Below are 72,089 nucleotides of genomic sequence, written 5' to 3' on the forward strand. Positions count from 1 at the left end.
GTGCATAAATTCTTGAGGAATTTTGCATAACTTGGAATTTGCTTAATAGCATTCAATAGTGGAATGTTGATTTGGACCTTGCGGAAAGTTTCAAATAATTCATTTTCTTCTTCTATCTTCTTGGAAAAGGCTAACCGGGAAGGGAAGGGTGGTGGTATGACCAATGGTTTGATGGGTTTGATGGAAGAGTCAGGTTGATCAACATTTGGCACAACCGGTTCCTTTGGAGTAGCTTCAACCTTCGAAGGCTCAACAACAATAACCTCATATTCTTCTTCTCTTGAAACTCTTTTAGGGTTGTTTTCTCCAAGTGTTTTGACACTTCTCAAAGTTATTGCACTCACATTGGGGTTCTTCTCGGTTTGAGATGGAAGTCTACCCCTTTGTTCTTTCTTGTTGATAGCGGTGGCCAAGTCTCTGATTTGTGCTTGAATGTTTGAGAAAGTGTTCTTGGTCTCTTGTTGAAATTGGGTTTGACTTTGAGCAAGAGAAGTAACAAGTTCTTGAAGGCTCATTTGATGGGTACCACTTGATTGGCCTTGTTGTGGAGGTTGTTGGTAATTTGGAGGGTTAAAAGAAGTTTGTGGATATGGAGGTTTTTGGGATTGGTATTGTGGATGTTGGGGTCTCATTAAAAGATTTGGTGGATTTTGCTTTGGTGGATAAGGGTTGTTTTGGGTAATCCTCCAATTTGGGTTGAAATTGTTTTGAAATCCCGTGGGTCTTGGTTGACCTTGATATCCGCCCATTGCATTCACATCTTCCGGTTCACTTCCAAGTGTGGGGCACTTATCCGTATAATGGCCCGTCATTGCACAAATACCACATACCATCAATTGTTGACCACTTCCCACCACCATTTGACTTAACACATTAGTCAAATCCAAGAGCTTTGATTCCAAATGTTGACTGTTGCTAACTGTCACACCCCCGAACCAGACGGCGGAAGCGTCCGGGGGCTGTTGTGACTCAATTGAATACCATCACAATGAATATACATGAAACATAACATCATTCATCACCAACATTTGAATATTACAACTGATAGTGTTTACATCCATTACATTGTCTCAAAACATTACATTCTCAAAAGTAGATTGTTCGATACTAATTAAACAACAGCAAAACATCATAGAGTACAATTCTTCCATCACTTTATCTGTTACCTGAGAATACAAGTATTTTGAAAAACGTCAACATATGAAATGTTGGTGAGTTCATAAGTAGTGTTTGAAACCCAATGTTTTGTATTGTTTGAAAACCACTAGAAAATCCGATATTTTCTGAAAAGAACTTAGTATAAAAAGTGTAAAGATCCATAAGTATGCTTGTTTGTTTCTATAGTTGTAAAATTTGTTCATTAAACTTGTGTACATTTCGAAACCGTATGTATTGAAAAACCCTAGGAAAACCCGATGTTTTCCTAACACTTTGAATTCCATGTAGTTGTTGTACCATCGCGGCGTGTGAAGTCATTGATTCCAGGCGACGTCGGATTATTGCGCATGGTGAATTGCTATAAACACGCGTTACGCAAACGACCAGTTTACAACTATACTAACGATCCCGTAGGCGTCGTCCGTACTATTCACGTAATCCAACCGCCCTGACTTCTTGTAGTCCCACATCCGAAGAGAAAGAGGGCACGAAGACCTCGATAACTCCGTTAGTCGGTTGGGGATAAAAAGAGTGCGAAGGGCCCTTGACCCGACTCGCATTAGAATAACCGACTTTACTAGCAATACCAAAGGACCCTTGGGGACCAATAGTATAAGAGCCATTAAAAGTCCTTTTACGCTGTGTTGGATCATGTAAGACCCAACAACTCGTAAGGTTGAAGTCTTCGGGCCTAAAGATCAGGTCATTGGGCTAGCTAGGCCCAACAAACAAGATTTTACACTTTGGGGCCCAAAGATGGTGCGTCGACGTCTGTGCACTCTCACATGTGTATTGAATTCCCAAATGTTACTTGTATGAATCGAGTTATCGTCGTGTTAGTAGTTTCGGGTTGTTATTGATTCGAGACCGAATCAATTCATTTAACAACGATTTTTGGTATTGTTGTGTATTGTATTTCGTCGGTAGTCGCGGTGCCAATATTTGATCACGATGGGTGTAGTGAATTAGCATTGAAAATTTTCTGTTTACAGCCCCTCTTTAATTTGTAAATTTACTTTTTCGACCCTTTAAATAAATAAATTTCCGGTTTAGTCCTTAAACCATTTTTCTTGGCAATTTAACACCAAAACTTATTGAAATTGATATTTTTCAGCACATTTTTAGTTGAAAACAGTTTTAGTCCCTGAAAATACAGTTTTCTCGGTTGTAACCCCTCTTTTTCGCAGTTTTTACAATTTTGGCCCAAATTGGAAAATTTTTGCAACTTTGGCCCTTTTTAATTTTGAAAAGCATTTTAAACCTTAGAAAAGGACTTGGAACACTAGTAGTCCACTGTTTTACAGAAAAACATAGTTTTGGCCCTTCAAAACAGAAAATTTCGCATATTGGGCCCTAATGGGCCAAAAATGCCATTTTTAGCCCATTAAGCTTGAAATTTATATTTTTAATCCTCCAAAAGAATGTATTTCCAGAAAACACTTTGTTGAAACTGTTTTGACTCATCTCACCCATCAGAATTCGTAATATGTCCTTTTGGGCCCTTTAACTTTATATTTTTAACATTTTGTGTCTAAAAATTGAGTTTTTAACCCAAAGAAGATGTTATTAAGCCACTTAGCTATTTTTCTTGAAATACTTTGTATGTAGAACTATAATTGATGCTAGTATCATTTTACATAAAGTATATCTCGATTTTTAGGGGCTTATGACTAGATCCAACATCATAATCACACAAAAACACACATATAAGCATAGAAATCATACAAGGCATACAAAATACATATAGATCTACACTTTCACTTGTATCCCCCCCTCATAAAACTTATAAAACAGAAAAATAGGGAGTATGAAGCTCACCTTGTTTGAAGGTTCCGGTTTTTGATGAAGATGTGAAGAGGTTTTTGGCCCTAGCAAGCTTCTTGAGGAGCTTTACAACTTAGATGGCTCTAAGATGTATGATTCACGAAATGGAAAGGGTTAAGAGGAGATTTTGAAGAAATCAAGAAGCTAAACCATGGATATAAGTAAAAACTTACCTAGGATGATGATTTTTGGTGGAGAATCCTCTTGAAAGCACACACCAACTCGAGATTTTTGATGGAAGAGGGAAGAGGTATTTGAGAGTGTTTAAGAGAGTTTTTGAATGAAAAATGAAGGTGGTGAGAGGGTTGGCCGAGAATATGGAGAGAAGGGAGAGAGAGATCATAATCTTGTTATTTGTGAGGTAATAGTTTGTCTTGAAACATGAGATGCTACCATAGATACATGGTGGTTAAACATGAGTTGTCACATGCATGTCTAGTCTTCATTTATCCATTCTTTTCTCTTTTTTTTTTATTAAACATGGGCTGATTTGGGCTAAGGAGAAAGGAAAGGAATCATCTTGGGCCCATACTCGAATTTATGAAGCCCAAAAATAAATTTTCGGCCCATTGGGACAAACGAAATCTTTTATGGACCAACAAGGCTCATTAGAGATAAGATGGATTATTTTAGGCCCACATGGCCCAAAATGCTAACGTTTTATGAATGTGGTCTATTTAGAGCCCACTTAGGGCTTCTAGGCCCAATAGGAGAATTTTAGTTCATATGGAACTTGGACCGGGATTAATAAGGTTCCCAGCCCTTAGTTGAACATATGAGGTGTATTTTGAATGAGGATAGAGTATTGTATTCACTTAGAGTACATGCTTTTACAATGGATGATGCTTATATGAGAATAGAATTTCCTAGCTAAAAATGCTAGTTGTGACACTAACTTCACCAACCACTTGTATAGAATTTCTCTTCATGCCATTTCGAGTCCCAAAATTCCTTTGATTTTGAGAAATGGTACCAAAAAGTAATCGGATCTCGTGAGGGGTTTTGTTGAAGATGTCACCACCACTTGAAGCATCAATCATCCTCCGATCTTTTTCATTCATACCCTCATAAAATTGTTGAAGAAGTAGTTGTTCGGGTATATTGTGTTGACGACAACTTGTACACAAATTATTGAAGCGCTCCCAAAAATCATGAAATGTTTCATTTTCCCCTTGACGAATCCTCAAAATGTCACTTCTTTGACTTGAAATGCGGGAGGTGGGATAGAATTTGCTATTGAAGGCCTTGAGTAACTCTTCCCATGTGTGAATAGATCCCGGTGGTAAGTTGAATAACCACTCTCTAGCTTTGTCTTCCAAGGTGAGCGGGAAAGCGGTTAACTTGAAATCATCCAATGTCACATTGTCGGGCAACATGCTAACACATAACATATGAAAGGACTTCAAATGCTTTTGAGGGTCTTCTCTATCCAAACCATGGAACTTGGTAAGTTGATGGATGAATCTTGACTTCAATTCAATCCCTCGGCGGTTTGCGGGATAAACAATAGCAAGAGGTGTGTGAGTAACATCCGTTTCCATCATTTGTCTAAGTGTCAACTCTTGAGGAGGATTGGGTGGAAAGGGGTTGTTGGGATTTTGTTGCAAGTAATTGGGTGGTTGATGATAAGGTGGGTATGGGTATTGTTGGGGATTGTAGATTGGTGGTGGATAAGGTTGGTAGTTAGGGTATTGGTTATAAGGAGGTTGTTGTTGTGGGTACATTGGGTTTTGGTACATTGGAGGGTGTTGGTAATTGGGTTGATTTGGGTAATGTACTTGTTGAACTTGAAAAGCATTGTTTTGAGGTTGGTTGTTTTGGTGGAAGTGTTGGTTTTGTAGTTGTGGTGGTGGTTGATAATTGGGTTGGTTTTGAGGAGGGGCTTGATTCCAAGGTGGCATATCAATGAAAGGTTCTTGTGGTTGTTGTCTTGGTTGATGGGGTGGGGTATTGGCATCTTGATTAATTGGGTTTGGGTTGGGATTGTGAGGTGGAGTGTGATTCATGGCTATGTGGTTTTCAAACGGAATGTCTTCAAAGGAATGACCAACAATTGGAGAACTCCGTTCGGTGTCGGTATCACTTGAAGTATGAACTTGATCTTCTATGTTGATTAGTGGAGAAGAGGAAGAAGCTTGAACTAGTTGTTGTTGCTTTGATTGTTTGGCTAACTTTTTCAACCTTTTTGCTTCTCTTTCAATTTCCAGATTGTAGAGTAGTTCACTGATTCTTGTAGACCTAGGCATAAACAATCAAATAACAATAACCAATTTCCCCAGCAACGGCGCCAAAACTTGATGGGATGTCAAGCCCACCAAGCAAATTACACCCTTTGATTGCTAAATAAACGTAATATAATGGTAAAAAGGGGTATCGATCCTCGGGGAAATGGTTGTATTCAATCACCAATGCAATTCAATAGAACTAGTGAAATTAAACTAACTAACTACAATTAAGCAAAAAGGGGGGTTTTTTGATTACTTGAAAACTAAAATACTTGAATAACTAAAAACCTTGCAATTAAGCAAGTTGATGAGATGCTCAAAGGTTGGAAATAATTGGTTAACTAAGGCAATTCAACACAATGAACATTTGTGTGTTTATCATTAGGATCTAATACAAAGCTTATCCTTCATCCCAAATTGGTTATAGCAATCATGAAGCATGATATGCCAAGATTCCTCATAGGTAGTATGGAGGTTGGGGAAGCCCACAACACACCTTCTTAATTAAGATCAAGGGTCAATTGAAGCAATTAATCCCAAGAAATCAATTAGCCTTAAGAATGAAGGAATCCCCAATTCCTAGAGGATGTCAAATGCTTACACATCCATAAAGGAGTTATGATTCATAAGCTAGAGATGGTTTCTACCATCATAAAGCCTTTGTTCTAGATAAATTCAATGATCCAATGCAAAATCAATGAAATAAATCAACCATTGCTCAATCAAACACTAAGCTCATGATCAAAGCAATCAATTAAGCATAAGAATTGCAAACTAGAATCATAAACATGGAATAAATTGATAATCAACATAAATCCTTCAAAACCCACAAACATTCATTGGTTTTCAGCCAAAGTTAACCAAATAAGAGTATTAGCCACTCATGGCAACAAAATAACAAGAACAATAATCTAATTGCATAAAGAAACTACCTAAGATTTGGAAAGATGAAAGGAAATGATTTATAGCTCCCAAAATCGCCTCTTGCAGGTCTCCAATGGTGGAAAATCGTGAATGAGCCTCTAGATCTGATCCCTAAAGGTTATGGCAAGCCAAATGACCAAAATGCCCAAACTGGGCAGTTGCGCGACGAAAATTCCACCCGCGCAAATGTTGCTGTAATGCTATTGGTCCACCAAGCCACTCCACCCTTCCACTACCAAAGATTCCTTTGGTCCCCCTCCTTGTCCATGTAATTTGAAATGCACCAATCATCATTTAGCCACCAAATGGATGCTCCAAGCCCAAAATTTGAATTTTATGATCCATCTTCACAAGCCCAAATAATCCAAGCTAATAACTTTCAAAGCACAATTCTTCTTCTTTGATTCCGCCAAGCCCAAGAATGCCTCGGGAGCCCACTAAGCCCGTCTCCAATCAACCCGCAACCGCAACAAGCACCGAAAAACCTACAAAATATCTCATGCAACATAACAAGCACCCGGTATGATCCATACTAAAGAAAAATAAATAAATTACAATGCATTAATGATAAAAAGATCTAAAAATCTAAAAAAAACTAATAAAATAAGGAAATAAAATAAACTATCAAATCACCCCAAGCTTAAACCTAACTTGTCCTCAAGTTAGAACAAGACTAAAAATGAGCTCGGGATGAACTATCTAAAAAGGAAAAAGAAAGATACCATAGAACTTGGTCAACATCAGTCAACATGGTCAAAATTAGTCCTTCAATGGACCCTACGCATCTTCAAAATGTTCCCCGCTTTAGAGCCATAAACCACATTCTCAACCACTTGATGGGCGAATAGATCACGGCTGGATGCGATCGCGGTGTGCAAGACAAAGGAAACAGAGATGCGCCCAGTGGGGGCACTTTAAATCACCAATGTAGACCATAGTGCACGAAGGAAAGGCGCCTCTTCACACACTATGATTCCTACATTTGTCAGGCCAAAGTGTATAATAACGAAATAGGGTTTTGCAGTACGGCCTCCGGGCAAACATCCGGTTTCAGAGGCTTCTCCCTTGTACTGTCCTTTACAGTCTACCGTCTCATCGTCGGGGCCTTTTCTCACCAAAAATCAAAAATAAAATAAAATAATAAAAACTCTACTTAACCTAAATCTAAACTTAACAACCTAAATCTTCAATCTTGAACTTCTGTTATTGGATCTTCAATCACATTTGCTGCTTGACATTTTTTTTTCATACTAGATATATAACATAAGTCTTGAACTTGGAATCTTGTTCTTCTTTTTGTGTTGCTCTCTTTCTTCATTTTTCTTCTTTGTTTTTGTTACTTTTCTTGAATCATCTTTTATAGGCTCTTATTTTCTTCACTTTTTCAAATTTCTTCATTCTTTGTGTTGCTTCTTGGAAGGTCTAAGGAATTTCACCAAGTAACATAGAACTCTAATAGTGAAAATTGAGTGGTAGATAGAGGCTAATATGAACACCTAATGATCATTGACAATGTGCCAAGATCAACTAAAAAGGGTGGGGAATGACTCAAAAATGGGTGTTACCGAAAAGACTTGGTCCCAAAAGATGTGAATTGGGGGACCCACTTCAAAGTTCATCAAGCACCTCAATGCAAGGTGTGATAAACAAAATCTATCTAACTATCTACTCTAGACCCCTAGAAAAATGATAACCTATCCTAAAAAGACGGTGAGAATCTAACTAAGCAAGGCTCGGACGAGACTCGGGAGTACTAAGGGGTACTCCCTCCAAAACCAAGATGCGAGTCTTCAATATCTTCAATGTCTTCAAAATACCTTACCGGGCTAGTCTTTGCTCGCACACATTGGCATGACCAACCACATCCCTCCGCACCTAGACCCAATCAAGTTACCTGCATCTGACCCCCACACAAGCGGTCTCAAAGTGGTCCGTGAGGCTCAAAACGTGTCCCATTCATCAAATACAAGGAATTCCATATCAAGACCCAGGACCAATCTATGATTCAATACTTATGACTCGGCGTTATGGTACCTGTAGGGATAAGAAGACAAGAGAGAACAAAAATGCATGAACTTAACCTAGAATGCATCTAAAAAGTATGAAAATTAGAAAAGAAAGAAACAAAATATGCAATATATTTTTTTTAATGCAATTTTTATGAATGCCCTAAATGACTTAGTCTAGATGCAACTATATAAAACCTAAATGCAATAAAAATAAAAGATTAGATTACCTCACCCCAAGCTTAAAATTAAGCATTGTCCTCAATGCTTAGGATGAGAGTAAGGAAGGATCATACCGGGATCAAGGTGGAGGAGGCCCGCGGGGACGGTATAGAAGCAACACATGGGTCGCATAATGATGCTTGGATGGAGTTCTTGGCCGCCTAAATACACATGGGTGAAAGCTTGGTCGCGCAAAGGACGCATATGAAATGACTCGAAATTTTCTTATGAAATGACATATTTGCGCAGGTACCCTCGCAAACTTTGCACGGGTAGGGGGCAGCTGCGCGCACATGTCAGAATACATCCCATGTTGGGGTAATTTGGAACTCAGAATCTGCGCGGCTGGGGGTCGGTCGCGCAACGGCTGCGCGGGCACCCACGCGCAGCAATCAGAGAGCACCCCATGTTGGTGTAATTTGGATCTCGGGACCTGCGCGGGCACCCGCGCAAAAGTCAAATTTTTGGAAATTTTCAAACTTCACCAAAATCACTAGAAGACTTCTATATGCTTATTTTTAGGCCAACTTCAAGTTTAGAAACACCCAAAACTTCAAGCGGAGATTATTTATTCACAATGCATTTATTTAACGTCTTTGCCAAGACATAGCCCCGCTTCCGTCAACCTTCGTAAATCGGTGTTTCCATTGTTACGTTGTCGAATTCTCCCGTGTCAAAGCCTTCATAAAATAGTTTCAAATGGTGCCCATTCACTTTGAATATTTGATTTGTTTCCAAACTTTTAATTTCAACCGCACCGTGATCAAACACTTTTATAACAATAAAAGGTCCGTGCCATCGAGATCGCAATTTTCCCGGGAATAGCTTTAAGCGTGAATGATAAAGAATAACTTCTTGACCCGGAATAAAGTGTTTTTGGGTTATGTGCTTGTCATGAAATGCCTTTTTCTTCTCTTTGCACCTTTTGAACCTTTTAATTATCTTCTTCTTGACCACTTCCATCATTGGAGAATCCAATCTTCTTTGAGGTTCCCTCTTAGGATTACAATCATCTTCCATGATTATCTTGTCTGTGCATACATTAGTGCTTATCCTGTTTATTGGCTCAATCACATCAACCCGATACAATGGAGAAATGTTGCTAGGGTACCTCATTCCTTCAAAGATGTTGAATTGATTGGTTTCTCCATCAAACTCCATAGTTATCTTTCCTTTATGGACATCAATGATTGTGTGAGCGGTATGCATGAAAGGTCTTCCAAGGAGGATCATAGATGATTTGGAAAGAGTCTTCTCTTCAAAATCAATGACATAAAAATCCGCCGGAAAAACAAGTTGATTAACTTGTACTAACACATACTCCAACACTCCTCTTGGAGACACACTTGACTTGTCTGCTAATTGAATGATTACTCCGGTTTCCTCCAAAGGTCCAACATTGAGAGATTGAAAAACCGAATATGGCATCACATTGATCGAGGCTCCAAGATCTAACATGGCACTTTTGACATGCAAATCACCAATGGTACAAGGGATAGAAAATATTCCCGAATCCTTGCATTTGGGAGGTAATTTCTTTTGGATAACCGCAGACACATTTGCATTGACTTGAATCTTTTCATTTGCCTTGAGTTTTCTCTTCTTGGTGCATAAATTCTTGAGGAATTTTGCATAACTTGGAATTTGCTTAATAGCATTCAATAGTGGAATGTTGATTTGGACCTTGCGGAAAGTTTCAAATAATTCATTTTCTTCTTCTATCTTCTTGGAAAAGGCTAACCGGGAAGGGAAGGGTGGTGGTATGACCAATGGTTTGATGGGTTTGATGGAAGAGTCAGGTTGATCAACATTTGGCACAACCGGTTCCTTTGGAGTAGCTTCAACCTTCGAAGGCTCAACAACAATAACCTCATATTCTTCTTCTCTTGAAACTCTTTTAGGGTTGTTTTCTCCAAGTGTTTTGACACTTCTCAAAGTTATTGCACTCACATTGGGGTTCTTCTCGGTTTGAGATGGAAGTCTACCCCTTTGTTCTTTCTTGTTGATAGCGGTGGCCAAGTCTCCGATTTGTGCTTGAATGTTTGAGAAAGTGTTCTTCGTCTCTTGTTGAAATTGGGTTTGACTTTGAGCAAGAGAAGTAACAAGTTCTTGAAGGCTCATTTGATGGGTACCACTTGATTGGCCTTGTTGTGGAGGTTGTTGGTAATTTGGAGGGTTAAAAGAAGTTTGTGGATATGGAGGTTTTTGGGATTGGTATTGTGGATGTTGGGGTCTCATTAAAAGATTTGGTGGATTTTGCTTTGGTGGATAAGGGTTGTTTTGGGTAATCCTCCAATTTGGGTTGAAATTGTTTTGAAATCCCGTGGGTCTTGGTTGACCTTGATATCCGCCCATTGCATTCACATCTTCCGGTTCACTTCCAAGTGTGGGGCACTTATCCGTATAATGGCCCGTCATTGCACAAATACCACATACCATCAATTGTTGACCACTTCCCACCACCATTTGACTTAACACATTAGTCAAATCCAAGAGCTTTGATTCCAAATGTTGACTGTTGCTAACTGTCACACCCCCGAACCAGACGGCGGAAGCGTCCGGGGGCTGTTGTGACTCAATTGAATACCATCACAATGAATATACATGAAACATAACATCATTCATCACCAACATTTGAATATTACAACTGATAGTGTTTACATCCATTACATTGTCTCAAAACATTACATTCTCAAAAGTAGATTGTTCGATACTAATTAAACAACAGCAAAACATCATAGAGTACAATTCTTCCATCACTTTATCTGTTACCTGAGAATACAAGTATTTTGAAAAACGTCAACATATGAAATGTTGGTGAGTTCATAAGTAGTGTTTGAAATCCAATGTTTTGTATTGTTTGAAAACCACTAGAAAATCCGATATTTTCTGAAAAGAACTTAGTATAAAAAGTGTAAAGATCCATAAGTATGCTTGTTTGTTTCTATAGTTGTAAAATTTGTTCATTAAACTTGTGTACATTTCGAAACCGTATGTATTGAAAAACCCTAGGAAAACCCGATGTTTTCCTAACACTTTGAATTCCATGTAGTTGTTGTACCATCGCGGCGTGTGAAGTCATTGATTCCAGGCGACGTCGGATTATTGCGCATGGTGAATTGCTATAAACACGCGTTACGCAAACGACCAGTTTACAACTATACTAACGATCCCGTAGGCGTCGTCCGTACTATTCACGTAATCCAACCGCCCTGACTTCTTGTAGTCCCACATCCGAAGAGAAAGAGGGCACGAAGACCTCGATAACTCCGTTAGTCGGTTGGGGATAAAAAGAGTGCGAAGGGCCCTTGACCCGACTCGCATTAGAATAACCGACTTTACTAGCAATGCCAAAGGACCCTTGGGGACCAATAGTATAAGAGCCATTAAAAGTCCTTTTACGCTGTGTTGGATCATGTAAGACCCAACAACTCGTAAGGTTGAAGTCTTCGGGCCTAAAGATCAGGTCATTGGGCTAGCTAGGCCCAACAAACAAGATTTTACACTTTGGGGCCCAAAGATGGTGCGTCGACGTCTGTGCACTCTCACATGTGTATTGAATTCCCAAATGTTACTTGTATGAATCGAGTTATCGTCGTGTTAGTAGTTTCGGGTTGTTATTGATTCGAGACCGAATCAATTCGTTTAACAACGATTTTTGGTATTGTTGTGTATTGTATTTCGTCGGTAGTCGCGGTGCCAATATTTGATCACGATGGGTGTAGTGAATTAGCATTGAAAATTTTCTGTTTACAGCCCCTCTTTAATTTGTAAATTTACTTTTTCGACCCTTTAAATAAATAAATTTCCGGTTTAGTCCTTAAACCATTTTTCTTGGCAATTTAACACCAAAACTTATTGAAATTGATATTTTTCAGCACATTTTTAGTTGAAAACAGTTTTAGTCCCTGAAAATACAGTTTTCTCGGTTGTAACCCCTCTTTTTCGCAGTTTTTACAATTTTGGCCCAAATTGGAAAATTTTTGCAACTTTGGCCCTTTTTAATTTTGAAAAGCATTTTAAACCTTAGAAAAGGACTTGGAACACTAGTAGTCCACTGTTTTACAGAAAAACATAGTTTTGGCCCTTCAAAACAGAAAATTTCGCATATTGGGCCCTAATGGGCCAAAAATGCCATTTTTAGCCCATTAAGCTTGAAATTTATATTTTTAATCCTCCAAAAGAATGTATTTCCAGAAAACACTTTGTTGAAACTGTTTTGACTCATCTCACCCATCAGAATTCGTAATATGTCCTTTTGGGCCCTTTAACTTTATATTTTTAACATTTTGTGTCTAAAAATTGAGTTTTTAACCCAAAGAAGATGTTATTAAGCCACTTAGCTATTTTTCTTGAAATACTTTGTATGTAGAACTATAATTGATGCTAGTATCATTTTACATAAAGTATATCTCGATTTTTAGGGGCTTATGACTAGATCCAACATCATAATCACACAAAAACACACATATAAGCATAGAAATCATACAAGGCATACAAAATACATATAGATCTACACTTTCACTTGTATCCCCCCCTCATAAAACTTATAAAACAGAAAAATAGGGAGTATGAAGCTCACCTTGTTTGAAGGTTCCGGTTTTTGATGAAGATGTGAAGAGGTTTTTGGCCCTAGCAAGCTTCTTGAGGAGCTTTACAACTTAGATGGCTCTAAGATGTATGATTCACGAAATGGAAAGGGTTAAGAGGAGATTTTGAAGAAATCAAGAAGCTAAACCATGGATATAAGTAAAAACTTACCTAGGATGATGATTTTTGGTGGAGAATCCTCTTGAAAGCACACACCAACTCGAGATTTTTGATGGAAGAGGGAAGAGGTATTTGAGAGTGTTTAAGAGAGTTTTTGAATGAAAAATGAAGGTGGTGAGAGGGTTGGCCGAGAATATGGAGAGAAGGGAGAGAGAGATCATAATCTTGTTATTTGTGAGGTAATAGTTTGTCTTGAAACATGAGATGCTACCATAGATACATGGTGGTTAAACATGAGTTGTCACATGCATGTCTAGTCTTCATTTATCCATTCTTTTCTCTTTTTTTTTATTAAACATGGGCTGATTTGGGCTAAGGAGAAAGGAAAGGAATCATCTTGGGCCCATACTCGAATTTATGAAGCCCAAAAATAAATTTTCGGCCCATTGGGACAAACGAAATCTTTTATGGACCAACAAGGCTCATTAGAGATAAGATGGATTATTTTAGGCCCACATGGCCCAAAATGCTAACGTTTTATGAATGTGGTCTATTTAGAGCCCACTTAGGGCTTCTAGGCCCAATAGGAGAATTTTAGTTCATATGGAACTTGGACCGGGATTAATAAGGTTCCCAGCCCTTAGTTGAACATATGAGGTGTATTTGAATGAGGATAGAGTATTGTATTCACTTAGAGTACATGCTTTTACAATGGATGATGCTTATATGAGAATAGAATTTCCTAGCTAAAAATGCTAGTTGTGACACTAACTTCACCAACCACTTGTATAGAATTTCTCTTCATGTCATTTCGAGTCCCAAAATTCCTTTGATTTTGAGAAATGGTACCAAAAAGTAATCGGATCTCGTGAGGGGTTTTGTTGAAGACGTCACCACCACTTGAAGCATCAATCATCCTCCGATCTTTTTCATTCATACCCTCATAAAATTGTTGAAGAAGTAGTTGTTCGGGTATATTGTGTTGACGACAACTTGTACACAAATTATTGAAGCGCTCCCAAAAATCATGAAATGTTTCATTTTCCCCTTGACGAATCCTCAAAATGTCACTTCTTTGACTTGAAATGCGGGAGGTGGGATAGAATTTGCTATTGAAGGCCTTGAGTAACTCTTCCCATGTGTGAATAGATCCCGGTGGTAAGTTGAATAACCACTCTCTAGCTTTGTCTTCCAAGGTGAGCGGGAAAGCGGTTAACTTGAAATCATCCAATGTCACATTGTCGGGCAACATGCTAACACATAACATATGAAAGGACTTCAAATGCTTTTGAGGGTCTTCTCTATCCAAACCATGGAACTTGGTAAGTTGATGGATGAATCTTGACTTTAATTCAATCCCTCGGCGGTTTGCGGGATAAACAATAGCAAGAGGTGTGTGAGTAACATCCGTTTCCATCATTTGTCTAAGTGTCAACTCTTGAGGAGGATTGGGTGGAAAGGGGTTGTTGGGATTTTGTTGCAAGTAATTGGGTGGTTGATGATAAGGTGGGTATGGGTATTGTTGGGGATTGTAGATTGGTGGTGGATAAGGTTGGTAGTTAGGGTATTGGTTATAAGGAGGTTGTTGTTGTGGGTACATTGGGTTTTGGTACATTGGAGGGTGTTGGTAATTGGGTTGATTTGGGTAATGTACTTGTTGAACTTGAAAAGCATTGTTTTGAGGTTGGTTGTTTTGGTGGAAGTGTTGGTTTTGTAGTTGTGGTGGTGGTTGATAATTGGGTTGGTTTTGAGGAGGGGCTTGATTCCAAGGTGGCATATCAATGAAAGGTTCTTGTGGTTGTTGTCTTGGTTGATGGGGTGGGGTATTGGCATCTTGATTAATTGGGTTTGGGTTGGGATTGTGAGGTGGAGTGTGATTCATGGCTATGTGGTTTTCAAATGGAATGTCTTCAAAGGAATGACCAACAATTGGAGAACTCCGTTCGGTGTCGGTATCACTTGAAGTATGAACTTGATCTTCTATGTTGATTAGTGGAGAAGAGGAAGAAGCTTGAACTAGTTGTTGTTGCTTTGATTGTTTGGCTAACTTTTTCAACCTTTTTGCTTCTCTTTCAATTTCCAGATTGTAGAGTAGTTCACTGATTCTTGTAGACCTAGGCATAAACAATCAAATAACAATAACCAATTTCCCCAGCAACGGCGCCAAAACTTGATGGGATGTCAAGCCCACCAAGCAAATTACACCCTTTGATTGCTAAATAAACGTAATATAATGGTAAAAAGGGGTATCGATCCTCGGGGAAATGGTTGTATTCAATCACCAATGCAATTCAATAGAACTAGTGAAATTAAACTAACTAACTACAATTAAGCAAAAAGGGGGGTTTTTTGATTACTTGAAAACTAAAATACTTGAATAACTAAAAACCTTGCAATTAAGCAAGTTGATGAGATGCTCAAAGGTTGGAAATAATTGGTTAACTAAGGCAATTCAACACAATGAACATTTGTGTGTTTATCATTAGGATCTAATACAAAGCTTATCCTTCATCCCAAATTGGTTATAGCAATCATGAAGCATGATATGCCAAGATTCCTCATAGGTAGTATGGAGGTTGGGGAAGCCCACAACACACCTTCTTAATTAAGATCAAGGGTCAATTGAAGCAATTAATCCCAAGAAATCAATTAGCCTTAAGAATGAAGGAATCCCCAATTCCTAGAGGATGTCAAATGCTTACACATCCATAAAGGAGTTATGATTCATAAGCTAGAGATGGTTTCTACCATCATAAAGCCTTTGTTCTAGATAAATTCAATGATCCAATGCAAAATCAATGAAATAAATCAACCATTGCTCAATCAAACACTAAGCTCATGATCAAAGCAATCAATTAAGCATAAGAATTGCAAACTAGAATCATAAACATGGAATAAATTGATAATCAACATAAATCCTTCAAAACCCACAAACATTCATTGGTTTTCAGCCAAAGTTAACCAAATAAGAGTATTAGCCACTCATGGCAACAAAATAACAAGAACAATAATCTAATTGCATAAAGAAACTACCTAAGATTTGGAAAGATGAAAGGAAATGATTTATAGCTCCCAAAATCGCCTCTTGCAGGTCTCCAATGGTGGAAAATCGTGAATGAGCCTCTAGATCTGATCCCTAAAGGTTATGGCAAGCCAAATGACCAAAATGCCCAAACTGGGCAGTTGCGCGACGAAAATTCCACCCGCGCAAATGTTGCTGTAATGCTATTGGTCCACCAAGCCACTCCACCCTTCCACTACCAAAGATTCCTTTGGTCCCCCTCCTTGTCCATGTAATTTGAAATGCACCAATCATCATTTAGCCACCAAATGGATGCTCCAAGCCCAAAATTTGAATTTTATGATCCATCTTCACAAGCCCAAATAATCCAAGCTAATAACTTTCAAAGCACAATTCTTCTTCTTTGATTCCGCCAAGCCCAAGAATGCCTCGGGAGCCCACTAAGCCCGTCTCCAATCAACCCGCAACCGCAACAAGCACCGAAAAACCTACAAAATATCTCATGCAACATAACAAGCACCCGGTATGATCCATACTAAAGAAAAATAAATAAATTACAATGCATTAATGATAAAAAGATCTAAAAATCTAAAAAAAACTAATAAAATAAGGAAATAAAATAAACTATCAAATCACCCCAAGCTTAAACCTAACTTGTCCTCAAGTTAGAACAAGACTAAAAATGAGCTCGGGATGAACTATCTAAAAAGGAAAAAGAAAGATACCATAGAACTTGGTCAACATCAGTCAACATGGTCAAAATTAGTCCTTCAATGGACCCTACGCATCTTCAAAATGTTCCCCGCTTTAGAGCCATAAACCACATTCTCAACCACTTGATGGGCGAATAGATCACGGCTGGATGCGATCGCGGTGTGCAAGACAAAGGAAACAGAGATGCGCCCAGTGGGGGCACTTTAAATCACCAATGTAGACCATAGTGCACGAAGGAAAGGCGCCTCTTCACACACTATGATTCCTACATTTGTCAGGCCAAAGTGTATAATAACGAAATAGGGTTTTGCAGTACGGCCTCCGGGCAAACATCCGGTTTCAGAGGCTTCTCCCTTGTACTGTCCTTTACAGTCTACCGTCTCATCGTCGGGGCCTTTTCTCACCAAAAATCAAAAATAAAATAAAATAATAAAAACTCTACTTAACCTAAATCTAAACTTAACAACCTAAATCTTCAATCTTGAACTTCTGTTATTGGATCTTCAATCACATTTGCTGCTTGACATTTTTTTTTCATACTAGATATATAACATAAGTCTTGAACTTGGAATCTTGTTCTTCTTTTTGTGTTGCTCTCTTTCTTCATTTTTCTTCTTTGTTTTTGTTACTTTTCTTGAATCATCTTTTATAGGCTCTTATTTTCTTCACTTTTTCAAATTTCTTCATTCTTTGTGTTGCTTCTTGGAAGGTCTAAGGAATTTCACCAAGTAACATAGAACTCTAATAGTGAAAATTGAGTGGTAGATAGAGGCTAATATGAACACCTAATGATCATTGACAATGTGCCAAGATCAACTAAAAAGGGTGGGGAATGACTCAAAAATGGGTGTTACCGAAAAGACTTGGTCCCAAAAGATGTGAATTGGGGGACCCACTTCAAAGTTCATCAAGCACCTCAATGCAAGGTGTGATAAACAAAATCTATCTAACTATCTACTCTAGACCCCTAGAAAAATGATAACCTATCCTAAAAAGACGGTGAGAATCTAACTAAGCAAGGCTCGGACGAGACTCGGGAGTACTAAGGGGTACTCCCTCCAAAACCAAGATGCGAGTCTTCAATATCTTCAATGTCTTCAAAATACCTTACCGGGCTAGTCTTTGCTCGCACACATTGGCATGACCAACCACATCCCTCCGCACCTAGACCCAATCAAGTTACCTGCATCTGACCCCCACACAAGCGGTCTCAAAGTGGTCCGTGAGGCTCAAAACGTGTCCCATTCATCAAATACAAGGAATTCCATATCAAGACCCAGGACCAATCTATGATTCAATACTTATGACTCGGCGTTATGGTACCTGTAGGGATAAGAAGACAAGAGAGAACAAAAATGCATGAACTTAACCTAGAATGCATCTAAAAAGTATGAAAATTAGAAAAGAAAGAAACAAAATATGCAATATATTTTTTTTAATGCAATTTTTATGAATGCCCTAAATGACTTAGTCTAGATGCAACTATATACAACCTAAATGCAATAAAAATAAAAGATTAGATTACCTCACCCCAAGCTTAAAATTAAGCATTGTCCTCAATGCTTAGGATGAGAGTAAGGAAGGATCATACCGGGATCAAGGTGGAGGAGGCCCGCGGGGACGGTATAGAAGCAACACATGGGTCGCATAATGATGCTTGGATGGAGTTCTTGGCCGCCTAAATACACATGGGTGAAAGCTTGGTCGCGCAAAGGACGCATATGAAATGACTCGAAATTTTCTTATGAAATGACATATTTGCGCAGGTACCCTCGCAAACTTTGCACGGGTAGGGGGCAGCTGCGCGCACATGTCAGAATACATCCCATGTTGGGGTAATTTGGAACTCAGAATCTGCGCGGCTGGGGGTCGGTCGCGCAACGGCTGCGCGGGCACCCACGCGCAGCAATCAGAGAGCACCCCATGTTGGTGTAATTTGGATCTCGGGACCTGCGCGGGCACCCGCGCAAAAGTCAAATTTTTGGAAATTTTCAAACTTCACCAAAATCACTAGAAGACTTCTATATGCTTATTTTTAGGCCAACTTCAAGTTTAGAAACACCCAAAACTTCAAGCGGAGATTATTTATTCACAATGCATTTATTTAACGTCTTTGCCAAGACATAGCCCCGCTTCCGTCAACCTTCGTAAATCGGTGTTTCCATTGTTACGTTGTCGAATTCTCCCGTGTCAAAGCCTTCATAAAATAGTTTCAAATGGTGCCCATTCACTTTGAATATTTGATTTGTTTCCAAACTTTTAATTTCAACCGCACCGTGATCAAACACTTTTATAACAATAAAAGGTCCGTGCCATCGAGATCGCAATTTTCCCGGGAATAGCTTTAAGCGTGAATGATAAAGAATAACTTCTTGACCCGGAATAAAGTGTTTTTGGGTTATGTGCTTGTCATGAAATGCCTTTTTCTTCTCTTTGCACCTTTTGAACCTTTTAATTATCTTCTTCTTGACCACTTCCATCATTGGAGAATCCAATCTTCTTTGAGGTTCCCTCTTAGGATTACAATCATCTTCCATGATTATCTTGTCTGTGCATACATTAGTGCTTATCCTGTTTATTGGCTCAATCACATCAACCCGATACAATGGAGAAATGTTGCTAGGGTACCTCATTCCTTCAAAGATGTTGAATTGATTGGTTTCTCCATCAAACTCCATAGTTATCTTTCCTTTATGGACATCAATGATTGTGTGAGCGGTATGCATGAAAGGTCTTCCAAGGAGGATCATAGATGATTTGGAAAGAGTCTTCTCTTCAAAATCAATGACATAAAAATCCGCCGGAAAAACAAGTTGATTAACTTGTACTAACACATACTCCAACACTCCTCTTGGAGACACACTTGACTTGTCTGCTAATTGAATGATTACTCCGGTTTCCTCCAAAGGTCCAACATTGAGAGATTGAAAAACCGAATATGGCATCACATTGATCGAGGCTCCAAGATCTAACATGGCACTTTTGACATGCAAATCACCAATGGTACAAGGGATAGAAAATATTCCCGAATCCTTGCATTTGGGAGGTAATTTCTTTTGGATAACCGCAGACACATTTGCATTGACTTGAATCTTTTCATTTGCCTTGAGTTTTCTCTTCTTGGTGCATAAATTCTTGAGGAATTTTGCATAACTTGGAATTTGCTTAATAGCATTCAATAGTGGAATGTTGATTTGGACCTTGCGGAAAGTTTCAAATAATTCATTTTCTTCTTCTATCTTCTTGGAAAAGGCTAACCGGGAAGGGAAGGGTGGTGGTATGACCAATGGTTTGATGGGTTTGATGGAAGAGTCAGGTTGATCAACATTTGGCACAACCGGTTCCTTTGGAGTAGCTTCAACCTTCGAAGGCTCAACAACAATAACCTCATATTCTTCTTCTCTTGAAACTCTTTTAGGGTTGTTTTCTCCAAGTGTTTTGACACTTCTCAAAGTTATTGCACTCACATTGGGGTTCTTCTCGGTTTGAGATGGAAGTCTACCCCTTTGTTCTTTCTTGTTGATAGCGGTGGCCAAGTCTCCGATTTGTGCTTGAATGTTTGAGAAAGTGTTCTTCGTCTCTTGTTGAAATTGGGTTTGACTTTGAGCAAGAGAAGTAACAAGTTCTTGAAGGCTCATTTGATGGGTACCACTTGATTGGCCTTGTTGTGGAGGTTGTTGGTAATTTGGAGGGTTAAAAGAAGTTTGTGGATATGGAGGTTTTTGGGATTGGTATTGTGGATGTTGGGGTCTCATTAAAAGATTTGGTGGATTTTGCTTTGGTGGATAAGGGTTGTTTTGGGTAATCCTCCAATTTGGGTTGAAATTGTTTTGAAATCCCGTGGGTCTTGGTTGACCTTGATATCCGCCCATTGCATTCACATCTTCCGGTTCACTTCCAAGTGTGGGGCACTTATCCGTATAATGGCCCGTCATTGCACAAATACCACATACCATCAATTGTTGACCACTTCCCACCACCATTTGACTTAACACATTAGTCAAATCCAAGAGCTTTGATTCCAAATGTTGACTGTTGCTAACTGTCACACCCCCGAACCAGACGGCGGAAGCGTCCGGGGGCTGTTGTGACTCAATTGAATACCATCACAATGAATATACATGAAACATAACATCATTCATCACCAACATTTGAATATTACAACTGATAGTGTTTACATCCATTACATTGTCTCAAAACATTACATTCTCAAAAGTAGATTGTTCGATACTAATTAAACAACAGCAAAACATCATAGAGTACAATTCTTCCATCACTTTATCTGTTACCTGAGAATACAAGTATTTTGAAAAACGTCAACATATGAAATGTTGGTGAGTTCATAAGTAGTGTTTGAAATCCAATGTTTTGTATTGTTTGAAAACCACTAGAAAATCCGATATTTTCTGAAAAGAACTTAGTATAAAAAGTGTAAAGATCCATAAGTATGCTTGTTTGTTTCTATAGTTGTAAAATTTGTTCATTAAACTTGTGTACATTTCGAAACCGTATGTATTGAAAAACCCTAGGAAAACCCGATGTTTTCCTAACACTTTGAATTCCATGTAGTTGTTGTACCATCGCGGCGTGTGAAGTCATTGATTCCAGGCGACGTCGGATTATTGCGCATGGTGAATTGCTATAAACACGCGTTACGCAAACGACCAGTTTACAACTATACTAACGATCCCGTAGGCGTCGTCCGTACTATTCACGTAATCCAACCGCCCTGACTTCTTGTAGTCCCACATCCGAAGAGAAAGAGGGCACGAAGACCTCGATAACTCCGTTAGTCGGTTGGGGATAAAAAGAGTGCGAAGGGCCCTTGACCCGACTCGCATTAGAATAACCGACTTTACTAGCAATGCCAAAGGACCCTTGGGGACCAATAGTATAAGAGCCATTAAAAGTCCTTTTACGCTGTGTTGGATCATGTAAGACCCAACAACTCGTAAGGTTGAAGTCTTCGGGCCTAAAGATCAGGTCATTGGGCTAGCTAGGCCCAACAAACAAGATTTTACACTTTGGGGCCCAAAGATGGTGCGTCGACGTCTGTGCACTCTCACATGTGTATTGAATTCCCAAATGTTACTTGTATGAATCGAGTTATCGTCGTGTTAGTAGTTTCGGGTTGTTATTGATTCGAGACCGAATCAATTCGTTTAACAACGATTTTTGGTATTGTTGTGTATTGTATTTCGTCGGTAGTCGCGGTGCCAATATTTGATCACGATGGGTGTAGTGAATTAGCATTGAAAATTTTCTGTTTACAGCCCCTCTTTAATTTGTAAATTTACTTTTTCGACCCTTTAAATAAATAAATTTCCGGTTTAGTCCTTAAACCATTTTTCTTGGCAATTTAACACCAAAACTTATTGAAATTGATATTTTTCAGCACATTTTTAGTTGAAAACAGTTTTAGTCCCTGAAAATACAGTTTTCTCGGTTGTAACCCCTCTTTTTCGCAGTTTTTACAATTTTGGCCCAAATTGGAAAATTTTTGCAACTTTGGCCCTTTTTAATTTTGAAAAGCATTTTAAACCTTAGAAAAGGACTTGGAACACTAGTAGTCCACTGTTTTACAGAAAAACATAGTTTTGGCCCTTCAAAACAGAAAATTTCGCATATTGGGCCCTAATGGGCCAAAAATGCCATTTTTAGCCCATTAAGCTTGAAATTTATATTTTTAATCCTCCAAAAGAATGTATTTCCAGAAAACACTTTGTTGAAACTGTTTTGACTCATCTCACCCATCAGAATTCGTAATATGTCCTTTTGGGCCCTTTAACTTTATATTTTTAACATTTTGTGTCTAAAAATTGAGTTTTTAACCCAAAGAAGATGTTATTAAGCCACTTAGCTATTTTTCTTGAAATACTTTGTATGTAGAACTATAATTGATGCTAGTATCATTTTACATAAAGTATATCTCGATTTTTAGGGGCTTATGACTAGATCCAACATCATAATCACACAAAAACACACATATAAGCATAGAAATCATACAAGGCATACAAAATACATATAGATCTACACTTTCACTTGTATCCCCCCCTCATAAAACTTATAAAACAGAAAAATAGGGAGTATGAAGCTCACCTTGTTTGAAGGTTCCGGTTTTTGATGAAGATGTGAAGAGGTTTTTGGCCCTAGCAAGCTTCTTGAGGAGCTTTACAACTTAGATGGCTCTAAGATGTATGATTCACGAAATGGAAAGGGTTAAGAGGAGATTTTGAAGAAATCAAGAAGCTAAACCATGGATATAAGTAAAAACTTACCTAGGATGAAGATTTTTGGTGGAGAATCCTCTTGAAAGCACACACCAACTCGAGATTTTTGATGGAAGAGGGAAGAGGTATTTGAGAGTGTTTAAGAGAGTTTTTGAATGAAAAATGAAGGTGGTGAGAGGGTTGGCCGAGAATATGGAGAGAAGGGAGAGAGAGATCATAATCTTGTTATTTGTGAGGTAATAGTTTGTCTTGAAACATGAGATGCTACCATAGATACATGGTGGTTAAACATGAGTTGTCACATGCATGTCTAGTCTTCATTTATCCATTCTTTTCTCTTTTTTTTTTTTTATTAAACATGGGCTGATTTGGGCTAAGGAGAAAGGAAAGGAATCATCTTGGGCCCATACTCGAATTTATGAAGCCCAAAAATAAATTTTCGGCCCATTGGGACAAACGAAATCTTTTATGGACCAACAAGGCTCATTAGAGATAAGATGGATTATTTTAGGCCCACATGGCCCAAAATGCTAACGTTTTATGAATGTGGTCTATTTAGAGCCCACTTAGGGCTTCTAGGCCCAATAGGAGAATTTTAGTTCATATGGAACTTGGACCGGGATTAATAAGGTTCCCAGCCCTTAGTTGAACATATGAGGTGTATTTTGAATGAGGATAGAGTATTGTATTCACTTAGAGTACATGCTTTTACAATGGATGATGCTTATATGAGAATAGAATTTCCTAGCTAAAAATGCTAGTTGTGACACTAACTTCACCAACCACTTGTATAGAATTTCTCTTCATGCCATTTCGAGTCCCAAAATTCCTTTGATTTTGAGAAATGGTACCAAAAAGTAATCGGATCTCGTGAGGGGTTTTGTTGAAGATGTCACCACCACTTGAAGCATCAATCATCCTCCGATCTTTTTCATTCATACCCTCATAAAATTGTTGAAGAAGTAGTTGTTCGGGTATATTGTGTTGACGACAACTTGTACACAAATTATTGAAGCGCTCCCAAAAATCATGAAATGTTTCATTTTCCCCTTGACGAATCCTCAAAATGTCACTTCTTTGACTTGAAATGCGGGAGGTGGGATAGAATTTGCTATTGAAGGCCTTGAGTAACTCTTCCCATGTGTGAATAGATCCCGGTGGTAAGTTGAATAACCACTCTCTAGCTTTGTCTTCCAAGGTGAGCGGGAAAGCGGTTAACTTGAAATCATCCAATGTCACATTGTCGGGCAACATGCTAACACATAACATATGAAAGGACTTCAAATGCTTTTGAGGGTCTTCTCTATCCAAACCATGGAACTTGGTAAGTTGATGGATGAATCTTGACTTCAATTCAATCCCTCGGCGGTTTGCGGGATAAACAATAGCAAGAGGTATGTGAGTAACATCCGTTTCCATCATTTGTCTAAGTGTCAACTCTTGAGGAGGATTGGGTGGAAAGGGGTTGTTGGGATTTTGTTGCAAGTAATTGGGTGGTTGATGATAAGGTGGGTATGGGTATTGTTGGGGATTGTAGATTGGTGGTGGATAAGGTTGGTAGTTAGGGTATTGGTTATAAGGAGGTTGTTGTTGTGGGTACATTGGGTTTTGGTACATTGGAGGGTGTTGGTAATTGGGTTGATTTGGGTAATGTACTTGTTGAACTTGAAAAGCATTGTTTTGAGGTTGGTTGTTTTGGTGGAAGTGTTGGTTTTGTAGTTGTGGTGGTGGTTGATAATTGGGTTGGTTTTGAGGAGGGGCTTGATTCCAAGGTGGCATATCAATGAAAGGTTCTTGTGGTTGTTGTCTTGGTTGATGGGGTGGGGTATTGGCATCTTGATTAATTGGGTTTGGGTTGGGATTGTGAGGTGGAGTGTGATTCATGGCTATGTGGTTTTCAAACGGAATGTCTTCAAAGGAATGACCAACAATTGGAGAACTCGGTTCGGTGTCGGTATCACTTGAAGTATGAACTTGATCTTCTATGTTGATTAGTGGAGAAGAGGAAGAAGCTTGAACTAGTTGTTGTTGCTTTGATTGTTTGGCTAACTTTTTCAGCCTTTTTGCTTCTCTTTCAATTTCCAGATTGTAGAGTAGTTCACCGATTCTTGTAGACCTAGGCATAAACAATCAAATAACAATAACCAATTTCCCCAGCAACGGCGCCAAAACTTGATGGGATGTCAAGCCCACCAAGAAAATTACACCCTTTGATTGCTAAATAAACGTAATATAATGGTAAAAAGGGGTATCGATCCTCGGGGAAATGGTTGTATTCAATCACCAATGCAATTCAATAGAACTAGTGAAATTAAACTAACTAACTACAATTAAGCAAAAAGGGGGGGTTTTTTGATTACTTGAAAACTAAAATACTTGAACAACTAAAAACCTTGCAATTAAGCAAGTTGATGAGATGCTCAAAGGTTGGAAATAATTGGTTAACTAAGGCAATTCAACACAATGAACATTTGTGTGTTTATCATTAGGATCTAATACAAAGCTTATCCTTCATCCCAAATTGGTTATAGCAATCATGAAGCATGATATGCCAAGATTCCTCATAGGTAGTATGGAGGTTGGGGAAGCCCACAACACACCTTCTTAATTAAGATCAAGGGTCAATTGAAGCAATTAATCCCAAGAAATCAATTAGCCTTAAGAATGAAGGAATCCCCAATTCCTAGAGGATGTCAAATGCTTACACATCCATAAAGGAGTTATGATTCATAAGCTAGAGATGGTTTCTACCATCATAAAGCCTTTGTTCTAGATAAATTCAATGATCCAATGCAAAATCAATGAAATAAATCAACCATTGCTCAATCAAACACTAAGCTCATGATCAAAGCAATCAATTAAGCATAAGAATTGCAAACTAGAATCATAAACATGGAATAAATTGATAATCAACATAAATCCTTCAAAACCCACAAACATTCATTGGTTTTCAGCCAAAGTTAACCAAATAAGAGTATTAGCCACTCATGGCAACAAAATAACAAGAACAATAATCTAATTGCATAAAGAAACTACCTAAGATTTGGAAAGATGAAAGGAAATGATTTATAGCTCCCAAAATCGCCTCTTGTAGGTCTCCAATGGTGGAAAATCGTGAATGGGCCTCTAGATCTGATCCCTAAAGGTTATGGCAAGCCAAATGAACAAAATGCCCAAACTGGGCAGTTGCGTGGGTACCCGCGCGACGAAAATTCCATCCGCGCAAATGTTGCTGTAATGCTATTGGTCCACCAAGCCACTCCACCCTTCCACTACCAAAGATTCCTTTGGTCCCCCTCCTTGTCCATGTAATTTGAAATGCACCAATCATCATTTAGCCACCAAATGGATGCTCCAAGCCCAAAATTTGAATTTTATGATCAATCTTCACAAGCCCAAATAATCCAAGCTAATAACTTTCAAAGCACAATTCTTCTTCTTTGATTCCGCCAAGCCCAAGAATGCCTCGGGAGCCCACTAAGCCCGTCTCCAATCAACCCGCAACCGCAACAAGCACCGAAAAACCTGCAAAATATCTCATGCAACATAACAAGCACCCGGTATGATCCACACTAAAGAAAAATAAATAAATTACAATGCATTAATGATAAAAAGATCTAAAAATCTAAAAAAATAAAATAAGGAAATAAAATAAACTATCAAGTAATAATGATATTAATTTCATTAATGGACTTACCTTTTAATTTTCAAATTCTTAAATTAAAGTTTGGTAGTTTCTTTAGTTTATTTATTTATTATTATTTTTTTAATTTAAAGATAAAAAACATTTCAATTTTAATAATATATTATTTTTCTTATTTTCTTATAAATCTAAAGTACTTAAATATTTAGACATTCATATTTATTTATTTTTTAAATTAACCAATGTATTTACATGTGTCTCACAACTATTAGGCTGGAGGGAGTGATGCCGCACTCCCTCATGAAACCGCAGTGACACGTAGACGCCACCTCACTCATTACAACAAAAGTGTGGTTTCATACCACACCCAAGGAGTTGTGCTATACTTGAGTATTTTTTTTATAAATAAAAGAGATCAATCAGAAGGAGGTAAGAAAAAAGAACCAATCACGTTGTTTGAATGAGTGCTCACTTGGAAGGCCGCACTGCACCCTCTATTGCACCCAGGGGGCGGTGTTTATGCTTATGTGGCAAAGGTACCCACTCCCTCTAGCCTTAAATAGCAACAAATAACATGCATGTCATATTTAAATTTTATAAAATACTTTAAGTAAACGTCTAAATCTGTAACATTTGTGTCATGGAGACACAAACTTTTTTGAAAATAACGATAGGAGACTTTTTATCTTAATATTGTAAGCTTATTTTTTAATTTTTTTTTTCTCAATGTTCTCCAATGATTTCTGTTCTCAAACACTCAAAAATACCATATTTTCGTGAAGCATTCTTTATTCACCAAATACTTAAAATTACATCGCAGGGCTGACCCAATATCTGGGCGAATTGGGCAGAGGCCCAGGGAAGCAAGGAGATGAGGGGCATAAGTTTCCTCCATAATGTTAATATTATAGGTATTTGGCCCAAATGAATTCAGCATCTACGATCAACTGTGTCACCGCTTCGACTATTGGAGTCTGGTTCTATCTTCCCAATGGTCGCCTAGAAAGATGAAAGGGCAAGATGTAGAAGACGAGAAGTCAATTGCTTTTTCCCAATCGTCGATTGGTTAAGAAACTCTTATTTGGATACGCAATGGATACATCTCCTGATTTCTGTCAAGAACCTTAGTTTCTATAAGGTTGGAGAGAGTGGTACTAGCGAAACCGCACTCCCTTCATTGCCACATAAGCTTCACGTCATTTTTTACGACACTAGTGTGGTTTTTTGCCACACCAAGGGAGTGGTGCCACACTTTTATTTATTTTTTGTTTTTTTTAACTATTTAAATTTAATAAAACTTCTTTTTTTAACAAAAAACATAATTTTAAAAAGATAATATTTCATTAATTAAAAATACAAATACCATACATTGCTTAACTTAAAAAAAACCTAAAAATTTAGAAAAGCATATTAAAAACATAAAACCTACAACTTATTAAAAAAACACACCAAACGATTAAAAACTTAAAAAAAAAACTAGAAATTAGCCACGATTTACATAACGTTTTTTCACTTCCTACTTCATCGCCAAAATAACTTGAAGCTCGTCCCCTGTCATATTCGACGTGTCCATCGCTAGTATTCGCATGTCGCTCTCCCTTTGTTTCCGAAGCTCTCTTTCAGAAGCAATTTGCAAAATCTTCTCCATTCTATCTTTTATACCCTTCATGTCATCTCCCATTTCTTTCAACTCATCTGAATCCGATGTTTTGCCTTTGCCTTTGTTTTTTTGCTTTGTCCCTTCCCATTAGTCGAGAAGGTGGTGAAACTGGAACATGTTCATCTTCGTTCAAATCAAATTGAACACGAGCATCTGATGTAGTGTGGTCGGGCTCAGATGTTCTGTTGCGTTTTGAACCACTGTCGATATGGTCGTCTGATGTTTTGCTACTTTTCCATTTCTTGTTATCTTTCACAAAATTCCAAAACTTCAAGAAACTTGAAAGCCTTCAGATTTTCTTTTTGATACACTTTCAACGCTTTTTTCAAAATCACTTCATTGCTTTCTCCACTTTTCCATTGACGGTTCACGTTGTTATACAAATCATTAAACAACATGATTTCCTTGTTCATCTTCCCCCATTTGGAGTACACTTGATGTTTTGTATGGTATTCTCCACGGTTCATTCCTTTATGGAACCTATGTAAAACGCGAATCCAAAAGCGGTCATGCTTTTTGTCTTTTCCAACCTTCGCATCTTCTGAAATATCGATCCAAGATTGTGCCAACCTAACACTTCCAGGGGTTCCCAACATTTAGCCTCCGCTTCTCTTTTCTTTTAGTTGCTGCTCGAGTGGGCTGAGTTTCTGTAACGAATTCCGGTTCGGAATAAGAAACGACCGTTTCGGGTTGTGTTTGTGTTTGTTGAACAAACTCGGGTTGAGACAAAAATCAAATAGATTAAAATTTGGGTCGGGTTGTGGTAGTGGTGGTGTTTGTGGTAGTGGTTGCGTTGGTCGTTGTGGAAAATAAGGAAGCATACCGCCGTAGTGGTAATACGGAGGTGAAAAAATCGGTTAATCAAATGAAGGTATTGGGGTGGTGGTGTTTCTAACTGGTGTTTTTTCTTTGCTGGGCCTTTTGGAAGAAGACATTTTTCAAAAAAAAAAGTTGGAGGAAAAGAGTAAATATTTTGGTTAAGGTTGTGTAAATAATGGTAATATATATATATATATATATATATATATATATATATATATATATATATATATATATATATATATATATATATATATATATAGAGAGAGAGAGAGAGAGAGAAAGTTTTAAAAAAATTACACGAAATCAGTCAATGGACCGTTCAACAGTCAAAAAGGGAGTCAAGAGCACCAACCAATCACAGGTCACGGTTGTTTCTAGCCGCAGTGCGGCCAAGACCGCACGAGACCGCACCTTGGGGGCGGTGTTTGCGGTTGACGTGGCACAATCGCGGTTCCAAACCGCACTCCACACCCATTAGCCTAAACTCTCTCCTCTCTTGTCTCTGAATTTCTCTCAAGGACAAGAAGAAATATTTTTTCGTTTTTTGGATGTCTTTCATCTTTCTATGATATTGCTCATTTTCCTACGGAATTACCGGTGCTTAGTCTAATGCTTATCTTTTCTATATATCATTTTTTTTTTCTCATCTATGTTTTTCTCTCGATTTTTTCGCAGCTGCAAGGTAATTGTTGCCTTGTTTTGGTTGGTTTAGATTTTGAAGGTGTTTCCTCTCTATGGACAATTATGCCCTTGATGTTCTTGCCCCTATTCATAGAGTTGTATTTGGTTTGTATTGTCAATTTGAAGTGAAATGGAGTTTGGTTTCAAGGCATATTAAAGGGACAGCTTGGATGGACGATTATGCCCTTGGATTTGATGCCCATGTAATGTTGATTACCTTAAGTGGGTATTGCTGCAATTCTTAAAATGTTTGTGTTGCTAACAAAATACTTTGTTCACAGTGGATGTAAAAAGTATTTGTTTCAATTTTGAGATTATACCACAAACGAAGACCTTGACATTTTTGGTTTTAAATTTTGATATAATATTGACATTCAAGATATTGACATTTGGAGTAGTATGTTTATAACAGTTTAATGTATCTAGTTTTTGTTATCACATTTCACAATTTTGTTTGTGTCATAGTTATAATTTTTTTTTCTAAAAAAAATAAATACAATAGGGATACACTATACTTGTTAAACATGCTATTGTTAAGTATGATGTAGTAATTGATTTTTATAATTCACACAAAACATCGTAGTAATTATATTTTTTAATTCACAGAGCACAAAGAAAATGTTTTAGTGATGTTTCCTAGTTTGAGTTTTAATGGACATGAAGTTGTTTGAAAAAAGAAACTAGCTAATTTATGTTGTAGGTGGATTTAATAAAAGTCTTGGGGCATTTTTAAGTTTTTTCGCCCGAGGCGTTAAAAAGCTATGGACCGACCCTATTACATCGCCATCAAATGTATCTTTCACGAACACAAATATATTTTGCGAAATTGGTTTACCTAAGTACTTAAACCTATTTCATCAATGTTGGTCCTTAAACCTTTCACAGACATATTTCGTGAAAATGTCCATGGTCAACTAGTATCTTTAATATTTTTTTTGGTTTTTGTTGTATTCTTGTAGTGTTATTTCTTTAATGTATAGACATTTTGAACACATTAGTTTCAACACCTTTTGCAAGCTTTCATTATGTTATTTTACCTGTTTCACAATTTACAATAATATGATGTGTACACTACCTCTAAATGAGTGTAGTTTTTTATTAGTCATGGTTATATCGTTGATGTTTAGATATTTCACAAAATGATGTTTAACAATTTTTTTACAGCTTATTCATATATTTTTTTTTGAACGGAGAGCAATATATTAGCACGAAAAAACTTAAGCGAGAAGCTCAAGAAGAATTACAAAGAAGATTCAAAAAGAGAAACATACACCAAACATACCAATCATAATTACTTGAATTTAATATATTCTTAATCCAATTAAAGGTGCTAATACTAATATCATTCGCCACAACTAAAACAGTTCTCCTTTCATTTTTGAAAACCAAAGCTTTCCTCGTCTTCCAAGTCATCCACAAGTAGCTATGATAATCGTGTTGTGTTCGATTTGACGGGTCGTGGGTTGGCGGGTCAAAATACACCAACCTGAACACGACCCATTTAACTATACAGGTCACGGTTTGACGGGTTTGGAACAGTAACTCATATATGAAACGTCAACGCACGTATTTATACGAGTTCATAGGTTGGCGGGTTCGTGGGTCAGATTTGGGTTCGTAGGTTCGTGGGTCGGATTCCATAAATAAAATTGATAATTAAACATGAATAAATTCTAGATGCAAACATATCTAAATTTTAGAAACTTAAGTCTTAAACATCCAAATGAAAATTAAAAACATTATGGAAACATGTTCAAAGTTCAAACTAAAACATTGATACAAACATAGATAAATCCAATGCTAATGTAATAGCTACAATTCCCATTTTTTCTTCCATGAAAACAAAGTCAATTCTCCAACACCATTTTCTTTTTTATGATGAACTTCAACATTCAAATAGAAACAATATGCAAGGTTAAAACACACATAAGTAACATTGTAAAAATGTATAATTGTCATTAAAAATAACTCACTAAACGTCATCTTAAAGTTTATTAGAACTCGTAACCTCTGTTTTTGTCTTCGGCAATGTTCATATCCATGACGCTTTGAGTTAGTTTATCAGCAAATGGTTACCCACGGTTCAAATGGTTAATGGTATAATACATTTAAAAAATATATAACAACTTTTATTATAATTCTAAACGTGTTGGCGAGTTAACCCATATATTTTTTGAGAAACTCATATATGATATGCTTAATAAATGGGTTGACGGGTTGGCGGCTTGAAAAACTCAACCCAAACCCGTTTATTTCATGTCGTGTCATGGGTTGTGTCAAGAATTGTCAGGCCTATCAATAAGGTAGAGTAGATGAGAGAAAAAGAAACATTTTTCTTCCTTTTACAACCATCCATTCCATTGATCTTCTCTAAGAGGCTAGAACATGAGTCAGGGGGCTCCTTAAAAATCCTAAACCAATCCACCAGCCATTTCCATATGTCAATTATAATGCCTAGACATCAAGTATTTTCCTTTTAGACTAAAATTATAAAATTGTTGCAAAAATAGTACTTACGCCATGGGTACTTGGGGTGTACGCATGGTGTAATTCATTAAAAGGGAGCGCAAATGCATGTGGGTACCCATGACATACTAGGCTGATGATCAAACCCTAATATTGAGGGTTTGATCCCTATTTAAGCAACCTTAGCTCTCATAATCCCTACCACCTTCAGCCTCTATCCCCCCAAACGACCCCTTACAAACCCTAGTGTTTATTTGGGAGTTTTTGAGCCATTTGTGTGTTTTGTATCCATCCTTAAAGGAAGAAGATCTTTGGAGTGCATTTGGAAAGCTTCAAGCCTTGTAGATCTGAGTTTTGCACCTTTCAAGCAACTTCTAGAAGGTATAAAGTTATGAACTTGATGAATGTTTCTTTTGATCTTGCTAGTTCTTAAGTTTTTGTGCATTTTGGTCCCATAATCTTGGTATACATGAGTATGGATTAATCTAAAGAGTTGTCCTTTCAGATTTTTTTGAGTGTAGGGACCATAAAAATGTCATCTTCCCTCCATGCACGAGTTATGAAATTTGGGTTTGTGTAATAAGTTAGGGTTTTGGTTTTTAGACTCCTTCTCCCCATGAAAAGTCATAAAGTTGGAAACTTTATGACTTAGAATAATATTTAGGACTAGATCTGAGCTCTGAACGTGAGATCTTAATGGAATAAGCACTTAATGGGAAAAATGGAAACTGGTCGAGTACACAGGGCGTACCTGGTGGTCCATTTAGGGCTTTTGGTCCCAAAGCTTTCCCATCCTTTTTGTTTTGTACATGATATGGTCCATTTAGGGCTTTTGGTCCCAAAGGTTGAGGCTTTATGAGTTGTTGCACTCTAGAGCTTAATATATGTCCTTTTAAGTGTTTCTAGTGGTGAGGATCCATAAAAATGAGGTCTTGAACGTGAGAATCAACCCATGCATGAGATTTGAGCATTTTGAAGTTAAGAGAATAAGATTTGTATGTGTTTGTGACCTTATCATCCATGAAAAGGCTTAAAGTCACTAACTTTATGGAGTAAGATATGATAGGGAGTCCAGATCTGAGAATTGAGTTAAGGTCTTAACGGGTTAAGACCAAGAGAATGGACTAAAGCAAAACTGGGTGTACGCCCAGCGTAAGTTCCAGTACGCCCCGCGTACTAGGATGGAGTCCCCGATCAGTTTCATGCATGCGTGAGTACGTTGAGCGTATCAAGAGAGGTACGCCCTGTGTAACTTCACTGTGGGCTTTTGGGCTAGATCTTATCACGGGTCGTGAGGGTTGGGCCTGAATCTTTGGGCTTGTGAATTAGAGACTATGAGAAGAGAAATATTATAATTTTGCCTTGGGCCCTTGTGTTGGGTTTGCCATTTAGTTTTGAGAGTGGGCCTTAGGTGAGCCCATTTATTATTGGGCCTTGGTGGCCGAATGGGTTTTAGGCTTTTAATGGGCTGGTTAGTGGTCTTCCTTTAGACCTAATGAGCGAGAGTATGGACTTAGTTTCTAAATGGGTTAATTGTGGTTTTGGCTCAGGGTTAGAGGCTGGTGAGTAGCAGCAACGATATAGGGGTTGTTCATCATCTGAGGTGAGTCTTCTCACTATACTTTACCTAGTGTGGTACTATGTGTGACCGGAGGGTCTTATGTATTTACATTGAGTATTATATTATCCTGCTTTATGATGTATGCTATGCATTATGTCTTTGTGATTTATGCTATGCAGAGCTTTACAGACCGGACCAGAGGGTCCAACGAACCGTGAGATTGGAGGGTCCCACTAAGACACATTGACCGGAGGGTCTTACAATGATATAGCCTCGAGTGGCTGATGAGCTGTGTGTGTGGTATTTTGGGGAAGTCACTAAGATTTATGCTTACTGTGTTATGTGTTATGTGTTTCAGGTTTTCTTAGAATCGCAGGAAGGCATTGGCTTGATTGTACACACCAGAGAAGGAGTTATGATTTGAGGATCCTGGATTATTATTATTAAAAAATATAGAGTTGTGTTTTGTAAATAAATTAAATGGAATTTTCATGAAACATGATATGAGAATTATGTGATTTTTAAAGGAAAATTTTGTTTGAAATTTTATGGTGTTACAAAAAGGATTTGAAAGACTCAGGGTGTGAAATAGACCCAGTACCGATTGAAAGATACCGGAGGAGTTGAAATAGACTAAGGGGTGAAATAGACCCATTTTAGTTCCTAGCTGATATATATGTTTTGTAAGGGGTATTTTGGGGGGAAATTCACCAAGCTTTCTGCTTATAATTTTGTGTTTATGGTTTCAGGTACTTTGGGTTCAAAAGGGAAGGGCCTGACATGATCACACCGCATCTACCAGTTGTAACGCCTCCAAATTCAGGCTACACATAATAAGTAGTAATTATTAAAAATTAAATCCTTGAATAGGATAATCTATAGTCGTGCGACCTACATACTACATAATATAAGTTTCAAATTAAGAAAAATAGGAAAAATAAACCGAATCACAAGAACAATTGTTTTCAAATTCATAATATCAACATTTTTATTTCAAATATCAGAGTGTCCTATAAAACACATGAGAGAGTGCATGCCGCACCATCAAGCCTTGCCCTTACCCTTAGGCTTAGAAGTACTTGAAACAATCAACAAAATGTAAGCTAATGCTTAGTGAGTCCCCCAGAGCATACCCCACACAATCCACATAATCACATAATCCATATTAGCTATAAAAGCTACTTAAAACATATAAGCCATGCATACTACATATAAGGATGCTATGGAAACCCTCCAAGATCCTACGCCTAGTGCCACTGGAACCCCTACGTGGTCTTAGCTACCTGCCATGGGAACCCCCACATGGTCTTCCTGCCATAGGAACCCTCACATGGTCTTTACTACCAAGAAATATCATACAAGCTAAACATGGAAATATATTAGAATGTCATGGAAACCCTTTAAGGTCTTACACTAATGTCATGGGAACCCCCACATGGTCTCAATCTACTGCTACGGGAACCCCCATGGGTCTTTCATGCAAGAGTCATACTAACATACTGCATAATTAATCAACAATGTACATATCGTAAAATGGGCCGGCCTTGGTGCCTTAGACCTATTGGTATGGTGAGAAGACTTACATCTCAAAAATGTTGAACTGCTAAGATCAGATAAGTCCCAACACGCAGCTCCAACTCAACTGCCTATAACCAACATGTGATTAACTTGTCAAATCCAGGAATACCATAAATTCCCTCATGGTCAAACTTGGTCAACCCTGGTCAAAGTCAAGGTCAACAGTCAAGGTCAAACTTGACCCCAACTCGCCGAGTGCATCTAGCAACTCGTCGAGTTCCTTTAAGGTCCATAAAACTGAAATCCCGAGTCAACTCACCGAGTTACCCGAGTAACTTATCGAGTTCTTCAGTGCCCAAGGGCCGAAAAGTCTAAGCCGAAATCTCTAGACCGAAACCCCTAACCAGCTCAGTGAGATCACTCAGAATCCTGAAAAAGGTTGAACTTTGCCCGACTCATCGAGTTGGCTAAGCAACTCGTTGAGTCCCTTCAGTCCTTTTCATGTTTAGTCCTTTCTAGTGGAATTCAAGACTCCAAACTATAGATCCACCCCCTAGGGTGTAGTTTCCACGTAAAGTTGCCAACTTTACGTGCATGCAAGACCTTAAGAGGCTAAAACACTCAAAACTAAGGTTTATACAAAGTTTAGGGCACATGGAAAGGCTAAGGCTAGATATAGTGAGCAACTTTATGTCCATAGAGGTCTAGAGATGTCCAGATCTGAAACCCTATCCTCATAACAAGATCCAATACAAAAATGACACCATTATGCACCAAAAGTGACCATTTACTTCCACAAAATGAGATCTAAGAAACTAAAGGTCAATATAGCGACTTTATACCTCAAGATGGTCGCCAATACAGAGTAGATGTCGGATCTACTACTTCTCTCTTTACTCCTTCCTCAAGCTTTAAAATCATTCCCAACCACACCAAAATCACTCTCTAAAGTTCTCTCTCACACCCAAGAAGGTATAAGGCTCGAACTAGGATTTCTCTAGGCTGTAAGAACGATGAAAGAGGCTAAAAATGAGGCATAAGTTCGTTAAATAGGGTACAAATCCCTGAAAATTAGGGTTTCTCTTTACAGCGTCTACTCGTCTAGTTGGGCCTTCAAACTCGTCGAGTAGATCCTAAGTCCCGCGTCCAAAAATGATTTCTACTCGACGAGTTGGAGCTCCCCAACTCGTCGAGTTCTAGTCTAAAACCCTAAATTTCTTAAATCAAATAATACCTGGAACAGGCGTTACATGAAGGGTCGATTTTTGAAAGTCTGAAAACAAGAGGAATGATCGATAGAAATGATTTCGGGTTTGGAAATAGATGATAAGATTGGTCGATTTTGAAACGACGAGAACGAGCATAGGTCTTTTTTTTGTTATGAACGACGAGGACATAGGTATGAATCAAGACTTTGAATTATGTCGATCAAAGTAAGGAAACGAGGTATGCTTAATTGGGTCGGGTATTTAGAACCGAATAAGCTCTTATTGAGGTAACCCGAACTGCATAACCCGAAAACCGAATAAGTATAATATAGTTACCCAGAACCCGAATCAAAATGTTTATTCGGGTGTAATTCAGTTCGGTTCGATTCGGACTTTCGAGCCACTCTCTTGATGTACAACATCTGAAAGTCTATTATTGTTGATGTATTATACTTTTTCTCTCTAAAATTTAAAAGGGTTGGCTAAAAAGACACCTCATCTTTCCATATAAACACCCTATTTGAATTTTAAGATATTTTTATTTGTTAAATTTGTATTGTTTTACGGAAAAGTAATTATAAATAGTTTATTATAGGTGCTGCTAATAAGACACCCTTAGACACTTTATTATCATTTTTATAAAAAGTCAACCTATAATCAACTACTTATAATTAATTTTTTCGAAAATGATATAATTTCAACCAATAAAAATATTTTAGAAATGAGATATCTTTTTAGTTAAACCCTTTATTAGTAGTTGACTTTTAATAAAAGTGAATGTAACGTCCAATTTAAAGTCGAGTATCATGTTTTTTGCGTTATAAACATTTAAGTTACTTTTTACGTTTTTCGCATTAAAAGATGAACAGTTAAAGCAGAGGAACAAGTTTCAGTTATTGGTTCTTTCAACTAACACTGCATCAAAAAAAGGAAAGGGAGCACGGCAGTTAAAGTAGGAAAAAGGTCACCGAATAACGGACCTTCTTCGCACGCCACCCTCTTTCCCACGTGCTCGCTGTACTGCGATTCGATATGGTCGTCCACGTGTCTCCTCTTTACCCAACTCCTTCCTCCAGGTGTTCCCCTTCCTCCTCTTTCCTTTTCTATATCAACACCTTCAACAATTCAACACCAAATTCCCTACACGTTTCTCCCTTTTCAGTTTTCAATCACCCACCGGAATTAACATCTCTCATCGGAAAACCAAACCATGGAGACGGAAGTCCATACCAATTACTCCTACATGGGACGGAATTTCAGCAACATCACCCTTTCAAACGACGATTCCGCCGCTTTCAGCGATTGTAACAGTGACCGATCAGGTGAGTTCCCGACCACGTCGGCGACCAGGCGTCTTCTCCTCGCTTGTGCTACTGAATCGTCGGATGATCTAATTCAACAGCTGGTCTCCGATCTAGATTCGGACTCGATTGAAGATCAGAAGCAAGCAGCGATGGAGCTCCGGTTGCTCGCCAAGAACAAACCGGAAAACCGAGTTAAGATAGCGAGAGCCGGAGCAATCAGGCCGTTGATTTCGTTAATCTCGTCTGCTGATCCTGAATTACAAGAGCACGGTGTTACAGCGATTTTGAATTTGTCGCTGTGCGATGAGAACAAAGAGGTTCTAGCGGCTTCCGGAGCAATCAGGCCGTTAGTTAGAGCGTTGAAGGTTGGAACACCGACGGGGAAGGAAAACGCGGCGTGCGCGCTTCTCCGGTTATCTCAATTAGAAGAAAACAAAGCGGCAATCGGTCGATCAGGAGCGATTCCTTTGTTAGTTGACCTACTCGAAACCGGAAACTTCCGAGGGCAGAAGGACGCATCAACGGCGTTGTATTCGTTGTGTTCGTTGAAAGAAAACAAAGTTCGAGCAGTTCAGGCCGGGATCATGAAGCCGTTGGTTGAATTAATGGCGGATTTCGAGTCAAACATGGTCGATAAAGCAGCATTTGTGATGAGCGTTTTGACACCGCTGAAGGAGGCTAGGGCGGCGTTGGTGGAGGAAGGAGGTATTCCGGTGCTGGTGGAGATCATAGAGATCGGATCTCAGCGGCAGAAGGAGATAGCGGTGGTGATTCTGTTGCAGATTTGTGATGATAGTGTGGTCTACCGTACTATGGTGGCCCGCGAAGGAGCCATTCCTCCCCTCGTCGCCTTGTCACAATCTGGTACAAAGCGCGCTAAACAAAAGGTAAAAATTACCACTATAATTTACTTCAAAAATAATTTATGATTTATCTTCTTTTTTTGTCACTTTTCTGAAAATTAATTACATGTCACTTTTGAAAACGAGAGGCTTCCATATCCGTTGACTTGTGAAGTGTTCTTAAGTATTGACTACAGTTTTTAATACTCATCCATGGAATCACTTGTGACCAGTTCTAGATGTTTACAGTCAATGCGTCATCTAAAATTGAACCTTTCAAATTAAAGTTTTTATTGGAGAATGACCTCATAAAGAATTTGTATTCTAAGATTGGAAAAAGTAAAACCTAACGCATATTAAGTCGAATCAGAAGTATGTCTTTTAATAATGTTTACTTTAATTATATTATTAATGGAAGATACGAAATATCTTTATCTCTGTGACATATGAAAACCTAATTCGAATCTGAGAAAGTGATGTAGGTTGTTATGTGAGTTTATTGGATGTTAATTAGAATAATGGAATGATTAAATGGAAAAGATTATTATATTGTTTAATAATGGTGATTCTTAAGTTGAATTATTTTGGATGATTGACAGGCGGAAACACTTATTGAGCTTCTTCGGCGACCAAGATCCGGCAACGCTGCTGCCAGCTCGGATTAATCAGAATGAGATGATCCACGTCAGTATAATGACAAAAACATTAAGACAAACATGTTTTCCAGAATTATATTTTAGAAAAAGAAAGAAAGGAAGGAAGAGTTTTTTTTTTTTTGGTCGGATTTGTAAATATTTAATGTTTGCCGCTACCCTTGTAAATTGGTGAACGAAATACCTGTATCTCTCTGGCTTTTTTTTCTTAAATTTTGAATGGAATGCAACGTGTGTTCAACAAAAAGGGGAGAACGGAAAATGAGTTAGAACGACAACTTTTTTATACAAAAAATATGATTAATATATATTTTTTTGTATATTTATTACCATTAAACTTTTTTTTTTTGCTAAGTTGGGTATCTCTCTCATACACAATATTTTCAAATCATAAAATGACTAATTCTTAATGTCTTTGTCTTAATTTGGTTAGCAGTTTACTATCTATTGTGTTCATATATGACTGATTCTGGACCAATCATTTTAGTTATTTTAAGAAAGTAATTAATGCATATTACATGTTGAAAATATAATGAATATTAATTACATTTTCAGCATTTAATATGCATTAATTAATTTATTAAAATAACTAAAATGATTGGTCCAGAATCAGTCATACATACGCACAATAGATAGTGAAAACATTTGAACCTAACTCTCTCTCTCTCTCTCTTTATATATATATATATATATATATATATATATATATATATATATATATATATATATATATATATTCAAATGTTTCTAACATTTATTGTGTGCATTTATGCACCAATGAGAATTGAAGAAATAATAAATCATTTAAGGGTATTATAATAATCTTTACATATTTAATTATGGTAATTCATTAACTTCCTAAAACCTAGTCTTCTCCCCTCTTTATCTTTAAACGATGAGCCTCAAAAATTTGTAGCCTCACCTCAACCGGTAACTTCACTGCCGCTCCTCTACCAGCCGACCATCACAACCTCGAAATCAAATCTTTCAGTTTCATCTTGCGACCATGTGTCAACATCAATGATCGTTTGAGGTAATGATCGTTGAACCTTGTTTCGAAAATCAAGAAACAATGAGATGCTTAATTTATCTTCTAGATGTTTCTCTACAACCGCCACCATCATCAACTCTCTCTGCTATTAAAATGCGTATTATTAAAAGTTGCAATACAAATCACACTGAAAAGCATCAAAATCAATGAAGGTAAGCATTGCAAATTAGAATTAAATATTGTTAGAACAAAATAAATGGTTCTTACGAATTGACAGTAACATAAAAAAATAAAAAAATTGTCCTTAGTTTTGATTCTACAAGAAACAAAAAATATTTAAAAAATAGTTATTGTTCCCTTCCATGAATCAAAGATTAATTTCCTTTTAAATCAAGTTAGTTGAAATCAAGTTATACTATTTTTTTTATATAATTTTGCATTTTTAAATTTGTAGAATTAATTGGTTATGTTCTACTTTTAGTTTCACATGCCAAGTGTTTGATGAATTGTCTGACCCAACCAACATTGCAAATAAATTGTTTTATGATCATATTTTGTTTTTCAAATTATTCTGTCAGAATTACAACTTGCTAATTTACTATGTTGTATGTATTCTGCAAAAATATAAAATGTCATATATATATATATATATATATATATATATATATATATATATATATATATATATATATATATATAATGTCATAATTAAATGGTAATTGCACTTTAGATTTAATGATTCTTTTAGAATCATTTTTTCCTATTGAAATGTCATATATTTTGTCGGTTTGTTTAGTGGATTGGTGTTTTTGTTAGATTTTGTTGGTTTTTTTTTTTTTTTTTTTTTTTTTTTTGAAGTGTTTGTCATTCATGTGGAGAAGAAAGAAAATATGGAGAACAAGAGTGTGTTATAGCAGAATGTATTCCACCACAATGTATAAAACGAATCTTAGTAATATTATTCTTTCAGAATGACATAGTGTTTTTTTTGTTGGATTTTGGTGTTTTTGATGCATTTGTGATAGAAATGACTTGAAAACCTTATACGAATGACGTGAAGAATGAATCAAAGATTGATCACACTCACGGTTTAAGAATGTTGTTGTTTTTTTAACAATTACATTTGTCATTCTTTCAGAATGTTGTTAATATTCAAGAATGTTCTTTTTGTATCACAATCATTGAATATAATTATTTGATATATTATTAGTTCAAGAATCGACTTTTTATATTGTTTCATAATGTACTTATTTATGTATTCTTAAAGGATGTCATAAACTGTTATTCTAACAAAAGGTCATTTTAACAAAATTTTATTCTAACAGAATCGCATTCTGACAAAATAAAATAAGTTATAATTGGTTATGATTACAAATTAAATTAGAATTGAAATTGAATTAATCTAAAAAAAATCAGAATTATCCTTTCAAATTCGAAAATTTCTCTTTTTAATTATAGTTGTCTAAAATACCCTTTTAGTTAAATTTGAGTGATATTATGATACATGATATTCCATTGTAATAGCATAGACCTTCAAAATCATAGTCATTCATTATTTTCATCTATTGGTCCAGAATTCTCCTTACATGCACGCAATAGTTACCTAAAACAAAATAACCTAACCATATATATATATACATATATATATATATATATATATATATATATATATATATATATATATATATATATATATATATATATATATATATATATATATAACATTCTGTTTCAAGAAGTTTTTTATTTCGGGATCGTGGACCGTAATTCGATCATGTGAAGGCCTTGGGCTTCAAGGAAATAAGGTTTAGACCTTGTTGGATGTTAATAATATTGATTATGTGATCTAAGTCCTTGATTTGTGTTGTGGAGCCAAGGGTAAAATGGAAAAGGTGATGCTTCATACTTCTTGCATAAATTGATGATTTTAATTTGATATGTTTTAAGTCAAAAGTAATTATATAGAGTTGTGGGGCTCGCCAATACCTTTCTGTGTATATAAAGGTCGCCAAAAATGGAGTTGAAACGAAAAAGGTATGACTGTTTGAAGCTGGAATGAATTTGGGTGAAAAATCGTCGCCATGGAGCAGAGAGCAGATCTCCATGGAGTGGTGAGTAAGTTGCCACGACGTAGTAGTTGCCAGTGAGCGGAGAAACGTTGTTATGGAGTGGCAGTCTGTCAGACCCAAGCCCATGATTTTTAGGGTTTTCAACGTATTTAAGCATAAGATTCTGACTTTTTGACAATTTTATGAGCCTCCATCATATCTAGAACCCCATGTGAGAAACCCTAGCCCCCATGTTCAAGATTTGAGCTCTCCCTGTCTCCTCTTTGGAGGCTTTTGCTTATGTTTTGATGTAGCATGAAGATCATGAAGGTTATTTTGGTTGCAAGGAATGTTGTTTTAAGTTTGGATCCATCAAAGGCACTACATTTGTGGACTAATGTGAGTTTAGAGTTCCAATATTGCTCTTTAGCTCCTTAGATCTTGTCATTTGTGGTTTTTGACGCTTTTGGTCCATTTTATGGGTGATCTTGGAGTTAAGTGAACTCCGAAATCTTTTTGATCAGTTCGGAATGCGTCTTGGACCTCATAGACTAGGAAAGTTGTGATCTTTTACCTTACCTTATAGTCATGCAAGTTATCTTAGTCCTTTATGTTATTTTGGTGCATTTAAGTTTAGATCTTGAAAGGTTGAGACATTATCATGGATAAAGTTTCCAACTTTATGGAAATATGCATTTTTGGTCCCTTTAAGACTTAAAGTGTAGATCTTGGTGGTTTGGAGCATCCTAATGGATAAATTTGGAAATGTTATCCATTATGAAGCAATTAGGAATGAAATCTAATGTTTTTAGCTTTGGCCCTTATGGATTAAGCTCTTATTGAAGAAAAAGTTTTCAAACTGAAAACCACGGCGTGGCCTAGGAAGGCCACGTAGTGGTGGCAAGACTTATCACGTCTTTTTTATTTTCGGACGTGCCCACGGCGTGACACGGTGCTCGCTACGGCATGACGACGAGTTCATTCGCGATTGTATTGCTAAGATTCTACTACGGCGTGGTGGCATGATGCTCGCCATGACATGACGATGAGTTCAATCGGACCAGTCTAATGCCTATCATCAGCTATCATATACTCATTCAGATCTACCGCATACTCAACATATCATCGATCAATATATAACATGTTATCGAACCAATGGGCCGGCCTTGGTGCCTTCGACCCGTAAGTACAGTGAGGAAAACTAACCTCTCAGTCCGAACAAAATAGTTGAATAAATCCCTGCTCTGAATATCGAAACTACCCATCACCTATTATTCGAATCATAACCCAACTTAACTTATTATCAAAATACCCAAAATACACTTTGGTCAAAATTGGTCAAATCCAAAAGTCAAAAAGTCCACCGGTTAGACTCAATCGAGTACAATGGGTGTACTCAACCAGTGCGCAGGGCGTACTCGAACGTTGACCAGGTGCGAGGGCTTGACTGCGTACGCGTAATGTACCACTTGGTACGCCCAACGTATGCAGTCGGATCTTTTCCCAACCTATAAAGTGCTTAATACTTAAGCCCTTAAGTCCAAATCACAGATCCATGCCCCAAATGTTGTCCTTGACCATAAAGTTTCCAAATTTATGGTCTTGCATAGTCATTAAGTGCTAAATACTAAAAAATCTAACCTCTTAACCCATTAAGACAACCAAACTCATGCATGGGGAAGAACTATGAGGCAATATCATATTTTTATGCTTCTACACCTCCCAAAACGCCTGAAAGGATAGCTTAAGTGGGATAGAGTATGCCATACTCATAAAGGTCAAAAATTAAGACCAAAATGCTTCATGAATCAAGAACCAACAAGATCTAGAGAAATGCAAGCCAAGTTCAGAACTTTATTCCTCTAAATGGTGCCAAAAGATGTTGTTATTCTGGATCTAAAGAGTCCTACTCCTCTAAGATGATCTTCTATTCTTCTTCTCTCCTTCAAGATTACCAGAATACACACACAATTCTCAAGAAGGCCCTAAATGGATTAGGGTTTTTCTTGGGAGACGAAAATGGGTTGGAGGCTGATGAGGGAATGAGCCTTGGGAAGATAACGATGCTTATAAAGTGTCAAAACCCTAAAAATTAGTGTTTGTGGCTCGGTCACGTACGTCCAACATACGCTATATACACCTAGCGTACGTGAGCTCAACCCACAAATTACAAAAATGTCACTATGGGCCATTTTGCAACATTTTTCATATACAAGGGCTAAAACGCAATTAGTCTTCATACTTAGGTTAAAATTGAAAATACAACATCATCAGAATGTTACAATTCACCCCCAGTTGAACTAGACTTTGTCCTCGAATTCCGTTGCTATGAACAACTCTGAGTAATGCTCCCGCATCTCATATTCAGATTCCCTTGTCCATTCGGAACCCTTATGATGCTGCCACTGAACTTTGACTAAAGGTACCACCTTGTTGCGTAAGGCCTTCGTCTTTCGGTCCAAAATCACCACTGGCCTCTCCATATAATTTAGGCGATCATCAACCTAACTATCCTCTAAGGGAACAACAGATGTATCATCGGCCACACACTTCCGAAGCTGCGAGACGTGGAAGGTGTTGTGGATCTGGTTGTGCTCCTCAGGAAAATCCAATCTGTATGCTACCATGCCAACTATGGCGATCACCCAAAATGGCTCAATATATAAGGTCCCCAACTTTCCTCTCTTCATGAAGCGTATTACACCCTTCCAAGGTGATACCTTCAGTAAGACCATGTCCCCGACCTGGAACTCCAACTCAGAGCGACGTTTTTCGGCATAACTCTTCTGCCGATTCTGAGCTATCTGAAGTCTCTGTCTAATCTTCTGAATGAGGTCTTTTGTCCGAAGGACTACCTCAGTCCTTCCCATGACTATGTGACCAACCTCTCCCAACACATTAGAGTGCGACACTTCCTCCCATAGAGGAGCTCGAAAGGCGGCACACTGATACTAGGGTGGTAGTTGTTGTTGTACGGAATGGTCCCAATTATCACCAAAATCAATGACACAAGCTCTTGACATTTCCTTAAGTGTATGAATGGTCCTCTCACTCTGACTGTCCGTCTGCGGATGATAAGCAGTTCTGAGATGCAACCTCGTACCCAACTCCTTGTGGAACTTCTGCCAAAAAGGAGTTGTGAACCTAACATCTGGATCAAATACAATGGAGACTGGAATACCATTTCGAGCAACGATCTCATGCACATATAAATCAGCTAATTTCTTGCCCGATGAGCTCTCACAGATAGCTAAGAAAGGGTCACTCTTGGTCAAACGATCCATGATAATCCATGCAAAATCAAATCCCTTAGCCGTCCAAGGTAACTTGGTGATGAAATCCATAGTAATATGTTCCCATTTCTACATGGGGACCTCCAATGGCTGCAACTTGCCATGCGGCCTCTAGTGCTCGGCCTTGACCATCTGACAGGTCAAGCACCTCTCTGCATACCAGACTATCTCTCTCTTTATACAAGACCACCAATAATTAAGCCTCAAATCCCTATACATATTGGTGGCTTTAGAGTGTATCGAAAACCTGGACTTGTGTGCCTCCTCCAATACAGTTTGCCTGATCCCACCAAAATCTGGCACCCAACCCCATCCATAGCGGGTCAATAATCCGCGACTATCAGTAGAAAACCTATCAATCTCACCCCTAAGTCTTTCCCACTTCCAATTTTCATTCTTGAATCCCTCAGCCTGAGCCTACCTAATCAAATCCAATAATGGCGAAGCAATTGAAATCCTCATACATAGGCCCCCAATAGCAGAACTAACTGTCTTCCGGTTTAAAGCATCAGCCACCACATTGGCTTTCTCGGGATGATACAGAATCTTGCAATCATAATCCTTGACCACGTCAAGCCACATGCGTTGTCTCTTATTTATATTCGGATGATCCATGAGATATCTCAAATTCGTGTGATCTGTGTAGATAGTACAACGAACCCCATACAAGTAATGCCGCCAAATCTTGAGAGCAAACACCACTGTCCCCAACTCCAAATCATGAGTCGAATAACAGACCTCATGCGACTTTAGTTGCCGAGAAACATAAGCAATAACTCTCCCATGTTGCATAAGCACTACACCCAAACTAGTGATGGATGCATCACAAAATACCACAAAATCCTCAACAATCTCAGGGAGGGTCAACACTGGGGCCTCACACATTTTATGTCGCAAAGTCTCAAATGCCACCTGCTGCTCAGGAACCCAATGAAAATCCACTCCCTTCCTCACCAGATGAGTGAGGGGTACACCAATCTTAGAGAAATCTTGAATAAATCCCCAACAATACCATGTTAAACCCAAGAAACTCCTAATCTCTGAGGAAGATTTCAGAACCTCCCACTGCGTCACGACCTCAATCTTCACCGTCAACTTGTTCAACTCCTGATAATCAATGCACATCTGGTGTGAACCATCCTTCTTCTTAACAAACAAAATCAGTTCTCCCCACGATGAACTGCTTAGTCTAATATGCTACTTGCCTAACAGCTCCGGAAGCTGAGAGGTCAACTCCTGCATTTCCAGTGGTGCCAATCGGTACGACACCTTAGCAATCAGAACCAAATCAATCCTAAAATCAACCTGTCTCTCAAGAGGCACACCAGGCAACTCCTCCGGGAACACATCAACAAACTCTCTGACAATAGGTACATCTGAAACCGAAGCCTGCAGCCTAACTCGAGTATCCACAACATAAGCAAGATAACCCATAAAACAATGTTGAATATTCTATCGAGCTCTAGAAGCAGAACAAAAGGTTAACCCAACCCTGGTACTCTTTCCATAGGTAACCAATTCTCCCCCACTTAGGGTTCGAACCACCACCCGCTGACCCTCGCAGTCAATCATAACGCCAAATCTACTAAGCCAATCCATCCCTACTATCACACAAACACCCCCATAGGGATGGGAATCATATCAATCAGATAAGGCACCCTAAAATTATCCAATACATAGCCTTGATAGACGCTCGATGCAGAAACCCTGTGTTTGTTGGCGATAGAAATCTGCAATGGACACTCCAACTCTCCAATTGGCATGTCGAAACCCCTGCTAAAAGACTGAGATACAAGGGACCGACTCGCACTCGAGTCAAAAAGCACAAGATCAAGAAAGGAGTTCACTAAGAAGGTACCTAGAAGAATCATAAACATAATCATAACATAAAATAACTAACATAATACTAAATGGAAACATACCAATAACAACGTCTGGCACCGCCCTGGCCTCCTCTATAGTGAGCTGAAAAGCACGACCTCGAGCTCTCGGGGGCTCCGCCCTAGCCTGGTGTCCATCGGCGATCCTCATAGTGGATGACACGGGAGCCGGTGTTAGCCTAGCTGCAAGCAATGGGCACTGGGCCTTCATATGGCCCACCTGATCATAACAATAAAAAATCCAGGTGCTCAGTACTGGGGCTGCTGACAACAATCCTTGGCATAATGCGCCTCCTTGCCACATTTGTGGCATCCATATGAAGATCGACAATCACCGTCATGAACCTTGCCGTACTTACCACAAGTGCAAACACTCTGACCCCAGATCTAGAATCAACATACTTGAAATGCTTTGGTGCAGACTGAGACTGAACATGAGTCTGCCTCTGTTCTCTAGACTAGAGCTCTATCTCAATCTCCCACCTCCTCGTGGCCTTCTGTAGCTCAGCCAGACTTCCATAATGTTGGGTGGACACAAAATAGAGGATATTCGTCTTGATCTTGCTCTGTACCATGACATATGAACCTGATTAGAAGTAGCAAACTCAGGGGAGAAAAGAGCCCTCTCAGTAGACATCTTGGTGATCTCATTCACTATCTGAGTCCCCTGCCTCAGATCTAGATACTCCTAAGCCAAACCCTCCATCTCCACTAATGGAACATACCTCATGCGAAACATCTCAGAGAACCGCTCCCAAGTCACAACATCCCTCTACTTTGGAGTATACGAGTCGGTCACCAGTCTCCACCAATCCTTTGCCCTTGATCGGAGAAGGTTCAGGTCGCACTTGACCTTCTGGTCAACAGGGCAGGAGCATGTGAAGAAACACCCTGCCAAATCGGACTACCACCTCATCGCAATAATCAAGTCTTGAGTTCCATCGAACACCAGGGGATTCGTATTATCGAAGTCCCAATACTAGAAAACTCTTTCCCCTCGAATCCATGCGGCCACAACAGTTGTGGTAGTTATAGCAACAACAGCCTCATAAAGTGCAACATAACGATCGTCGACAAGATCAATCATGGTGGTCTTGATAGACCTAAATATCTCTGGCATAGACCTCTGGACAGCAACAACCACCTCAGTGGCAATGATCTCCCGTATCTGTGCATCAGTCAAACTTGGCCTATCCTGGCCACCCGCTCCAGAATCGGAACAAGATCCTCTCTTAAACACCATACTAAAAGTAAACCAGAATATATTCGAAATTCCACAATGCACATAGCTATAAACACAATACAATACTAAACCCTTAGGGTTTGTGACTTCCTTGTTATGCGTATAACTCCTATGCTTTCAGTAGTACAGTCCCATACTACCTTCCACACCCAGTTGTATTTTTCTCAAGGATCCTCACAACTGCATTAAATAGATACAATAACTAGGATATGTATATGTCCTATCCTCACTCTCTCGAGAGCGTCTAAACACTCCTTATCCGACCGGTTGCTCACACATCTGCTCATTCATGAAACTTCCACCAACTTTGCAGCCCTCGCGTATGCTAATCATACATAACACTGGATCCTATAGACAATCGAATACCTGATTTAAACCTAAGCCCTTTATTAGACAAGAATATGAAATAAGGCTAAACCAAAACATTGTCAAGCTATAAAATCTTAGTTATGTACAACTATGATGCATACACTAAGCAACTACAATAATGATGTCAATTCCATATGAGAAATAACCCTAGGCTATAAGGAAATTCTATCATGCAATTCCTGAAGATCCCTAGCCTACCACTAGCATGTTGTTCTACCATAAACTTAATATCAAATAACAATGTGGGTACCTTGGGGTATACTTTCTTGCTTCAGCTGATCGTACACATCGCATCCTTCCTTGGTTACTTTTGAAAACAATTTTGAAAACCATTTTAAAAACTTTTGCAGTTCCCCAGTTTGAGTCTGGATTCACACGAATGTTTCCAACTCTCTAAACCAAGGCTCTGATATCAACTTGTAACACTCCAAAAATCATAAAAAATTAAAATTTTCAATAACAACCATTATCCATAACTGTTTACAAAAAGGAACCATTGTTTCAAAGGTAAAGTAATATAAGAGTGTCCCAAAAATCAATATCATGAAAATTGGAGGATGTGCACGGTCAGGCCTTCGCTTTCCCAAGGTCCTCTGAAGTACCTGAAACAATAAACTAAAATTGTAAGCCAAAACTTTGTAATTTCCCCTAAAGTACCACAACACAACATATAAACAAACAAATACCAGGTCCACAACCTCCTAGATAGATTATCCTTGGCCCACAACGTTTTGGTTGGAATGCCCCGGTCCACAACCTTATGGGTGGATTGCCCTGGTCTATTGACTAACAGCACAAAGCCGTAGTCTCAATCCCAACATAACATGTCGACATATAAAAAATAACAAGGATACTCAGTAGACACATACTCATACAACCAGTAATCATAGGTAGTACTATAGACCTACCATACGAACACCTATCATCAACTATCTTATACTCATACAGATCTATCGCATACTCAACATATCATTGATCAATATATAATAGGTTATCGGACCAATGGGTCGGCCTTGGTGCCTTCGACCTGTAAGTACAGTGAGGAAAACTCACCTCTCAGTTCGAACCAATAGTTGAATAAATCCCTGATCTGAATATCAGCGCTAATTATCACCTATTATTTAAATCATAACCCAACTTAACTTATTATCAAAATACCCAAAATACGATTTGGTAAAAATTGGTCAAATCCTGGTCAAAGCCAAAAGTCAAAAAGTCCACCGGTTTAACTCAACCGAGTACACTGGGTGTACTCAGCTATTATGCAGGGCGTACTTGAATGTTGACCAGGTGCGAGGGCTTGACTGCATACGCGTAACGTAGCACTTGGTATGCCCAACGTATACAGTTGGATCTTTTCCCAACCTATAAAGTGCTTAATACTTAAGCCCTTAAGTCCAAATCACAGATCCATGCCCCAAATGTTGTCCTTGACCATAAAGTTTCCAAATTTATGGTCTTGCATAGCCATTAAGTGCTAAATACTAAAAAATCTAACCTCTTAACCCATTAAGACAACCAAACTCATGCATGGGGAAGAACTATGAGGCAATATCATATTTTTATGCTTCTAGACCACCCAAAATGTCTGAAAGGACAGCTTAAGTGGGCTAGAGTATGCCATACTCATAAATGTCAAAACTTGGGACCAAAATGCTTCATGAATCAAGAACCAACAAGATCTAAAGAAATGCAATCCAAGTTCAAAATTTTATACCTCCAAATGATGCCAAAAGATGATGTTATTTTGGATCTAAAGAGTCCTACTCCTCCAAGATGATTTTCTCTTCTTCCTTTCTCTTTCAAGATTACCAAAATACAGACACAATGCTCAAGAAGGCCCTAAATGGATTAGGGTTTTGCTTGGGAGAAGAAAATGGGTTAGAGTCTTATGAGGGAATGAGCCTTGGGAAGATAATGATGCTTATAAACGGTCCAAACCCTAAAAATTAGGGTTTATGTCTCGGGCATGTACGCCCAACGTATGTGACCTCGGCCCATAAATTACAAAAATGCCACTATGGGCAATTTTGAAACATTTTTCATATATAAGGTCTAAAACGCAACTATTCTTCATACTTAGGGTAAAATCAAAAATACCACATCATCAAAATGTTACAGCAACTCAGGCCCAGCAAGCAAGGACCCGAGATAGACCGCTCGGGCGCCAAGCGAGCGTCAGCTCTTGACGTCTGGGCCATGCTAATGGACCATATGTCAACAAGTTCCCATAGTTCGATGTGATTGGTGTGCAACCAATGACATTGGATTGGACATAGACAAGGCAATAATTCATTAAAGAAATGAAAAGAGCGACCGAACCTCAAGCACGAGAGACGTGGTGTTGCGCGATAAGGTAAACAAGGACTTATGCAGCACTGGATGGCTTGATACTCCTTTCTTCTCAATAGTATGACCATTCGATGTGATGCAACATAGCCATTGTTGGTAATGTGATGCAAGTCGTGGTTGTTAATTTTATGCAGAGTAAGGCTGCTTTGTGACAATGGTGTCGATAAGATGCTAGGACAAGGTTGCTAAGAAGCATGACCTCGCCATACGACCTCTGAGACTGTCATTTGGCGCGACCATGTTGGCAAGCTCTGAAGTTCGTAAAGAAACGACAACGTTCTTTATCCATGATTCCTGCCCCCCAGTCACAGTCGAAAGTTGTCCATAGAAATATAGTTGAGGAAATCACGCATGCCCCGACTAGGGGGATGAGATTTTCGGCCAACTTCGGGTAGCAGGTTATATTTCTATGCCCAACGGGGAACTTGGAGTGAATGGTCAGTAGTGTACACTTCCCGAGTCCCCTATAAATGATTTACAAACCGAGTTCCGCTCTACGAGCCCGCTACCGGTGCGTTCTGAGGGCCGCAACGCTAGATCGGTTATCTAAAAAGACAACACAATAAAATCAAAATTTTATTTGAATTTTCTCTCACGAGCATTTCGAAATGCTTCATGGAGTAGCAACAATAGTTTACTAATCTTCTCCCTCCTTTTTTTGTGTTACTAAGGAGTAAACTATAAATGCTTAGTGTAAATTTTTGAATGGACTCCAAAATTATCTGATGCATTTTAGGTAAAAAGGATGAACGATTTTATGGGGGCTTTAAGATGTACAAGCATTGTGGTTGTATGTACAAGGAACCTTTTTAAAGAAAGAGGTTGTTCATAGAAAATCACCAACTAAAAGGGATTTTCTTGTAACATGAGCTGGTAAAGGCGTAGAAACCCATGAAACTTTCTGTCCTCCGTAACTTTCTGAATAAGTTATCAAAATACAAATAAAAACTGACCTGAGAAGATCTCCTGAGGCCTGAGAAATGCTTTGACGAGCAATAACTGAGAAGATCTAGAGATCTGAGGAAAAAATGAAGCGGATCTATAGATCTGGACGTTTGCTAAGCAATTTTGCATAGATCTTGGTGAGAGCCAAACATATCTGAACACATAATAGTTGAAATGAATAGATCCAAGTAGCACTGAGGCGAAGAACAACATATATGAACATTTGGGAAGCAGATCTGGACAGATCTTGATGAGAGCCAAATGGATCTGAACAAATGAAGATAGAAATAACCAAATTTCTAGCAAATCTGAGGTGAAAATGCATCAGATCTGAACAGATCGATGGTGATACTAAGGTGAATACAAAGATGTTGTAGCTATTCTCTGAGTCTCACGAATGGTGCCAAATTTTGCGACATGTGCTCAGGCAGCCGGGTTTTCTATGTTGGATTCAGATCAGATATCTGGAAGTAGTGTCATCAATGAGTTTCCAGCTGGATACCTAAGCTGTAGTCACAACATAGTCATTAGAGTTTCCCCTGGGATTGTTCCTCGAGAGCAAGCTCCAACGATCAAGTTTGATCGATTGGTATAGATGAGATGGTTATCGCTAGCTGGAGAGAACCATCTTGGTGTGTAGAGTGTGTGTTTATCCATTGAGGATCTGGGTTAAAGAAGGTGGATAGAAGCTTGTTAGAAGCTCTCTAGAAGCTGCCTCATCATGGAGGATGAAGCATTTTATTTATAGGGGACAATTAGGTCAAGAGGAATTAGGTCAGGCTTTGGGCCAACCCAACTCAGGCCCAGCAAGCAAGGAGCTGGGAAAGACAACCCGACTGCCAGGCGAATGTAAGGCCTTGACGTCTAGGCAATGCAAATGGACCATATGTCAATAAGTTCTCCCAGTCCGATGTGATTGGTGTGCGGCCAATGACATTAGACTGGACACAGACGAGGAAACAATGCATTAATGAAATAAAAAGAATGACCGTACCTTAACCACAAGAGACATGGTGTTGTGCGATAAGGCAAATATAGACTTATGCAACACTAGATGGCTTGATACTCCTTTTTTTTTCTCGAGAATATGATATGATCGATGTGATGCAACGTAGTTGTTACAGGTAATGTGAAGCAGAGTAAGGCTGCTATATGACAATGGTGTCGATAAGATGCTAGACTAAGGTAGCTAAGAAGCGTGAACTTACCATAGAACCTATAAGACTGTCATTCGGTGCGGTTGTTGTGCCAAGCTCCAAAGTTCATAAAGCAACTGCAACGTTCTTGATCCATGATTCCTGCCTCCCAGTCATAGCCGAAAGTTTTCCATAGAAACACTGTTGAGGAAAACACACACGCCCCAGCGAGAGGGATAAGATCTGAGGCCAGAGCTGGGTAGCGGGTTATATTTCTATGCTTAGGGGGAAACTTAGAGTGACTGGTCAGTAGTGCACACTTCCGAGTCCCCTAAAAATGCTTTAGAAACCAATTTTTGCTCCACGAGCCCTTTGTCGAGGCATTATGAGGACCGCGACCTTGGAGCGGTTATCTGAGAAGACAGCACAATCAAGTCATAAGTCGATTTGAATTTTTTCTTGCGGGCGTCTTAAAACGCTTTGCGGATTAGCAGCAGTAGCGTAATGGATAAGTCTGTGATGACCTCATTAGACTACTAATTGAACAACAGTGTGTGCTTTCCAAATCAACTACCAGACTCTGATCTGATCAGACATCGACCGTAAGATAAGTGATCCAATATTCCTCCATTATTCAGGATATCATATGGACATGAGACATGGATTGCAATCAATCTCTTGTCCAAAATTCTATTTCCTGATTTCCTGATTTGTGATGACCTTATTAGACTACTAATTAAACACATTAATTCAATCATGGTTGGGCCTAACACTATAATGTCAACACCAAATCCCTGAGGGGACCAAAGATATCGCCTTTTCAGTTAGGGTAAAAGGAATGAATAAACTTCAAACTATATTCTTGTATCTTTTACTCACCATATCATGCATGACACCACGTTTTAAAACATCACATTATAGATGTGTTTTCCTAACACCAATGCACATCCGAATTGTAAATTACAACTCATATATCTACGTTCTAAGAATATAAGATATTATCGTCTGAGTATTACTCGTGACATACTCTAAGAAATAACTATCTAAGCGTGGGTTTATCCAATACTCAAAATTTCATTTTCTAAGCACTCATGAACATTGTAATGAATCTTATTGCAATGTCTAACCCTTATAGACAATATACAATTCATTTCATGATAGTATTGATTCACCACTTATCTCCAAAAGTATTAGTGAATATGGAATTTTGAATAATCAAATCATTCAGGAAGTAACTACTAAAACTAGTATCATCTATTATTTAATCAACAAAATCAATTACATTTATTTTGTTACAAGTTTCAAACTATAACTAACTACTAAATCCAATATCATCTCTCAAGCCAATGCTCCTAGCATGCTAGTAATGCTTAAACCTAATAAGAGCCTTTGTGAAAGGATTTGCAAGATTGTATTCTAAAGATACTCTCTTTACTAGGAGATGTCCTTCTTCAATCCTATGTCTAATGTAATGGTACTTTCTGTCGATATGTTTGGATCTACCATGATCCTTGGGTTCTTTGGTAAAAGTAAATGCGCCCTCATTATCACAGAAAAGTTCCACAGGCTATTGAATAGTCCGGACTACTCCGAGATCACCAATAAAGTTCTTCGACCAAGCCGCTTCCATTGATGCCTCACTCGTTGCGATGTACTCTGATTTACATGTAGAACCAGCCACCATTTCCTATTTGGAACTTTTCCAACTAACCGCTCCACCATTTAATAAAAACACCTATCCTGAATGACAAACAAAATTTGTCTCGATATGTCTGAAAGTTGGCATCACCATACCCACTCACTCTCAAAGTATCACTTCCATCAAGGACTAAAAATGTTTCCTTTGTCCTTTGCAAGTACTTAAGAATGTTCTTTACTACAGTCCAATGAGCTCTACCAAGATTGATCTGGAATCGAATAACCATTCTTAAAGCATAAGACACATCAGGGCAAGTACATGTCATAACATATATGATCAAACATACAACCAAAGCGTATGGGAGTTAGCTCATGTCAACTATCTCTTCATCTACATTGGGCTTTGTGTCCTACTCAACTTAACAATACTATGAATGGGTAGTTCCGTTTGTTGGAATTTTCCATACTAAAAAAATTTAGTACCTTGTCCAATTATGTACTCTGACTAAGAGCAATAAGTCTTTTCTTTCTATCCCTTAGAATCCTTATCCCAAGAATATAAGCTGCTTCCCCTAGATCCTTCATGATGAAACACTTCCCAAGCCAAGATTTCACTTCTTGCATGGTTAAAATAACGTTCCTATAAGGAGTATGTCATCAACATCAATAATAGGAAAGTCACTATACTCCCATTAGATTTGACATACGCACAGGACTCATCCTCACTCTTAGAGAAACCAAATTCTTTGACTTTCTGATGGAATCAAAGATTCTAACTGCAAGATGCTTGTTTCAATCGATAAATGAATTTCTCAAGCTTACACACTTTATTAGGAAACTTTGGATGTAAAAAACCCTCTGGCTGACTAATATAAACATCCTCAACCAAATTTCCATTTAGGAAATCAGTTTTGACATCTATATGCCATATCTCATAATCATGAAAGGAAACTATGGAAAGCATTATCCTAATAGACTTTTTCTTATCCACCAGTGAGAAGGTCTCATCATAGTCAATCCCTTGGGTTTGAGTAAATCCCTTCGCCACCAATCATTCCTTGAAAGTGTGTACCTTTCCATACATGTCGGTATTCTTCTTGAAGATCCATTTGCACCCAACTGTCTTTTGAACTGGTACATGATCAACCAAATTTCAAACTTGGTTATCATAGATGGACTTGATCTTGCTGTCCATTGCCTCTTTCCACTTGGAAGCCTCTAGGCTCGCCATCGCTTCCTTTTAGTTAGATGGCTTATCCAAATTTACCAATGTACCATCAGTGACAAACATGTCACTATCCGACGTTATATGGAAACCATAAAACTTAGGTGGCATGCTAACTCTACTGGATCGACGAAGAGGTAATTAACTGTCAATGAGGTCAATAGGAGTCTCATCCTCTGGTTGAGAGCTAGTATCTTCTAAGGTTCTTTCATTGATTTACTCATGAATCTCTTCAAGGTCAATAGCACTCCCACTATCCTCTTTGAATATGAGTTCTCTCTCGCGAAAGACTCCCCTTCGAGCTACAAAGACCACGTTCTCACTATGTCTGTAGAACAAATATCCAAAAGACTTTTGTGGCTTACCAATGAAAATACACCTCTTACTTCTTGGTTCTAGCTTTTCATGAGTCTCTCGTCTAATGAAAGCATTACTACCCCAAACATTGATATGTGCAAGTGAGGGAACCTTCCCTGTCCACATATCATGAGGTGTTTTGGCAACCTTTTTGGTAGGGACAAGATTAAGGATATGGACGGCTCTGTCTAAGGCATACCCCTAAAAAGAAATAAGATGATAAGCTTGACTCATTATGGAATGAACCTTGACTAACAAGGTCTGATTATGCCTCTTAACCACACCATTAAGTTGTGGTGTCCTAGGAGGAGTAAATTGTGAAACTATTCCACATTCCTTAAGATAGTCGTGGAACTCGATACTAAGATACTCTGTGCCTCTGTATGATCAGAGCATCTTTATGTTTCTACCTAATTGATTCTCGACCTCATGTTTAAAATCTTTGAAATTTTCAAAGGTATGATATATATTTGATTAAGTAGATATACCTAGATCTGCTATAATAATCCATAAATGTCACATAGAATCGATGAACATCCCTTGTGGTAGATATGAAGGGTCCGCACACATTTATGTGTATAAGATCCAAAAAACCTTCAGCTCTTACAAAAGACCTAGTCAAAGGTGATTTTTTCATCTTACCCAAAAGACGAGACTCACATTCATCATTTAACCTTAATCTGTCCAAGAAGACTATGCCACAAGCATGATGTGTCTACACCATTAGGCGAATCAATGTGAAATACACTATTGCCCAAGTTATCAACAAGTAACCATTTCATACACATCATTACAAGTTAAGTCTTTAATCATAAAAACACCCTTTTATATGCTAAAATCGATGCATTCAAATCATCAAAAGAATATTGAAAACCTTGTCTGAAAAATGCATGAAAAGAATTAATGTTTCGTTTTATTTCTGACAAGTAACAACAATTTAAAAATCAATCCGAACATCACCACTAATGTAACAGCCCGGAATTCCAGGTATCGTTATATTTATGATTTTTGGGTGTTTTAAGAGGGGACTCGGCGAGTTGGAGCTCAGACTCGCCGAGTAGGATCGCGGATCTGGTCGCGGGTTCGCGACTAGACTCGACGAGTCCGGATATGGACTCGGCGAGTCTGCGCTGTTTAGTGAAACCCTAACCGTCCAGGTTTGGGACATATATAAGGGGCCTTATGACGTCATTGTTCATCCTAGTCCTTTGAGAGAAACCCTAATTCGATTGTGAGCATCTGGAGCAAGGTTGAAGACCATTATTGATCTTGGAAGTGTTATTTTGCAAGGAGGAGGAGGCTTGGTTAAGGGAACAACAAGAGAAGCCACATTCTGAGGATTTGGGGACACAGAGCAACGTTATTCAGGTAATATTTTCGAGTTGCATTCTTCTATATTGATGTGTATATGGATTTAGGGTTTATTGAACCCTTTTGTGGCTAGATTGAGTGTTTCCTTAGTCCCCCAAGCGATTGGAACCCTATATTGGGACCCTTAGGAGTCCAGAATGTCCCATGTCTGAGCATTTCGGGAATCAATGGAGGTTTTGGATTGGAATCCTTATGCCTTAGGTCAAAATGTAAATTATGAGTCATGGGGTGTATTATGAGCACCGAAATGAGGGCTTTACGTGATGAACCAGTTTAGGAAGGCCAGACCTGTGAATTGTCGGAGCAGACCTGACCTTAGGAAGCAGTTTGAGCGGTTGCATGGCATGGACTCGCCGAGTCCGATGAACAGACTCGGCGAGTAGCTTGAAGATTAACTGGGACTCACCGAGTTGTTCTTCAGACTCGGCGAGTTGAGTCGGGGTAGCCCCGCGATTCTTCCAGGAGGAACTCGTCGAGTCAAGGGGGATACTCGACGTGTAGAAAGGGAATCTTAGGGAATTGGTGAGAACGTGTAGACTCGCCGAGTCGCCCTAGCACTCGTCGAGTCCGGTCAAAGTTGACCGTTGACCGTTGACCAGAGTGGACCTGTGTTGACTTCTTAGGTATAGTCAACATTAGAGATATAAAGTGTTAACTAGGGACATTATGATGTTATAGGAGGATTAGAGCTCGGAGAATCGGGCACGAGGGATTCCCAGGTTGTGAGATATCGAGACACGCGAGGTGAGTCTTCTCACTATACTTTACCTTGAGTAGGTAACCAGAGCTATGTGATAGAGTATTTGTATGCTATGTATGTTATGTGTTGCACTGAATTCTTCTATGTGATTTATGTTATGCTTGTTTACAGAGTTAGAACCTGAGGGTTCACAGAGTATGGGTGCACGGACCCACAGAGTTATAGCCTCGAGTGGCTAATATGTGTTATATGGTATTTTGGGGAACTCACTAAGCTTTATGCTTACAGTATTGGTGTTATTTGTTTCAGGTACTAGTGAGGATCGCGGGAAGGCGCCGGCCTGATCAGTGCACACATGCGGGATATTTATATTATGTGATCTTGGGGTTTTTATATATGTTATGAATTGAATTACAAACAATGATGTTTTTATGAATATTAAATGAAGTTTGTCTTTATTAAATGCGAAAAATTATTTTTAAATTCTTGGTGTTATAACTAAGCACTACACTATATGTTTCAATCTTGGTTACATGTGAAGATTAGATATTCTCCATGATTATATTTATTCTTCCATGCTTCACTTTCTCATTTACTTTTATTCCATTCAAATCAGAACAAATCTGAAAACCACATCCTGTAACAAGGGTCCAAGAACGAGTAAGTTGTGAGTTATTGACTTAAATAGTTTAGATACCTGCCAACGATGGCTTGACATTGCTATCATTTATGCCCTACAAGTAATTAGGACAACTTCATTTCTAGTGGCCTTTCTCATTGCAATAATAGCAAACAACCTCTTTGGGATCACTCACAGCTGGAATATTAGAACTGGGCTTGGGCTTGGACCCACTTCTATATGATCCAACATGGCCATTTCATTCCCAGTTCGATAAAGGATTTGCCTTCCTCTTCTTTCCCCTACTTTCCCCAATTGCTAGGAATAGATCACTTGTTGCAAAAGGGACTTGATTCTTTTTCATTCCTAATTCAGCTGTCTGTAAAAAGTTATGGATTTGGGTCAACGTAGTCTCTGTGTTGTTCAAATGATAATTCAAAATGAACTGATCATAACTTGGAGGAAAAGATTTAAGGACCATATCTATGGCCAAATCTTTGTCAAAAGACATGTTGAGCTTTTATAGTCTCTCCATATATCTATGCACATGATTGTAGACATATGCTACATCCTTTAGTTTGCAAGACATTAATGCCTTGACGAACTTGTACCTCTCTTAACATGCTTTCTTGTGAAATTTTTCCGCAAGATCCAAGCACATGTCATATGGCCAATGGTCCTCATAGAAATTTTGCAACTCAGGTACCATGGTTGCAACCTTTATGCAATCAACCTTTGTTGCATCGTCATAGTGTTGTTTATAGGCAGATTGTTTCTCTGGAGTAGCAGTTGACTCATCTGTTCCGGGTAGATGTTTATAGAGGACCTCTTTTCCCTCATATTGAAGTGTTATTTTGAGATTTTGCATCCAGTTCATGTAGTTTAGACCAACTAGTTTCTCTATGGAGAGAATTAAAATGAAGTTTGACTTGTTCGTGGAGGTTTGAGCAGCAGTAGCATCACCATTATAAGTATACATCTATAGGAGAAGAAAACTTTTAGTTAGTCGATATGAAGTCCTTAATATTTTAACCCATAATAAATATTCGACGCTAGGATCCAATATAAGAATTCACAATTAATAAGAGGGATGTCGTAATTTTATTGCGAACTTATGAAGGTATGTAAAACAATTCACCAATTTCAATCTATGAAATTTCTACATCTTTTGAGATTCATTGATTCTATCAATGGCGTGTTTAATCTCAGATTATGATCTTCTATTTGTGAGTGAGATGCCGAGGATCACAAACAATATGTGAATAATCACGCAAACATGCTTGGCAACCTCAATGCATTTATCATCTCTAATTAATGTGTTGGTTAACCGCACATGATTTATTAACAATGGTATGTTTGAGATGCCCATAATTTCTATTTAAAGTCCCTATTAGTGTGTCGGTTAAGCACACACGCTCCACTAATAACATATAAAGCATGATGTGTGTTTTCATGGATTATCATACTTTTCTCATTTTTCCTAAAGTAACTAGAGTGGGATTTTTTAAAGAACGTTCTAGTACTTTTATATCATTATATTTCTAACGAGATTATGTCTATCAAACTCATTCGGCTAATGACCCTCCACCACACATGAGACGGTGGGTGAGAATAGACACCCATTCTACGACTATTTTATAGGTTGTTTCCTTATATTCTCTTTATAGCATGGCTTCATGAATGATGCCTACTATTGATTTCACTGACTTTTCTTATACATATATTAATTAAGTTTTAATATACACAGACACACACACACACACACACACACACATATATATATATATATATATATATATATATATATATATATATAAGGTGTATTTTAAAACATTTCAAAACACAAGGTTTAAACTTTTAATTATCTAAATTAATCCTTTTAATTTAATTAAATTTAAGCAAATTACAATTTAATCTTTATCTTTTAACTAACTATTAATTAAACTATTTTAAATCATTTATGGATTAAATAATTATTTACTATTAAGCAGTTAATTAAATAATTCAAATTTAATCCTAATCCATAACCTTATCTACTTTTTGAAAATTAGGGTATGGTTTATCCAATTTTTATTATTCTATTTGAAGGCTTTTAAAACAATAATTACGAAAACTAGATAAACCCTAACAACCCTAGCTATTTTCGATATTTAAGGGGTGGAGGCTAGGTTTTAAGAACCTTAGCCATTTTTGAAATTTCAAGCGCTTAGGTTTTAATGTTTATAAACCCTAATTTTGATCTATTCAAAATTATGCATAATAAATTGAAAACTAAGGCTCTGCTACCACTGATAGGTTTTATAGTCAAGAATTCCTTTCTTCAATTTGCTTGGAAAGCCAACACCAAAAATTATGATGTCTTTAATGGTTTGTACCCAAACCCTAACAATGGAAGACTTGAGAGGAGAGAGGAGATGGAAGCAAAATTTCGACTCTTCTAACTTTTAGTATGCATGGGACGAAAATATGGAGTCCAGGGAGCCCTATTTATAGTTGATACGAAAACCTTAGAAACCCTAATTTGACATAAAATAATATTATTTCAAATTTGGCTTTATCTAGTTTCCTTATTATTCACATAGGACATTATAAAAACCCCAGGAGGCTCCTAAAGTTCATTCCCCCCAGGAAGGATCTAGAATCCTTCTATTGTTTAACTATTGAACAATTACAACTTAAGTCTTTATATTTTTAATTAATCCAATCAATCCCAAAATTAATTCCCATCAATTTTTGATTAATTATTAATTAAATAATACTATTAATATATTAATTTCATAATATATCAACAATTATTTATTGCTATTTATTAGTCATATAATAAACCAATAATTCAACCTCTCTCTCCAAATGTCATTCCGTGAATTACTAGTTTTGAGGGCAATCCAAAAGGATTTTGCTTTTAATTCAAGTATATACCAATTTAGTTATTGTCTTAGACTCTTAATCCAACATATATATGGTTAAAACTCCTATGAAAAGGTATCCACAAATCGAAAAATATATAGATACTAATTACATAATAAAACATTTAAGTTAGGGTTAATGTTAATGATAAGTAATAATAAACAGTGGCTCTTTAGGTAAATTATCTTTTAATTATAATCAATAGGACACTAATCTTTTTTTAGACTCTCATTACGTCGTTATGATATATTTCAACTGGATAAATTGATATAAAATCCTATATAACACTGACATTGTGTCTACTATGATATAATTTATGCAAACTTACCTATTTGAAATTGATATTGTGTCTACTATGACATAGTTTATACAAACTTACTATTTGAAATGCACTAATGGTGTAATGAGAAGAAAAACAAAATTTATTTAATATAACTAAAAGATAAATTACTTGAAATTTAAATTGTGTATTATTGACCTATTGAATACAATTGAAAAATAAGTGACTTAATTACAAATTAAGTATGAAAATGACTTAGAATGGTAACAAAGTTTTCATTTGTCCAAAAGTACCATAAAACTTTATTTTTCTTGCACAATACACCATAAAAATTACTAACGTTTTCAAAGTGGAATGTTGATTCAAAGTGTTAGGTTATGAGGATCTTTTTTCCGCAAAGGTGTACAAAAGGAAACATACAAATAAAAAACCTCATGAACCCAAAAGTCGGATCCATGTTCAACCAAGCTAAGCAACAAAAAGGAGATCAACAATAGATAGAAAACAATATGTATATTTGTAGCTTTTTTTTATTTCTTCTCGTCAGTTGATCGGATGGGATATGATCCAAAATAGAATCTCTTTGATGTGGTCACACCCAAGAAGTAAATAAGCAATATTGGAACTCTCCAGAATAGTCATCAACACAAACCCTAAATGATTAGGATTTTTGTGCGAAGAACGTGACACGTAATCGGGACCTAAGCAATGTGTCGAATGTGCAAGTCGGCGATTTTGATAAGGACATAAGGTATTAAAACTTCTAATGCTTTTTCTCAATTGGGATCAAACTATAATCTGGTTATGAATCCTTCTATTTATAGGGGAAAGATTTAAACACCAAAGGGTAATTATGTAGTCACTAAGTAGTTATCCTTACTTTGTTAATTACTTGGCTTTTAGATTCTTACGCTCAAGCCCTCCTATATCTACAAGTTACTTTTAATTAATTAAGGACTTAATTAATTAACAAACAAAATCCATATAATTCTTCTATACCTAATCTTGCTTATATTTGTCTTTATGTGTAACCCAAAAGGACACTAACATCAATAATAATATTAACAATTGTTGTGATTGTGGACACTATTTCCAATAAGAAGAATAGGTTTCAACAACTTCATTTAATTTCTTGAAAAACTAACTCATGAGAGGTATGTTTATATGTACTACTGCCGTGGAATACGACCAGTATGAAATGGGTTTAGATTATTGATACATGATAATGATTATGTAAGGTCTCTTAACACTAGCTATGCTAATAAAGGAAGAAATATTGTATATATATTGATCACTTAGTGAACCACTATATAATTTGATTAATCAAGAGAAATCTAAAGATGGAGGTAGTTGTTGGATCGATTGTTAAAGGTCGTTAATTAATTGGTAATATTTATAAAAATAATAATGTCCTTTTGGGTTGGCCTCATGACACAATAAGAATTAAGGAAAATGGAGAAAAATAAGTTTTTAATTTATTATTAATTAATAAATTAATTGGAAATTTGTAGCATCCAATTTCTTATTTCGAAATGACGAATTTTAATTTGATCAAGAGAATGTCTCAGGCTTAAAGGGATGACGTTTGGACCATAAACGAATGAAGTTCTTGGGTTAAGAGTTTAAGACTTTGGTAAAAAGGTTGAGTTTTGGGTTGAAAAGCAGTTTGGGCTAAAGTTGAATAGGGCCTTGCTGGTTCAGGCTTTTCACGGTGCGAAACATAAGGTGTCTCAATGTGAAAGTTGTGCAGCCTAAGCCCCAATCATTTTTAGGATTTTATTCCATATTTAAAGGTGTTACCTCCATTTTTTGGGTCATTTAGCAGCCTCCACCCTTGGAGATCATTCCTTACCCTAACCCAAGCCTTCTTTGTTGAGTTTGAATCTTTTCTTCCCATTTTATGAAGCTTGAAGATCATGAAAGTGTTCTTTGGTGCAAGAAGGTGTGGTTCAAGTTTAGATAGAATAATTTTTTTCTCATCTCCGGACCTTGATAAGCATACGACTCTCACATTTACGTTTCTATCTCATATAATTAAGTTTTAGATGATATTGTGATTATTTTTTGTCCAAATGCTTGCGCTCTTGAGTTTTGCTGAACTTCATATCTCTTTATTATTGTATTATGCTTATGGACCTTTCATGTTGAGGAAAAAAGATCATGCAGGGGTTCTTTTAAGTCTATGCATTTCATAAGGTTTAAAATCTTGCTTGATTAAGTCATCGGAATGGATAAAGTTTGAAACTTGATCCACTAAGACCATTGTGTAATTCTGATATAAGATTTGGAGGTTCTAGATTTAATGGATTAAGTCCTTAAAGTGAGAGGTTGTTAAGGCAGATATCACAGTGTGACCTGATGTAGTCACGATGCGATTTTGCCATTTTTTGTTCTCGACGTGATTAGTCATGGGTCATGGCGTAAAGGTCGTTGACCATTAACTTTTTACTAGTTTGACTTTTGGGCCATAGTTTGAGGTTTTATAGACTAAAGTTTAGCTTGTGTTTGGTTTAAGCGGTCCAAGTAACTGATTATTTGGGACTTCGGGTAGTCAAATTCAGGTATGGAATCCAGGTGGAGTTTATCACTATATTATATATTGTAGTACATGCCCTCCGTATGATAGGATGGGTTGTGTTGTAGTATGATGTTAGGCAAGTAGACTAGTTTAGTTAGTTGCCTGTTGTGTTGGATTATTTGTCTATATCCCTATTTTATATATATATATATATATATATATATATATATATATATATATATATATATATATATATATATATATATATATATATATATATATATATATATATCAAAGTTGTAAAAAATGTTCGACGATACCTAGTCGATGGACAACGGTTAAGGAATTAATCGGCTAGGCGGAGATTAATCGGGGACCATTAATTTATAGTTTGTTGAATTTAAAAAAAATTAAATATGACTAATAGCTTATTAAACTTCGTAATATCATAAAAAAATAGGTTAACGTGATTAATACAACATTAATCATATGTCAGATAGTTTCTATTGAGAGAGAAATTATTTAAGGTGTTAAAATTTCATTGTTTTATATTATTTCACTCATTATGTATGATGGGATTAATCGCTAGGCCCCCTCTAGCCGGTCGAGTAGCGCCTAGGGATTAACCAAGTCCTAGTCGATCGAGTCCGCTTCCCTTGAGGCGGTCCAGTCTTATGCTTGAGGCTAAGATACTCGGGCGAACTAGCCTTATGCTGAAGTTCAGGAGTTGACCAAATTTATGTTGGAGGAAAAAAGGGCGCATACTGTCTATATGATGAAGGCCAAGGGGAAGCGGACCAACTTTGTACTGAAGGATAATTTTTGTGTGTTGATTTTTATATTGTTGTATATGATATTTTAGGGAACTCTCTAATCTTCATGTTTACAGTTGTGAATAAAATGTTTTTCAGGCACTTCATCAGATCGTGGACAGGCGAAGACATGACTGTACACACTTCAACAATTTTATGATTTGAGATTCCATGATGCTTTTCTTTATAACTTTGATTTTTAGGTATGGTTTATGTACAAATGGTTTTTTCTTTATTATAACGTTATGAAAGGGGTGTTATTCTAATTTAAAATGAAAAAAATTGGTTTGAAAAATGGAGCATTACAAAATTATTTTGGAATTAATTAAATAGTTTTACTTAATCAAATGGATTGAATATTAATTAATTCATCAGTAATTAATCGGAATAGTCTAGAAAGTCCCAAAAATGTATATTGGATTGATATTATCCTAGAGATAAAAGGATATAGACTAATTCATATAAGGATAAGGATTATCCTTAGAGATATGAATTAAACTAGAGACTATAAATCGGATGCTAGGGGTCAAATCCTGACTACGTTTATAGCCTCCAGAAAACGTCCAACCTACCCTCCATCTTTTTCCATATGGATGGAAACTAGAAACCTTATAGGGTTATTGGAATTTTTGTTCCAACCCTCCTATTTCCTAAGGAGTTGACTTAGATGACCTTTTGGATGTGTTTGGCTCCCTTGTGTCAGAGCTGCTTGTTTTTTCTATCGTGACCGACTTTCTTTACATGATCTTTCTTTCCTCTACAAGTGGCTGTTTGTTCGATCCTCTATTGGCATGCACATTTGTTGGAGAAGGGTTATGTTTTGTTGGTTGAGATGGTGTCATTATTGGCTAGGTGGTACTTGGTGACTCCACTGCATTTTGGGTGAATGTTAGGATTAAACTAATCGGACTAAATGGTGAGTCTGATGAGGGACACATGCTTGTTGCTTATATTGTATTTTTATTTCAGATGGTGTCAATGATGCTATGTAGCTTCATGAACGGTTGGTAGGTAAGTTAATGAGCTTGCCCGATGGTACTACAAAGGAAGTTGCACTGCAAAATAAGTAAACACTAGGTTATGGATCACTACCAAGGGAGGGGCCCCAATATTGCTCTCTGATGTCTGAGTTAGATATCGACAATTAATATTGCTTAATTGTGTGGCATTTTCCAATTGTCAGAACCAACTAAAATTTTTTCTTTATGCTTTAAGTTATTTTGTTGCGGAAAACCCTAATTTAATTAAAACAATTTGAGATACCGTACATTATTTCATTTTATTAAAACACAATGATGTAACCACTAATATCAAATCATATGTTTCAACGTAAAAATAAAAAGGTCTTGAAATACTATGACATACACATCTCTTATTTCACTCGACATCCTCACTAGATTCCAGCAGCCTTAGTTCCACTACTTGTGATGCATAAAAATTGAGTGGGTCAGGTTTGGGAAACCTGATGAGATGCATAGGGCTTTCAAGCCCATAATATTTCGATGATAATAAATCATAATATCATTCCTGCAAAAACATTCATTGAAATATAGTATGGTATATGAAACCTGACATAATTATTCTTAGGACAATCTACCCAACCCATCTAATTCTCACGAATCCTAAATTAACGATTATTTGGAGAAATCACCCAACCTGATGAATCGTTTGAGCAACTGCATGACTACACAAATAAGGGAGTCCTAGGTCAGTGTTTGTCATATAAAGACCAATGTTCATAGATATTGATAAATATGGCATCTCATTTTATCTACGTGTGTGGGTTATAAGTCCACACTAGCAACGTAATTCACTAGACCAACTAGAATAGTCAAGTGGTGTCATCTATGACAACCCGAAATTTCTATCTTGTACAACCATACAATTCAATCAAAGTCAGACTAGTTTTTGTTATCTTTTCAGCACTGTTAAGGATCTGTTTGAGAGTTTCTGAGCCTAGTGTAATGTATGGATGGATGCTAGGATGAGTTAGCTTAAGATCGGGAGGATAAATTCGAACCAGAAAATCACTCACAAGGTGTTCACGGCCGCAACCTAGGTTCATGGCCGTGAACTACCTCCTATATATATAAGAGTGACCTCTTTTCTCCTCACTTCTCCTCCTCTCAACCGTGAACACCCCATTCTCTCTGAAAAAGCTTCGACCCTGAACACTCTAAAGTTCCAAAAACGTAAGTGTTTCAACCTTAAACTTGTTACACTTGAAAGGTTACTAGATCCTAGCCTTGATTTCTCATGATTGATCATCGCCTTCATGAACTTGAAGGGATCACGGTTGTGAACCCTTCATAGGTTCATTGGGCCGTGAACAACTCATGAGGCCGTGAACCTCATGAGGCCGTGAACTCTATAAGGCCGCAAACCCATCCTTGGGTGGCCGTGAAACCCTTCCAAGCTTCCATTAGTGAGCCTAACACTTCATTTAGGGTGTTTCCTACAATCTTAGGTGGTTTCCTATACTAATTAGGAGTTATAACCACTAATTGAATACACATATATGTGAATATATGCCTTATAGGATCCAACTGTGCTTCAAAACTTCAATTGTGAATTCAAGCATCCTATATCTATCTTACCTTCCAGATTACTCACAATCAGGTGAATTCATACCCCTTAACTTATCTTTTAAATGATTTTAAATGCTTTTACCGGGGGGGGGGGGGGGGGGAATACAAGTTGAAAACATGATAGTTATTGTATCAATCACATGTGATTAATAACTATCAAACAAGTAGATTTCTTATACTTCAAAACTGTGTTATCAAACAAACTATTTCAAAAACCTTTTTATAAACTGACATCAAGTCATTTGTAGCCATTCAAATGGTTAAAATTCCTTATATGTTAAAACTCTTTTATATGCTAAACTCTTTATCAAATTCTTTTAAACTTATATATCATCAAAATCATGTCTATATAGATATAGTTATATAAATAAGGTTGAAAGGGATTAGGACTGATAACTCACTTTATTTCTTGCTCCTTGTTTGGTTGTGGACTTAGGGTATTCGGTTGTTTGTCCGAGTGTCGTTTGAATCATAGTTATATATTATGTATATGTGTATAGATATAAAAGTTCTTACATCAGTTCAACACCTTTGGGTAGCAAAGGTGTACAAACATACTCAGTCATTCAAACAACATTACTAGTAAACTATAATAGGTATAGTTTAGAGGACTACTACTCACTATTTCTAGTACAATGAAACATACAAGAGTCAGTTCATACATGATTCAGTTCAAACATACTATAATAAGAAACAAAGAGAACATACAATGCACTATACAAAGAGAACATACAATACACTATACAAAGAGAACATACAATACACTAGAACAGGGAGAACATATAATACTAATACAAGAACACTATAACATTAATGTGAGCCACTGCTTCATGGCATGGCAATATATTGCTGTGTCACATTTTGTAACCAGAGTCTCCTGGAGGGAGAGCGTGAATTTGTGTATAGATCTATACGAGATTGACCATCCTACACCTTGCTGCTAGCTACAATGGGACCTGCAGGTCTACGGGTGACGAATGTCATACCATTTCGATGTCTTCGAACATCGTGTTTTACTAGTCAATCAAGTATGGTTACAACCATATCACATTTTACCTTAAATAAACAATTGGTTTAAGGTAGTTAGTACAACGGTAGTTGCTATATACAATACTACAAGTACATCTTTATTATTTTCCCATTACATTCAAATTGTGATGTTCTCACATAAACGGTAATGTAAACTATATTTTTGGTAAATGATAGTCAGTCTTTGGGAAAAACACTCACTTTTACAAAAGAACAAACATACAGAACAATCGTGTCTTAGTAGAAGACTACATTTCAGTTAAAGTAGAAAATATAGGATATTCTAGGAGATACAAACATTTACAAAAAACACTTACAACATTTACAAACACTTTCATTCAACTTATACAACAACTGACATTAAATACTTATGAACTCACCAGCTTAAATGCTGATCTACTCTTTTAAAACAACTTGTATTCTCAGGTCACCAATAGACATGTACACTGGACTAGGTTTTGAGAAGACGGAGCACATTCGAGACTTGTCTTTTATTTTGATTCATATTTTGGTGTCTTTCAAACTATACACAGAACATAATTGTATTAAATTATACTATTAATTCAATGGATGATGTTGTTGCTTGTTTACTATTATGCATTGATATGATACTGTACATGACGTCCTCCGCCCCCGAACGTTTCTGCCACTCTGGTTTGCGTGTGCGACAGATTGGTATCATAGCTCTGTTTATAGTGAATTGAGTATATCAACCCATAAAAGATATACAATTATAAACACATCGGGATTAAAATACTCTGACCAAGAGTTTATACTTTTAAATAATAAGATATTTAACCGAAATATACATACCTGCATTCATACTAGAATCAGTGTCATTGAGTATATCAACCCATAAAAGATATACAATTATGAACACATCGGGATTAAAATACTTTGACCAAGAGTTTATACTTTTAAATAATAAGATATTTAACCGAAATATACATACCTGCATTCATACTAGAATCAGTGTCATTCTAGGACAGAACAAAAGTATTGTGGTTGTTTGACAACACAAGTAGGCTTGGGGGCATATAATCAGATCTGGGAGTGATATAGCCTGATCAACTATATCTTTCCGAGAAGTGATTAACATGTGCCTAGGAATGGTTATAGTGTTGCAGCAAGTCTAAAAACTTACCAACACTACTATAATGAAAACATTAGAACAAAACATAATCTTAAAATACTATAGGAGTATTTTGTGTCACTATAGTTACTTATGTGCTAACTAAAAAGGTCTTTATTTGTATGTCAATAGTTGCTGAGTGGATACGCTAAAGTTATATGTGAATAAGGTGTCACAGACTTAGAATCTGTGATCTTTGCTTTACTTCCTGTTCCTTGTTTGGTTGTGGACTTAGAGTTAGGATCACTTATTCGAAGGTCTATCTTGTTTTGGTTACATATGATTGGTATGCACTATGCAAATATTGGAGTAACCGGTAAGGATCGTCTTATAATTATCTTAAGTAGTACGTCTATTAACTATTTCTTTTACCCATATTCTCGCGTAGATAACATGGTTGGATTCCATCCCCACGACGACCCATATTTTCCCAACCAACGCAGTGGAGGATGACTCGATGTAGAGCCAAAAGAGAGTCATGCAATTCAATTAGATGATGACTTCGCAGAGAACTTCCCGAAGGATTCTGACTCCGAGCCACAAGTCAATGATCTACCCTTGGTAGCTCTAATCCTAAATCCTAACCCTTGTTCGGCTTTTCAAGGCCAAACGCCTCTGTGGGCGAAAAACTTGGGAAGATGGAGTCAAGAGCAGGGTCAACCCATACCATACAACGGAGATATAAGCTTTTATAATCTGAGCGAGGGAGGCTCATCAGACAGACTCCTACCTATTCTGGTTCGTAGGGTTGCTAGAAATGACAAACAGGGTAGGGCAGACATCAACCGAATCATGGAAGTTGATGCCGATGCGGGAGTCAATATAGTCCGCATTCTAGACCTCAATGTGTCCCTTCAGAGAGAACTTACTGCAACCCATGCTGAAGTCAGAGAACTTCGAGCACGCCAGGCAACGTTCGAAAGGCGTATGCTGGACATGGAACGTCACCAGGAAGAAGCAAAGGCTCATTCGAGCGGTTCACGTCGCAAGTAGAGTTTACTCTACTTTGTCATTTGGATATATTTAGGTCTATGTATAGACACTAGTATTAATTTCCCGCTTATTCTGAAGACCTTGAACTTTTAGTCTGTTAGGTCTATTTGCTGTCAAAATTTTCTTGTTTTGGTTTGATGTAAGACCTACTTCTAGGTCATTTTCCCCGAACTTAATAAATCTTTAATGCCAATATTATTGACAGACATCTAATTTATGGGAAATCTTTATTCAAATGCATTCATCATTCTACTGTTAGATCTCTATTTC

The 72,089-nt window shown here is 37.6% G+C and overlaps 2 protein-coding genes across 2 annotated transcripts; one reads left to right on the forward strand and one right to left on the reverse strand.

The window, feature by feature from the left end:
* Positions 1–28,369: 28,369 nt before the first annotated feature.
* LOC111908800 (uncharacterized) lies at positions 28,370–28,934 on the reverse strand. The gene is made up of 2 exons (XM_023904601.1): positions 28,618–28,934; positions 28,370–28,565 (listed from the first exon to the last, which is right to left on the reverse strand). Exons 1-2 carry the CDS (start codon positions 28,932–28,934, stop codon positions 28,370–28,372), a joined length of 513 nt encoding a protein of 170 aa, XP_023760369.1.
* Positions 28,935–37,560: 8,626 nt separating this feature from the next.
* On the forward strand, positions 37,561–39,640 carry LOC111908834 (U-box domain-containing protein 4). Its single transcript, XM_023904632.3, has 2 exons — positions 37,561–38,785; positions 39,340–39,640. Exons 1-2 carry the CDS (start codon positions 37,805–37,807, stop codon positions 39,403–39,405), a joined length of 1,047 nt encoding a protein of 348 aa, XP_023760400.1. The 5' UTR covers positions 37,561–37,804; the 3' UTR covers positions 39,406–39,640.
* Positions 39,641–72,089: the final 32,449 nt, after the last annotated feature.

This window comes from Lactuca sativa, chromosome 6 (assembly GCF_002870075.4).
Source record: "Lactuca sativa cultivar Salinas chromosome 6, Lsat_Salinas_v11, whole genome shotgun sequence".
Classification (NCBI taxonomy): domain Eukaryota; kingdom Viridiplantae; phylum Streptophyta; class Magnoliopsida; order Asterales; family Asteraceae; genus Lactuca; species Lactuca sativa.

Coding starts and splice junctions, on each gene's coding strand:
- LOC111908800 (XM_023904601.1), bottom strand. CDS start 28,934: ATGTTGGGAACCCCTGGAAGTGTTAGGTTGGCACAATCTTGGATCGAT. Junction 28,566..28,617: donor GAAAATCTGAAGGCTTTCAA/GTTTCTTGAAGT, acceptor ATGGAAAAGTAG/CAAAACATCAGACGACCATA.
- LOC111908834 (XM_023904632.3), top strand. CDS start 37,805: ATGGAGACGGAAGTCCATACCAATTACTCCTACATGGGACGGAATTTC. Junction 38,786..39,339: donor CAAAGCGCGCTAAACAAAAG/GTAAAAATTACC, acceptor GATGATTGACAG/GCGGAAACACTTATTGAGCT.